Source organism: Prionailurus bengalensis, chromosome A2 (assembly GCF_016509475.1).
Source record: "Prionailurus bengalensis isolate Pbe53 chromosome A2, Fcat_Pben_1.1_paternal_pri, whole genome shotgun sequence".
NCBI lineage: Eukaryota > Metazoa > Chordata > Mammalia > Carnivora > Felidae > Prionailurus > Prionailurus bengalensis.
Window position 1 is genome coordinate 68,090,977 of NC_057348.1, and position 72,089 is coordinate 68,163,065.

The 72,089-nt window shown below is 37.8% G+C and overlaps 1 protein-coding gene across 3 annotated transcripts; it reads left to right on the forward strand.

The window, feature by feature from the left end:
- The first annotated feature begins 27,398 nt into the window (after positions 1–27,398).
- VSTM2A (V-set and transmembrane domain containing 2A) lies at positions 27,399–56,187 on the forward strand. Of its 3 annotated transcripts, XM_043588473.1 has the most exons (6): positions 27,406–27,920; positions 28,147–28,278; positions 30,073–30,239; positions 31,378–31,428; positions 34,261–34,597; positions 53,942–56,187. In XM_043588473.1, the coding sequence occupies exons 2-6, from the start codon at positions 28,200–28,202 to the stop codon at positions 54,028–54,030; spliced, it is 723 nt and encodes a 240-aa protein (XP_043444408.1). In that variant the 5' UTR covers positions 27,406–27,920; positions 28,147–28,199; the 3' UTR covers positions 54,031–56,187. The 3 variants fall into 3 exon arrangements, with proteins under 3 accessions (XP_043444409.1, XP_043444410.1, XP_043444408.1); XM_043588474.1 differs by having other exon boundaries at positions 27,399–28,278; positions 53,817–56,187; XM_043588475.1 differs by lacking the exon at positions 53,942–56,187 and adding an exon at positions 53,679–53,808 and having other exon boundaries at positions 27,399–28,278.
- The last annotated feature ends 15,902 nt before the right edge of the window (positions 56,188–72,089 follow it).

The window sequence follows — 72,089 nt, forward strand, 5'->3', positions numbered from 1 at the left end:
CATTGATATGAAAATGGGGTTCGGGAGCAAACGGTCAAGACAGCGTTCTTGAGGCATCTTTGGTGCAAAAATGATGCTTTTATTAAAGCACAGGATGGGACTCATGGGCAGAAAGAACTGCACTGTAGTTGTGAGGAGTGGCTGCTTATATACCTTCAAGTTGGGAGCGGGTTAGGGATAACATAGGCTCTAAGGAATTTGGAAACAAGGTTTTCAGGACCTTGAGGGGGCTAGCTCTTGTTAGGAAAATGGCATTTATTATTGTCTAGGAAAACCTTAGTCATGAGACCCTTTGGATGTATATCAGGGGGTCACGTGTTTGGAGGATATTGTTAACATATACCTTGCGAGCGAGAGGGCAGGGGCACAGATAAAGGAAGTTTCCAAAGGAATTTTTATGTGTTAAAGGAGAGTTACAGGATCCTGGAGGTCAGGCTAATGTTAAACTAACGTTGCCTTCTTCCCTTAGCAAAGTACTAATATTGAGGCAGTTGAGCTCCTAGAAGATGGTCACTCTACCAGTCTCAAGGACTTGTCAGTGGGTTGTAAGTTGTGGGAACATTTAATTTTTTTTCTTTTGCCTTTGTTCTCCGTATTAGCATGTACTACTAGAAGTTATCAAATGTGTCTGTAAATTTAAATCTAAACAAGGCTGGTGTAACAGAGTTTACAATTGCTTACTTTTTCCTTTTCTGTAGAAATTAAAGTTTCTAAAGATTAAGAAATCTTTTCTTTTAATGTCTACTTATTTATTTTGAGAGAGAGAGAGAGAGAGAGAGAGCTCGTATTTGTGAGAGAGACAGAGAGGGAGAGAGAGAGAATCCTTGCAGGCTCCATGCTGTCAGCACAGAGTCCAATGTAGGGATCAAACCCAAGAACCATGAGATAATGATATGAGCCAAAGTCAAGAGTCAGACACTTAACCAATTGAACCACCTAGGTACCCCAGGATTAAGAATTCTTATTAATATGTATAATTAAAGCTACTAGAAATAATAAAGGAAATATCTCTGTATTCAAAGAAAGTAAAATATACTATGGTGAAAAAGACAAAAGTTATAAAAGGTTTGTGGAAAAAGAATCTTTGAAAAGAAACTTGTGTGTGTGTTCCTACTTTTTAGATAAGATCAACATGAACTTAATTAAGTGAATGGGCTTTAGCATCAAAAATAAGCTGGTACAAAATTAAAATTTGGTTTTATCTACATTAAAAGACAAAGGTTTCTTGGACTATTGGTCGGCTTTTAATAAGACATTTTAAAGGTATTTTCTTTCCTCTTAAAGTCATCTGCCTAGAAGATTTTTTTTTAATTCTGTGTTTTAACAAAATAATACCCTGTGCTTAATGTTGTTTTAATGAGGCCTTTGATTACTTTAGAAAACTAAATCTTCTCAATATTAAAAGAGTTAAGCTTTGCTAACAACTATGTAACCTTCTGCATTTTCCTTTAAAATCTTTTATTGTCACTCTGAGTAAAAAAAAAAAAAAATGAGCATTGGGGCGCCTGGATGGCTCAGTCGGTTAAGCGGCCAACTTCGGCTCAGGTCACGATCTTGCCGTCCATGAGTTCGAGCCCCGCGTCGGGCTCTGTGCTGACTGACAGCTCAGAGCCTGGAGCCTGTTTCGGATTCTGTGTCTCCCTCTCTTTGACCCTCCCCCATTCATACTCTGTCTCTCTCCTGCCTCAAAAATAAATAAACGTTAAAAAAAATTTTTTTTTAATAAAAAAAATGAGTATTGTTTCATAATGATCTTTGATCCAACTTAATAAAATGTTCACATTTTTTGACAAACTTTCCAAAATTAAAACTTTAAATGAGGTGTTTTGATTTAGAACTAACCTTAAGATATGAGATATTCCAGAGGGTCCCTAGAATATCTCAAAAGATTTGTTCTCTTGGGGGGCCTGGGTGGCTTCATGGGTTAAGTGTCTGACTCTTGATTTCAGCTCAGGTCATGATCTCATCATTTGTGAGATCAAGCCCTGTGTTGGGGTCATGCTAACAGTGTGGAGGCTGCTTGGAATTCTCACTCTCTCTTTTTGCCTCTCCCCTGCTCATGTGCTTTCTGTCTCTCTCTCAAAGTAAATAAATAAACTTAAAAAAAAAGACTTATTCTCTTTTATTATAAAAAAGATAATGAACTAATTGGGCTTATTGGTATGTTCAATTACATGGGAAACATTGTCAAATACGTGATGATGAATTTCCTAGGTATACTATATTGGTGAAAATTATTAATATAAATGTTCTAGAAATTGTATAAAATTCCTAAAATTCTGATATGTCCTAGAATAATGTTATCAGTCATAATTCTAGTTATCTTAATATGTTGTTGTATCATTAAAAAAACACATTTCCTTGTCAATTACATTAGAATAAACTGTCCTCAGATCTTTAAACACAAGCATTTTTAAGTCTTTTGTCATCTATAAATAGTTGTGATAGTCTGATGTTTTCAAATGTGTCTCATCTTCAAAGAGATTCATGGGAAAGACTTTTGACAAAACAAGTTTCTGATAACTTTAATATTATAAAACTAAACTGGGTAAGAATTTTCAGAACTCATAAAAGAAAAAGCTGGATTTGAGTAAAACAAGTATTAGTTACATGGGGCTACAAACTGAAAAAGATGATTATAATTCTTTATGGTTTTTTGTTTAAAATAATCACTGGTCCTTTAATCTTTCATTTTCCAGATATAAGAAAATCTTTCCTCTTAAACTAACCATGACGTATAGCAATTTAGTAAATTTTACTTTTGTAAGGAAAATTGAAAATTTATTTTCCCCCTACCTGATTGTTCCAGAATTTGGAAATTCTTAGTGATTATTCTTATTTGCATGACAATATTGCTATTTATATAAGTTCAACAAGAATGTCTTTCTTATAATAGGGCATAATTAAAAACACTGGTTATAATACAAAGGTTGTGACTGAATGTCATATTTGAGAGAGATATAAATAGACTCAGATACAAACAGACATCTTTAAGAAACTAAGGTTGACTTGAGGGAGCTAATAAAGCTTCTTGAAAAATTCAGTCTTGCTTACGGAGTTTTTGTCAGCCTTACTAGATGAGTAAGGAAAGTCACTTCCTGGCAGGCACAGGAACCTCAGGATAATTTGGAGACCTTGAGAAGAGAGGAATTCACTCAAATCCAGAGGTATTGCAGGCAAAGTCTGAGGGCAAGCCTTGGGTGTGGCTTCTTTGCCTTGAAAATCTTTTAAAAGTTCAATCTGAGATTCCCTATGAAAAGTTCCAGCAAAGCAGATTTAAAAGGGCTTATATACGGGTCCCTGGGTGGCTCAGTCAATTGAGCCTCCAAGGCTTGATCTCACCTCAGGTTATGATCTCAAGGTTCCTGAGTTCAAACCCCACATCTGGCTCTGCACTGACAGCAAGGAGCCTGCTTGGGATTCTGTCTCTCCCTCTCTCTGCCCCTTCCCTGCTTGTACTCTCTCTCTCTCAAAATAAATAAATAACATTTTAAAAAAAGAACTTACAGAGTCAATCACTACGCTTGCAGTACCTTTATAAATAATTAGACCAAGTGTATTGAAAACAGGCTTGGTTTGCAGGTGAATTAGTCTTGTGGTTATCTTTGCTAAAGGTGGGTGATTATAGAGAGAAAAATACGCTTCAGTAATATACTTTTGTGGATATCAAATTTTAGTGCTGTTAATTGTCTTTGAGATTTTGTTTTCTACTTGCAAAGTATACTAGATTCTGCATTCTTCTGGTTTCTTCCAATATTTGGCTACAACTCTCTGAACTAAGTCCCTCCCTTCTGACTTGGAACCCTTACAAAACTAAAACAACTCTTTTCCCAAAGCCATGTAAACCAAAGCTAGACAACCTAGTATAAACTTCAGATAAACTACCGCAATGGCTCACATATAAACAATCTTCACATATGTTGTTGTGTGAGGCACTTAGAAAGATTGCCAGAGATATCGAAACTGCAAACCAGAAAAACCTATCGGATTGTCACGGCCTGCACTCACTTCGTCTAAACACCCTCCAAGCCAGACATCTAAAAATCTTCTCAAGTGGCTGCCTTCAAAATTTAGAAACTGAGATTATAATCTGCTCCAATTATTAACCTTAGTTTTCCTTTTATTTCCATAGAAATTTGCACCACAGGCCTAAATTTGGGAGCCCACCTGCTTCACCATCTGAAATGAGACACAGCTGTTTAACAGAAGTAACCTGTTTTCAGAACTGAGGTTCCATGAAATAGGGCAAGATACCAAGCCGAAGGGTTTGGAATGAACCTTCCCAAAATGTGAACGCGGGTTATTTTGAACAGAAAGCAATCAAGACCCAGTTGACTCAAGAACAGTTTCTACCTTTCCTTTAAACTACCTAAAAGAATTTAGATAAGAACTATGGCCCAAAAAGAGAACTATTATTAAGAGATAACTTTTTATCTGAATGACCTTTTCTGTACCACAGGACAAGCATTTAATTGTCAAACATCTGCTGTTCATATCATCTTATAAGTCACCTTCATCCCCTTTGAAGCCCCAGGCCTCAATCTCATTCTTTAGCTCAAGATGGCACATAAGCCTCAATTGTCTCGTTTGTCCTTGGGTCTCATAGTCTTATGGGGCCCAATACTTATGCAATTAAATTTGTTTTTCTCCTGTCAATCTGTCCTCTGTTGATTTGATGATTAAATCAGACAAAGAATCTAGAAAGGTAGAAAGAAAAATTTCTCCTCCCCAATGATTTTTGGATTACCATTGGCAAGATCACAGAAGTTTTTCCAATTAAAACTAAGAAAGGACATGACAAAAATTATGTAGTGTCTTCCAGTTTGTTGCCAATTCTCTATAAAGACCATTGAAATTCTTCTTTTAAGGTGTCTAAATTATTTACGTATCTAAATCATCCTACAACTGTTAATGTTGTCACAATATTGAATTTTGTGGCACTGTCTCCCTACCATAAAAATAAGAGGCAAACATTACCAACTTTGTTTCACACAAAAATAACCAAATTTTATGTGATTTACTTTGAATCCAATGAAAGGAAAATAAATCTAAAAGTTGAGAAAAAGTCAAAGTGAATTATATGCCAATTTATTTTATAAATTCATCAGTGATACAACATTGTCAATATTTCATTTGTATAAATTAAAAGAATAAACATTTTAAGTGTTTCCTACCAAGAGATACCTAAAATAGTGTATTTTTTTATGTGTGCACTGCTTTTACCAAAATCGTGAGTCTATTCTGGGATTTCTCTTGGCGTTACCTGCCCATCCATTCCTCATATCCATTTATTCAACAAATAATATCAAAAGTCTGCTCTAGCCATTGAGTTAGGTGTTGTTAATACAGAGGTGAATAAGGTAGATATAGTCAATATCCTCCTGGGTCTTAAGAGTCCAGTATGAAAGAAAACCATTGGACCAACTAAATAATTATGTATGTAGAATTGTGATGTACTCTAATAATGCATGAGGCATGGAGTGATTATACCAAGAGGTCTGAGCTGTGGTCTCAGATTGATAAGTCACTTACATAAATTGGCCAGAGGTGGGTCTCTGCAAGAAAAACATCACATAATTGTGGGGTAAATATGTCTGGATAGATTTCTCTGATGAAAAATTAAATAAACAGAAAAGTAGCCAAAAAAAAAAAAAAAAGAAAAGAAAAGAGGGACATCTGTAGAGAAACTTGGAAAAAAACTATGGTGATAATACAAAAATTCCAGCTCCTAGAAGAATATATAGTTTAAGAGATACCCAATAGGAAAAAAAAAAAAACTTTAGATAGTTATAGTCTGTACACTCATATTAAATTACAAATTTAAAAAATGTGAAACATACAAAAAACTAGGTTATAAGAATGCCTCAGAGATATTGTGGGTTTGGTTCCAGACCACTGAAATAAAGTGAATATCACAATAAAGCAAGTCAATGACTTTTTGGTTTCCCAGCGCACATAAAAGTTCTGTTTATATAATACACTAGTCTTTTAAAACTACAATAGAATTGTGAATTGTGGTACCTGGCTGGCTCAGGTGATGTAGCATGCCACTCTTGATCTCAGGGTCATGAGTTCAAGCCCCACATTGGAATCAGAGATTACTTTTTTTTTTAATATGAAATTTATTGTCAAATTGGTTTCCATACAACACCCAGTGCTCATCCCAAAAGATGCCCTCCTCAATACCCATCACTCACCCTCCCATCCCTCCCACACCCCATCAACCCTCAGTTTGTTCTCAGTTTTTTTTTTTAATTTTTTTTTCAACTTTTTTATTTATTTTTGGGACAGAGAGAGACAGAGCATGAACGGGGGAGGGGCAGAGAGAGAGGGAGACACAGAATCTGAAACAGGCTCCAGGCTCCGAGCCATCAGCCCAGAGCCTGACGCGGGGCTCGAACTCACGGGCCGCGAGATCGTGACCTGGCTGAAGTCGGACGCTTAACCGACTGCGCCACCCAGGCGCCTCTGTTCTCAGTTTTTAACAGTCTCTTATGTTTTGGCTCACTGCTTCTCTAACCCTTTTTTTTTTTTTTTCTTCCTCCCCCCCCCCCCCCCCCCCCGCCATGGTCTTCTGTTAAGTTTCTCAGGATCCACATCAGAGTGAAAAACCTGTCAGAAGACAGGTATCTGTCTTTCTCTGTATGACTTATTTCACTTAGCATAACACTCTCCAGTTCCATCCACGTTGCTACAAAAGGCCATATTTCATTCTCTCTCATTGCCACGAGATTACTTTTTTAAAGAGTGCAATGGAATTATGTCTAAGAAAAGTACATACCTTAAATTAAAAATGTTTTATTGCCAAAAATGCTAACCATCATCTGAGCTTCCAGTGAGTCAAAATCGTTTTGTTGGTAGAGGATTTTCCCTTCATATTGAAGATTGGGGTGACTATGAAATTCCTTAAAATAATACAAAAAAGTGGGGCACCTGGGTGGCTCAGTCAGTTAAGCGTCCGACTTCAGCTCGGGTCATGATCTTACAGTCCGTGAGTTCGAGCCCCATGTCAGGCTCTGTGCTGACAGCTCAGAGCCTGGAGCCTGCTTCAGATTCTGTGTCTCCCTCTCTCTCTGCCCCTCCCCAGCTCATGCTCTGTCTCTCTCTGTCTCAAAAATAAACAAAAACATTTAAAAATTTTACAAAAATACAAAAAAGTTTGTTGCCTTAACTGACTTTCTTTCACAAACAATTTCTCTGTAGCATGTGATGCATTTGATAGAATTTCACCCACAGTAGAACTTCTTTCAAATTAAAATCAATCCTCTCAAACCTTACTGCTGCTTTATCAACTAAGTTTATGTAATATCTGAATGCTTTGTTTCATTTCAACAAAGTCCTCCACTGTCATGCCACATCATCTTCACCAGGAGTGGATTCCATCTCAAGAAACCACTATCTTTTCTTACCCATAACAAGCAACTCCTCATCCACTAAAGTTTCATCATAAGATTGAAGCAATTTAGTCTCCTCCTCAGGCTCCACTTCTAAATCTAGTTCTCTTGCTATTTCTACTACATCTACAGTAACTTCCCCCATTGAATCTTGAAACTTCAATTTGTAAATAAAAAAGAAGGAGAAGCAGTATCTGCAAAGTGGAATAAAATGAAGGACAATAAAATGAAGTATGCCTACGTAAGATACTACTAGCCTGAGAGGAAAGGGAGAGCAAGCTGTGATAAACAATAACATAGTAATATCAAAGCATAATTGAATTTTCACTAGAAATTAAAAACACCATAGTAGGCATTTTGCAGAACTGAATTAGTAATTGTAAGTGGAACTCTTAAGAAGCTATTAGGAAATTCAGCAAAAAAAAAAAATCAGAATAGAAGATAATGAAAGAAGAGATAATAGTTATGGAAGACAGAGAACAGTAATAAACTATATTAATGGAAGAAATCACATGGATCTGAATTAATAATCAAAAGTAAATTTAAAAAAACTTTTGAGTTGAAGAGAAATGACAATGTAGGATAGAATGGCTCATCAAATTCAAGATTCACTAGTGGTCATATTCACTTTTTGCATTTGTCAATGATTCCTTCAATTACTACAATAAATATGTAATTGTTTAAAGTAACATATTTTTATGTATATTTAAACTTTTTATTTCAGAACAGATTTAGAGTTACAGAAAAATTGAAAGATAGTACAGAGAATTCCTATACATGCCACATTCAGTTTTCCCGGTTATTAATATATTACATTTTTATGGTATAATTCTTACAATTAATAAACAAATGTTGATAAATTATTATTAAAGTTGATATTTTATTCAGATTTACTTAGTTTTTACCTAATATTCTCTTTCTGTTTCTATTGTTTATGTGACAGACAGATGTAGTTTAAGGTATTGTTATTTGGGGGATTTTATCATTCTAAGCAAAATTTAATTCTCACAGATAAACCTATCCTCTCTAAGTCCAAGTCGTGGGGGAATCTCTGAAGTGTGAGATTTTGAGATACAACCCCATCTGAGAGAAAATTCTGGAGGGAGGTGCACCTGGCAGGTGGAGAGCTTGGACAGGGACAGGGTAGAGGCGGGAAGTGGATGGAGGTCTGAGACAAAGGAGATACTTGATCGCAGGTTGGTGAGAGCACAAAGTTCCTGTGCCAGAGATTAGGGAGCTGGGTAAAGCCTTTTTCACCTCTCCCATGTACATGCATGCACCCATGCACACTGATCCACCCCAGTAAGCTAAGCAGCACCACCTAGTGGAGAAGTGGAGAACAAAGCCATTACACCAAGGCCTGCCCAACTACGTCCTCCAATCACATCCCCCAGAAGACAATACAAGTCACTCTACCTGCTTAGTGTATTGCCTATAGAAGCCTTCATAGTTTCATTTCTAGGGGAAACTGGATATACTTCTTTGGGTTTCATTCTGTTTTCTGGTTTGCTTATTTGTTTGTTTTCTTTGCTTCTGTTTTTGCATAAATTGTTTTCTTCCTTTCTTTCTTTCTTTCTTTCTTCCTTTCTTTCTCTTTCTTGGACAAAGAAAGAGAAAAATTTATTATTTTTTACTTTATTTTATATTGCTTTAAATTTTTAATTTTATTTCATTTTCTTTATTTTATTTTATTATATTTTTTTAATTTTTCTATTTTTTCTTACCATTTTTTTTCTCTTTCCTTTTCTTTTTTTCTCCATTCTATCAAACTTCTTTCAACAAGCAGACTGAAACAGAACTATATCCAGCTTCCTTTTTTTTTCAGTTTTTGTTTTTTTTTTATTTTAACTCTCTATTTTATTAATTTTTTTCTTCCTCCAAAATGATAAAATAAAAGAATTAATTCCAAAAGAAAGAACAGGAAGAAATGACAGCGAGAGACATAATCAACACAGAAGTAAGATGTCAGAACGAGAATTTAAAAACACAATAATAAGAATACTTGCTAGGGTTGAAAAAAGTGTAGAAGACACCAGAAAATTCCATTCTGTGGAGATAAAAGAAATAAAATCTAGACATGCTAAAATTTAAAATGCTATAACAGAGATGAAATCTTGAATGAAGACCATGATGGCAAGGATGGACAAAGCAGAGCGGCAAATCAGCGATAGAGAAGATAAAATTATGGAGAATAATGTAACAGAAAAAAAGAGGGAAACTAAGGCAAAAAAAATCATGACACAAGACTTAGATAACTCAGTGACTTTTTAAAAAGAAATAATATCTGAATCATAGAAGTCCCAGAAGATGAAGAGAGAGAAAAAGAGGTAGAAGGTTTATATAAGCAAATTATAATGGAAAACTTTCCTAATCTGGGCAAAGATACAGGCATCAAAATCCAAGAAGCACAGAGAACTCTGATTAGATTCAACAAAAACCAACCATCACCAAGCATATCATAGTCAAATTCACAAAATATAGAGATAGGGAAAGAAATGAAAACAGCAAGGAAAAAAAAAAAGGCTTTAATCTATGAGAGAAGACAGATCAGGTTTGTAGCATACCTATCCACAGAAACTTGGCAGGCCAGAAAAGGGTGGCAGGAAACATTCAACATGCTGAATTGGAAAAATATGCAGCCAAGAATTCTTTATCCAAAAAGGCTGTCATTCAAAATAGAAAAGATAAAGAGTTTCCCAGACAAACAAAAACTAAAGGAGTTCATGACCACTAAACTAGCCCTTCAAGAAATGTTAAGGGGGACTCTTTGAATGAAGAAAAGACAGAAAAAAATAAAAAAGACCAAAAGCAACAAAGACTAGAAAGGACCAGAGAACATCATCAGAAACACCAATTCTACAGGCAATACAATGGCACTAAATTCATATCTTTCAGTACTCACTCTAAATGTAAATGGATTAAATGTTCCAATCAAAAGACACAGGGAATCAGAATGGATAAGAAAATAAGACCCATCTCTATGCTGCTTACAGGAGACTTATTTTGGACCTAAAGCCACCTGCAGATCGAAAGTAAAAGAATGGAGAGCCATCTATCATGTTAATGGTCATCAAAAGAAAGCTATTTTTATAGCCATTTTTATACCACACAAGCTAGATTTTAAAATAAAGACTGTAACAAGAGATGAAGAAGGTCATTATATCATAATTAAGGGGTCTATCCATCAAGATCTAACAATTGCAAATATTTATTCCCCCAATGTAGAACGTCCAAATATATAAATCAATTAATCACAAATATAAAGAAACTCATTGATAATGATAGTACCATGATAGTAGGGGACTTCAACATCCCAGTTACAGCAATGGGCAGATCATCTAAGCAGAAAACCAACAAGGAAACGATGGTTTTCAATGACACACTGGACCGGATGGACTTAACAGATGTATTCAGAACATTTTATCCTAAAGCAGCAGAATACATTCTTCTTAAATGCACATGGAACATTCTCCAGAATAGATCACATACTGGACCACAAATCATCTCTCAACAAGTACGAAAAGATTGAGACATACCTTGCATATTTTCAGACCATAATGCTATGAAATTTGCCACAAGAAAAAATTTGGAAAGGCCATGAATATTGGAGATTAAAGAACATGCTACTAAAGAATGAATGGGTTAGCCAAGAAATTAAAGAGGAAATTAAGAAGTACATGGAAGCCAATGAAAATGAAACACAACAGTCCAAAACCTCTGGAATGCAGGAAAGATAGTCATAAGAGGAAAGTATATAGCAATCCAGGCCTTCCCAAGAAGGAAGAAAGGTCTCAAATATCTTGATACCTATCCTTACACCTAAAAGAGCAGGAAAAAACAAAAAACAGCAAATAAAACCCAAAAACAGCAGAAGAAGGGAAATAATAAAGACTAGAACAGAACTCAATGATATCAAAAACAAAAACAAAAAACGCACAGTAGAACAGATCAATAAAACCAAGAGCTGGTTCATTGAAAGAATTAACAAAATTGATAAATGCTTGGCCAAACTTATCAAAAAGAAAAAAGAAAGGACCCAAATAAATAAAATCATGAATGAAAGAGAGATCACAACCAACACCACAGAAATACAAGCAATAGTAAGAGAATATTATGAGCAATTATGCCAACAAATTGGGAAATCTGGAAGAAATGGACAAATTCCTAAAAACATATAAACTACCAAACCTGAAACAGGAAGAAATAGAACATTTGAACAGACCTATAACCAGTAAAGAAATTGAATCAGGGGCGCCTGGGTGGCGCAGTCGGTTAAGCATCCGACTTCAGCCAGGTCACGATCTCGCGGTCCGTGAGTTCGAGCCCCGCGTCAGGCTCTGGGGTGATGGCTCGGAGCCTGGAGCCTGTTTCCGATTCTGTGTCTCCCTCTCTCACTGCCCCTCCCTGGTTCATGCTCTGTCTCTCTCTGTCCCAAAAATAAATAAATGTTAAAAAAAAAAAAAAAAAAAAAAAGAAATTGAATCAGTAATCAAAAATCTCCCAAAAAACAAGTCCAGGGCTGGATGGCTTTCCAGGGGAATTCTACCAAACACTTAAAGAAGGTAACAGTTATTCTTTTGACACTGTTCCAAAAAATAGAAATGGAAGGAAAACTTTCAAACTCATTCTACGAGGCCAGCATAACCTTGATTCCAAAACCAGACTAACACCCCACTAAAAAGGATACCTATAGACCACTTTCCCTAACATGAATGCAAAACTTCTCAAAAAGATACTAGCAGACCAGATCTAACAGTGCATTAAAGAATTATTCACCACGATTAAGTGAGATTTATTCCTGGGCTGCAGGGTTAGTTCAATACCCACAAGCCAATCAATGTGATACAACACACTAATAAAAGAAAGTACAAGAACCACATGACCCTCTCAAAAATGCAGGTAACATTTGACAAGATACAGAACGCTTTCTTGATAAAATCCCTCAAGAAAATAGGGATAGAGGATCATACCTCAAGATTATAAAGTCCACTTACAAAAGACCCACAACTAATATCCTCAGTGGAGAAAAACTGAGAGCTTTCCCCCTAAGGTCAGGAATACAACAAGGATGTCTGTTCTCTCCACTGTTATTCAACATAGTGTTGGAAATCCTAGCCTCAGCAATCAGGCAACACAAAGAAATAAAAGACATCCAAATCAGCAAGGAGGAAATCAAACTTTCACTCTTCATGAATGGCATGATACTCCATATGGAAAACGCAAAAAGACTCCACCAGATCTGATACGTGAATTTAGCAAAGTTTTATATTTGATATAAAATCAATGTACAGAAATTGGTTGCATTTCTATACACCAATAACGAAGCAACAGAAAGGGAAATAAAGGAATTGATCCCATTTATAATTGCACCAAAAACCATAAAATACCTAGGAATAAACCTAACCAAAGAGATGAAAAACATATACACTGAAAACTATAGAAAACTTATGAAACAAATTGAAGAGGACACCAAAAAAATGGAAAAATATTCCATTCTCACAGATTAGAGGAACAAATATTGTTAAAATGTTGATATTACCCAAAGCAGTCTACATATTCAATGCAATCCCTGTCAAAATAACACCAGCATTCTTCACAGAGCTTGAACAAACAATCCTAATATTTGTATGGAACCAGAAAAGACCCTGAAGAGCCAAAGCAATCTTGAAAAAGAAAACCAAAGCAGGAGGCATCACAATCCCAGACTTCCAAGCTGTACTACAAAGTTGTCATCAAGACAGTATGGTACTGGCACCAATAACGGACACTCAAATCAATGGAACAGAATAGAGAACCTAGAAATGGACCCACAAATGTACGGCCAACTAATCTTTGACAAAGCAGGAAAGAATATCCAATGGAAAAAAAACAGTCTCTTCAGCAAATGTTGCTGGGAAAACTAGACAGTGACATGCAGAAGAATGAATCTGGGTTACTTTCTTACACCATACACAAAAATAAATTCGAAATGGATGAAAGACCTAAACGCGAAACAGGAAGCCATTAAAATCCTAGAGGAGAAAACAGGCAACAACCTCTTCGACCATGGCCACAGCAACTTCTTACTTGACACGTCTCCAGAGGCAAGGGAAACAAAAGCAAAAATGAACCATTGGGACTTCATCAAGACAAAAATCTTCTGCACAGCAAAGCAAACAATAAGCTAACTAAAGACAACCAAATGGGAGAAGATATTTGCAAATGACATATCAGATTAAGGATTGGTATCCAAAATCTATAAAGAATTTATCAAACTCAACACACAGAAAACAAATAACCCGGTTAAGAAATGGGGCAGAAGACATGAAAAGACACTTTTCCAAAGAAGACTTCCAGCTGATGAACAGACACATGAAAAGAACTCAACATCACTCATCATCAGGGAAATACAAATCAAAACCACAATGAGATACCACCTGACACCTGTCAGAATGACCAATGCTAACAACTCAGGCAACAACAGATGTTGGTGAGGATGCGGAGAAAGAGGATCTCTTTTGCATTGTTGGTGGGAATGCAAACTAGTGCAGCCACTCTGGAAAACAGTATGGAGGTTCCTCAAAAAATCATAAATAGAACTACCCTACAAACTAGCAATTGCACTACTAGGTATCCAAAGGATATAGGTGTGCTGTTTCGAAGGGGCATATGCATCCCAATGTTTATAGCAGCACTATTGACAATAGCCAAAGTACGTTAAGAAGCCAAATGTCCATTGACTGATGAATGGATAAAGAAGATGTGGTATGTGTATATATATATATATATATACATACATACATATACATATATGTATACATATACATACATATACATATATATGCATACATACATATACATATATATGTATATATATGTGTATATATATATATATATATATACACACACACACACACTGGAATATTATTTAGTGATCAAAAAGAATTAAATCTTGCCATTTGTAACACTGTGTCTGGAACTAGAGTGTATTATGCTCAGTGAAATAAGTCAGTCAGACAAAGATAAATATCATGTGATTTCACTCATATGTGGAATTTAAGAAACAAAACAGATGAACATAGGGGAATGGAAGCAAAAGTAACATAAAAGCAGAGAGAGAGAGAAACCATAAGAGACTCTTACATACAGAAAAAAAACTGAGGGTTGCTGGAGGGGTGTTGGGTGGGGGGGACCAATGATAGGCATTAAGAAGGGCACTTGTGATGAGCACTGGGTGTTATATGTAAGTGATGAATCACTAAATTCTATTCCTGAAATCATTATTACACATTAACATTATATGTTAGCGAACTCAGATTTAAATTAAAAAAATATATATCCTCTCTAAATTATTAGTTTGAATTCTTCAGGTAAGTCTGTGTGTTTGGTGACAGGAAGTTAGATGAGCTTTTTTTCTGATTGCTTCTTTTTTTTTTTTAATGTTTATTTCTGAGACAGAGGCAGAGCATGAGTGGGGGAGGGGCAGAGAGAGAGGGAGACACAGAGTCAGAAGCAGGCTCCAGGCTCTGAGCTGTCAGCACAGAGCCTGACGCGGGGCTCAAACTCACAAACCGTGAGATCATGACCTGAGCTGAAGTCAGTCGGTCGCTCAACCGACTGGGCCACCCAGGCACCCTGAGTGCTTCTATTTAATGTTTAGAGTGAGAATAGAGAGAATTTGCACGTCATAAAAAGGAAACTCTTGTGGCTGAAGGTTTTAGGAAGCTGGCAAAATTTAAAATAGTAACTGAGGATAATGTGGAGTGAGCCAACTAGGAAAATAATAGATTTGTTATTATTACAATGAAAATAATATAGTTACAGACATCATCAAGGGCCCATTTGAGACTGGGGATAATAAATGTTTAACGGTCAGATGTCAGTTTAGTGGAAATGGTTTTGAATTTCTTGTTACTTAACTTTTTATTAAAGAAAACTGCAGAAAACATAAATTTACAAATCAATAAATTATCACCCAGAGAATACCCATGTAACCAGTCTCCAGGTCAAGAAATAGAATATAACTAGCCCCCAGTTGACTCTTTTAATACAACACCCATTTTCCTTTCCCGATATTGACTTTAGCACTGTAATATAGTTAGTTATACCTGTGGGGGTTTTTTTAATTGTATTGAATTGTATGCTATAGTACATATTCTTCATGTCTGACTTTTTGTGCTCAATATGTTTATAAGATGTATCAATTTTGTTGTTTATGGTTATTTTGTTCATCTTCTTTGATGTTTGTTAGATGAACATACCATAATTTACCTATTCTAGTGTAGGTAAACATCTGATTTTACTTTTGGACTATTAAAGGTAATGCTACGGTGAATATTCCTACACAAATTTCTTGGAGTACATATACATATATTCTTGTTGCATTTGTACATAAGAGTAGAGTTATATTTCACAGTGTAAGTATACCTTAGAATTAACAGATATGTCAAACTATGTTTCAAACCAATAGCACGATTGGGTACTACCCCCACCTAATTGAAGGAGCTTCCCTATTTTGCTTCACATGCAGACCAGTAATTGAAAATACCATTTTTTTTTATTTTAGCTATCCTAATGGGATATCTCATTGCATCTTTCATTGGAATTTACATTACTATTAAAGAGATTAAACATCTTTTCATATTTTTATTGATCTTTATTCTCTTTTGTGAAGTCAGTATAAAGTCTATTGCCCATTTTTAAAAATAGTGTGCTTTTATCTACAATAGGCAAATTATGGAAACAACCCAAATGTTCATCAACTGATGAAGCTATATATATATATATATATATATATATATATATATATGAAGATTACTCAGTCACATAAAAAAATGAAATCTTGCCATTTGCAATGACATGGATGGAGCTAGAGCCTATAATGGTAAGTGAAATAAGTCAGAGAAAGGCAAATATCATATGATTTCAATCCTATGTGGAATTTAAGAAACAAACAAATGAGCATGGGGAAAAAAAGAGAAAGAGAAGCAAACCAAGAAACAGATTCTTAACTATAGAGAACAATCTGGTAGGTACCATAGGGGAGGTGGATGGGGAGATGGGTTAACTAACTGGTGATGGAGGTTAAGAAGGGTGCTTGTGTTACATGTAAGTATTGAATCACTAAATTGTATACCTGAAATTAATATTACACTGCATGTTAATCAAATGAAATTTAAATAAAAACTTAAAAAATATATGGGGCGCCTGGTGGCTCAGTTGGTTGGGCGACTGACTTTGGCTCAGGTCATGATCTCACAGTTTGTGAGTCTGGCCCCCGCGTTGGGCTCTGTGCTGACAGCTCAGAGCCTGGAGCCTATTTCGGATTCTGTGTCTCCCCCTCTCTCTACCCCTCCCCTGCTCACGTTCTGTATCTCTCTGTCTCTCAATAATAAATAAACATTAAAAAAATTTTTAAAGAAACTTAAAAATATAAATAAATAAATAAATAAATAAATAAACAAATAAATATGAAAAATAGTATGCTTTTCTTATTGATCCGTGGAAATCTTTATATATTCTGGATATGTGTGTTTTGTTGCTTATGTATATTCCAACTATTCATCTCTATGTTTTTAATTCTTACTCAGCTAACAATGTCATTTGATGAACAGAACTTCTAAATTTTAATGAACTCCTATGTATCAATCTTAGTAGCTGTTGGTTTTGTAACCTATTTAAGGAATCTTTCTGTAGGCCAAAATCAAGAGGATTTTCTCCTATATCATCTTCCAGAAACTTAAATATTTCAGTGTTCACAATTAGGTCATAATCAACCTGGATTTTTTTTTCTGTGTGCCATAAATCAGGGACTATATTTTCCTTTATGTAGATAGCCAATTTGCCAAGAATCATTAATAGAAAAGATTTTCCTTTGACCATGTAGCTGAAATCTCACCCTTGTTGCATATAAAAGTCCAAATATACACAGGAAGATTTCTATATTTTTTAATGTTTATTTATTTTTGATAGACACACACACAAACACACACACACACACACACACAGAGTGTGAGCAGGGGAAGGGCAGAGAGAGGGAGACACAGAATCCTAAGCAGGCTCCAGGCTCTGAGCTGTCAGCACAGTGCCCAATGTGGGGCTTGAACTCACGAACCATGAGATCATGACCTAAGCCAAAGTCAGACGCTTAACCAACTGAGCCACCCAGGCGCTTCTAGATTTTTTTAATTTCACTTTTCCCATTTGTAATCATGCCAATATGATAATGTATTATAAATTATTTATACTGTCGTGATATATCTACCAAATCATCTTCATTTCTCTTTTTCTTTTCTTAATCTTTGCTACTTTCGATTCAAAAATTACCAGAAGAAATGTCGAATTAACTTGTCAATTACCACAGATAACCTCTTGACATTTTGAGTAAAACTGCATAGATATATATGTTCATTTGTCTTCTAATCAATAAAGATAGGAATATTCTCTTTTTATTTAGATCTTCTTTTATTTCTCCCAACCTCTTTACAGAGATTCTGCAAATTTTCCATTAGATTTATTCATGAATATTTGATAATTTTATTCTCCTGTAAATTCCATATCTGTATTTTTAAGTGTTTATTTATTTTTTTTATTTATTTAGGTAATCTCTACACCCAGTGTGGGGCTCAAACTCATGACCCCAAGATCAAGAGTCTCATGCTCTTCCAACTATGCCAACCACACACCATAGTGTTTATTTATTTTTGAGAGAGAGAGAGAAAGCACAAGCAGGGGAGGGACAGAGACAGAGGATACAGAAAATCCAAAGTGGGCTCTGTTCTGACAGCAGAGAGCCCGACCTGGGGTTCATCATGACCTAAGCTAAAGTCAGATGCTTAACTGACTGAGCCACCCAGGCGTCCCTTTAAATAATTTTAATATTCTAATCTGTGTTACTATGGTATGGAAATACAATTGACCTGATATATTGACCTCACATCCAACAATTTTTTCAAAATTTACTTATAAATTCTAATAATTTATATTTATATTTTGTGTTTTCTACATATAAAATCTTATCAACCACAAGTATTGACAGTTTAATTTCAATATTTTCTTATCCTTACATGTTTTATTTCTTTTTCTTGTCTTCATACATTAGCTAGTACCTCCAATACGATGTTGTATGGTACTGAAGACTGTGGGCATCTTTGTCTACGTCCCAAACTCAGAGGCACACGTTTTGCTATTAAATATGATATTTAATATTAGCATTTAGTAGATGTCTTTTATAAGGTTTAGGAAGTTCTGTTTCCTGCATAATAAGGGACACTAATCATTAATGGATATTAAATTTTATCACATTTTTATTGAATTATCAAAATGGTTCACTAAAAGAGATTCATACTTTAAGAAGCTAGCATCCAAAATTGAAAGTGACTTTAAGAATTTATTTGGCTGGGTGATTAAAACTTGAATTTAAAGATGGCCTACATTAAATGAGGTCAAAATAATGAACTTCCATAATGTGGAGGAAGATATCCAAAGCTTTAGAAATATAGGAATGTTGTATGTATTTATTATGTGAAACACATTAACCTACTCACTATCTATCCCCTGAGGGGACTCAGAAGACACCTCATTCACTAAGATATTGACAAATACCTCAGTCAAGCATCACCAGCTTCCATATAATTAGTTTGGTGGGGTCAGTCTTCTGTAGGGCACCACTATAATGAGCTCTTTATGGGAATGATCATTTTGTGGCTGCAATTAACTACAAAGTTATAATAATAAGCCAAAGGAAGGCCATGGCAATCAGAGGGCCTTGACCTTCAGGGATTGGCCAATTGATCATGATGTACTTAAAACTTAAATAGATGACTATCTTTCAAAGTAGTATTCAATCTATATAATTGGAGGCAGGGGGGTAGAACTTTATGTCTGAATGGAAACAAGTTAATATCAAAAAACAAAACAAAACAAAACAAAAAGATCTTCTCACCAAGTGCTCAGACACAAGTTAGATCACAAATGGGGAGTCATACCAAAGCTTTTTCTCTGAAAACTCCATGCTAGATAGAACATGGCTAAATCAACTATAGAACTCTAGACTGTGATATTGGCCCCCTTCACATGTACATTTCATTAACACAGGCTCAGTATATTTTTTACATAGTCTTTTTGTTTTGAACTAATACTAGTTTTTCTCTTTTTTTTTTTAATTTTTTTTTTTCAACATTTATTTATTTTTGGGACAGAGAGAGACAGAGCATGAACGGGGGAGGGGCAGAGAGAGAGGGAGACACAGAATTGGAAACAGGCTCCAGGCTCTGAGCCATCAGCCCAGAGCCTGACGCGGGGCTCGAACTCCCGGACCGCGAGATCGTGACCTGGCTGAAGTCGGACGCTTAACCGACTGCGCCACCCAGGCGCCCCTAGTTTTTCTCTTAAATATTAGTTGTTTTTTCTTCTGGATCATAAATCACCACAAAAAAAAAAAAAAAAAAAAAAAACCTCTTGAATGCAAGAGTCTCTGGGTCCCCTGAAGAAGTCTCCTGATACATCAATCAATGCCTGGGGACCTAATACGCTACCGTAGTTCACCATATTAAAGGCTAATGGAAATCAGGTCATACACAGAATCTTGAATCTGATGAGTGTGTGGGCCAAACTTGTGGTTTTCTCCCTTGTTTTGAATGGTGTTAGGGAAGATATGCTGAGCAGTTTGCAGAATCCTTATATGACTTGTTGGCCAAAACAAGGGAGGCTAATAGTGGTTAAAGTGATAGCACACTAAACCAGCCTTTGAGAGGAGGAAGTCAAGAAGGAATGAAATGATATATGGGGAAATGTCCAAAGAGAAACTGGTATGAATTTTTTAAATGGTTGACCAACTAATGGTGTGGGAGTTGCAGATCAAGGATGCAAGGTTTTGGTAAGTGACGGGCGATGTAAATTTACTATTTCTAAGTTACAACAGATCTAGGAAATGGCAAAGTCCACAATGAGACAAAGGATGTATGCGACTGAAAGTAGGGTGAGCAATATTTTTATTTGATATAAAATTAAAAACCGAGGGGCGCCTGGGTGGCGCAGTCGGTTAAGCGTCCGACTTCAGCCAGGTCATGATCTCGCGGTCCGTGAGTTCGAGCCCCGCGTCAGGCTCTGGGCTGATGGCTCAGAGCCTGGAGCCTGTTTCCAATTCTGTGTCTCCCTCTCTCTCTGCCCCTCCCCCGTTCATGCTCTGTCTCTCTCTGTCCCAAAAAAATAAATAAACGTTGAAAAAAAATTTTTTTTTTAAATAAAATAAAAGAAAATAAAAAAATTAAAAACCGAGAAATCAGTATTTTAAAAGCATCCTCTAACTAAATATTGAAATAACTAAGGAAAAGAGAAGTATCCTTTAGTAGTTTTTGAAGTAACTGAGAGCAGGGAAGAGCTGATAAATTAAGAAAGTCTATAAACAAAAAGGGAAACATGTTCTAAGTTGAATAACATGAGCTCCAAAGGGACACAGTTAAATTCAAGGAGGAAATATCAGGTTAGGAAGTTCTGCTCTTCAGTTACTTGAAATGTTAGAGTACAAATGGCCTAGGTGAAGGTGAAGGTTTCCTGGGGTGTTGTATCAGTTGAAGAGAACCAGGCTTTTGGTTGGTTGCACGCTGAATGTGTACAAAAGACAAAAATGGGGAAGAGAGTGAAGATATAAGAAAGTTTCCTAATCTCAGAAGACACAGTAGAGAGAACCAGAGAAGAATGTTGGCTAGAGCATGGGCATAAGGTCTCCACGGAATAGAGAAGCCTGGGACACATCCTCTGTGGGGAACAGATGGGTACAGCATGCTGGATACACGTGTGGTCTAGTAAAGTCAACAAAAGTGGCCAAAACATTACAAGAGAATGAGGGCCAGCTACAGTTTTCCCTTTAGCCCTGTATGTATTTACTCCCCTTTCTCCTGTCCCATCCCACCCCTGAATGTCACTGCTGCAGCACACACACACATACACCTCTCTCCTCTGAAAATGGACTGGTGAACACACCTTCCATAATTGTGAATCAAGCCTTCCAAATATAAAACAAATCCCAGGAAATTCTAAAGACCTCCTTTACTTTTTTGTTCCCTCTTTCTTAAATTGCAAAGCATTTTCTCAAAGTATAGTTTCCTGTACTTATGTTTCTTTAAATGTAAAGCTTTTTTGCTTCCTCTTAGCAATTACCAAGACTAATTGATGATTCAGCCCAGCTATCAGGGGCTACTCCCACAGGGCCTCTGGGTCTTCCAAAGAGAATGTGAGCTGACTCCCACTCTCTGTATTTAGAACATTTTGACTTGGGATCAAAATTTTCTTTCATCCAACCTCAAATACCTTCACAACTAAATCCTGGCCATTTACAGGAGTCTTAAATATTCTCTTATACCTCGCAAGTTACACAGTCATGATCGTCAACTTGACACCGGAATAAGGGCTCTATATTCCTCTTAAACTACGGTGGTCATATAATTTATCATCCAGAAAGGGATGCTTTTGAAAGCTGAAGTATGTGATATTAACAATTATAGCGAGACAGTGACATGAACCAAGACCATTCTGATGTGATCACTATATTTTTAATCAACCTAGGACTTGTATGATGCTCCCTTAAAAGGCTCAAGATTCTGAATTGGGGAATGCACCAAGTTCTTATGATGACAGGAGTTGATTATTTAAGTCATTCAGCCCTTCGGACTACAGTCAGACTAACTCCAGTTAAGTTTGTTACCATATAGAATTACTTATACCCATTTGTTAATATACCTGGCTTAGCTTAATGGAGGTGACCGGGACCTCCATACATACTGGAGTCACATCAAAGCCCTTTTCTCAAAATAACTAAGTGCTAGAACACTGCTAAATCAGTCCTAGAACTGTGACTGTTGCCTTGGCCCCCTTCTTACAACATCTCACGAATGAAGTTTCATGGTCCTATTGTATTTTTCAAATTTAGTCTTGTTGTTTTGAATTAACTCCACTTTTCCTCTCAAATATGAGTTCTTTATTCCTCCAATACAAACGATTATAATTTGCCACCATTTGCCTGTGGGGCAGCCCAGAATACCCCCATACATTTCTTCTAAAAGATCACTATAAGGGTAATAAGACTTCCCTTTTTATTCATCCTTAATATCTTAAAATCTTGGGCTTATGAGTGAAAAATAGGAATAAATGAAAATTAAAAAAAATAGTTAGCTTTTATTGAACACTTACTGTATACCTGGCATTTCCTCACAAAGTATAAAACAGGAGCTGTCATTTACAGGGCAACTGGGTGACATTTAGGAAAGATAAGTCACTTGCTTAAAAGCATACAGATAATAAATGCTAAAGGGAAGGTTGAACTCAATCTTTAATATTCAATAATTAGAAAACATGTATACTTAAAAATGTTTTGAATTAGGAAATATGTATACTTAAGCATGTAAAGCTAGTTAAATGTTTGTAAATCGCTTTGTTTCTTGAAAGATGTTCAAAAGCATTATTATAATATAACTTATTATATATAAGTTATTATTTACTTTCATTCATATTATAAATATAAGCAAAGAAACATGGACAAGCATAGAAACTATAGACTCTACCAAAATTGTTGCTTTTCTTGTATTTTGGGTTTATTTCGCCCCAAATAATTATCTGTTGCACAAAAATAGATGTAGAATATAGTTATTCATGTCTAATCAAACCCACAGGATTTTTAATGGAAAAAAAAGCATATATTGAAATTAATAAATATCACAAACCCTGAGTTTCAACTGCAGCATAATTTTGAAGCCAGAAGAAATATTCCAGAGATAGTAGAAGCAGCTACGCCATCCTTAGGGTTTTTTTTTTGTTTGTCTGTTTTTTGTTTGTTTGTTTGTTTTTAACTTCACAGCTTCCAGCTATAGACTCTTTATATTTTTCACTAAGGGTGGGCACCCAATATTCATGTTAGCTTTTTTACTAATGAAGAAATTACCAGATACAATTTATGTTTGATCATGAGCCCATTTTAATCTCTCACGAGACAAAAGGTGAATGGAAGGATCCGTGAGTTTTGTGGAGGACGTCTAAGCAGATCATGATATTAACTGTTACAGAAAATGTGAAGCTTCCTTCTGCTGTTTCCAGCGGTCACATCTAGACCAGATATTACAGTTTAAAAATGACATAACATGACCTCATGAATAATTAGAGGTCTGACTTTGTGAACTTCAGCTACAAAGTTACATTGAGATTCACAGAATATAAGCTAGATCTAAGTAATTTCTATTTTGGTCATGCATTAAAGGAAAAAATAAAGGGGAAAATTACGTGTGGAAGATTAAAATGAACAGTAGCCATACAAGGGGTAATTAGGCAATATAGACCACCTGGCTATTTAAAATACTGATCACTTCCAATGACCACCCATTATTCTCCCTCTCTGAATTGTTTACTTTATCAGATGCAAGATATGAGACAATCAGAATGTATGTGGAAGAGGTTCAAAGACTGGAATTTCAAGTGACTCATTTACCAGCATCTAGGAGAGAGTTTGGGTGCAACCGATTTCTTTCCAGCAGTCATTTTTCCAGTAAAACCTATAGAACCAAGAGCATGAACATGTTTTGTTTGCTTGCCTTAAAATATGCAATCCTTAATCCTTTGTTTTAGGCATTTTAGATCTTAGGATCTTGATGAAAGAAAGTCTTGATTTAGTTTTATGACCCAAAGGAGTGACCATCACTTTCAGCCCCTGGCCTGTCATCTGTAGAGTGAGCAGGTTGGTTGATAGCTAACTAGGCTCCATTCCATTTCTCAAATTCATTGATTTTAAGGAGACATGCTATATACATATACAGCAAAGGATGTGATTTATATTGTTTCTGTTGTGATTATCTTGTCCTTGACTTTCTCATATCTTTGAGAATGTGACATGTGGAGGAGACCAATAAACCCAGCACTACCAAAACAAATTTTAAAAGGTCATCTTTGCTTAATACGAGTTAGTGACTTTCTCCTAGACTCCTAATTTATTCCATTGAAAGAGTTTCTCTGTGGGTTTTTTATATATTGCTTCCATATCTAAAGACTGTAATATTTCCTTTTATTTCCCCAAGTGAGAAAAAATAAGCCAGGCATGAGGTTACAGGTGAAAATATGCCTCAATATCTTGAAATGTTCTCTCCTATACAGTTTTGAGCTTCTCCAAAGACCATGTTTGAGAACACAGTAGAATGTACCTCTAGGTGCATGGATGAAAAATCTGAGCTGCTCAACTAACCTTCTTGCCAGAGAGGTAAAGAAATGAAGCTTATGTTTCTAGACCCATGAGGATGATCTTCCAATTTCTTAGTTTTATTTTAAAGGTTATTTATAAATAAAATACATAATCTTGGATCTTCCAATTGTTGAGAAAATTTTAAAAGTTTACATTGGGCACTAAGTCTCAATTTAGGACAGGTTATGCAAATGGAATAGGGAAAGTAATTTCATCTTGAGCCTTTGGAAGTGAAAAATGGTGATCCCCGTCAAGTTCAAGGTGCACAGATGCCCCAAAGCCCTCTTAGGAGAAAGGGCCAATCTAGTTTATAATCACAGATCTTGAAGAGCCCTTCTCTGCTTAGTTAATTCTTAGTGGATCAAAGGCTCTGAAAGTGTATGTGAGACTGTGGACATCATAAGGCAGCAGTTTTTGAAAGATAAAGTTAAACAAGTTTTTATACACAAAAAAAGAGTATGATGCAATCTAAATAAGATATCAAAGGAAGGCAATGGAATGAACTCAACCAGATTGAATTATACCCAAGGAAGGAACATATTCAAATAAGCATTCCTATTATACAGTTCAGAGGAAAAATAGCTCTGGTGATACAAATATTTAAATTTTAAAACAGCAAAAAAAATTAACAAAAGTTAGTTTAGAAGGCAAGAAAACAATTTTAAAAATGAGATTGTAAGATTTTATTTTTGGAGCGTTAGTTCATAGATAGGTTTTTGTTTGCTTGTTTGTTTTAAGAAGAGATTTGCAGTCATTTTTATAGGGTGAGACACCAGCAATCATTCTGGGAAAGGAGAAATGGGAAGAAAATGTCTCTCCCATTTCTGGATGCAAACAAGTTATCTGTGCTGGTAAGTTACCACCAATTTTATAGGAGAATGTGGTATTTTACAGGAACTTAATAAAAAATAGTGGGACTTTGCCTCAGAACTGTGACATTTGATATATTGGGTATATTTACTTTTTTAATTAAACTTTCTTATCATTTCAAACTGCTAATATAGAGATATTTTGTCTTTAATAAAGCAAATGTTCTAAAGGAAATAATGCAAGTTTGTTTGCCAGCACTATATACTGTCCTTGAAATGATACAGCAGATATTTAAGATGAAATTATTGGTCTATCTTGGCAAAAGTGAGAATAATATACCTATCGGGCATTTTTCATAAGAAGAAGAACATAAATCTTTTTCCAATTTTGTCTTTCTTGTTTCTTTATTTCTTTTTCTTTTCTTTTTTTTCTTTCTTTTGTTGCTTAAATGCTTATAAAGTAGTTTGATAGCTTATCTGTCCTATAAAAGCTTTTCTCATACTTTAACACTTTTCAACTTATTTTTATTGTACTTCTATAGTTACAATGATCAAGTTCCCCTTAAAAGAAATTGAAGCGCTTTGCTAAATTAATTCGGAACTTCCCTTGCTTAAAATGGATGCCCTTTTCTTTATACTGGAAACTGTTCGAACAGCAGATAACCTTGAAGTCAGGTCATTTTCATGACATATCAATCTCATGGTTATGTTATATGTTCAACTAAAGCTAAAACCAGGAGATAAACATTGAACATATCTTGTTAAGGATAACTTGAAAGTTAACCTCTGAGGATCTAATACCTGCAAAGTTCTGTTTATTTTCCAAATAATGTTAAGTACGGGGCAAGTATATTAACTTGGATTGTTTCCGTACTCTAAATACATTCTCCATGAGGAAGTATTTGGGCATAAAGAGACTTATTTTCTTGAAATGGCATACTTCAGAATCCTTTGCTCAATACAAGGATATGGAGTCTTGTTGGCCTAAACACAAACCAATGTAAAGCATTCCCCATGACTTTCTTCGAATCTTATAAATCTTATATTCAGAGTGAAAACTAAATATATCTTCAGAAAATAAATAATATTCTTATGAAGTTATTGTGTATTGGTTTTCTGATCATTTAAGTTGTTGCTGCATTCAGCAGTAGAAGCATAAGTGGTTTAAAAACTCAACAGATATGTTATGGTTATTTTTTTTTTGTCTGGTTAGTGAAGGAATTATCCAACTACAGATTTTTTACCAGCAAAATGAAAATACATATACTGCATTGGTTTCCTGACAGCATTGTTAAGGCTGAGTCATATTTCCAAATAATATTGAAAATTTGTGGTATAGTTGCATAGAAATACTAATGGGAATAAAATATCTGGTATTCTGCTTAAATAGGAAATGATTTTAATTTTGTTAAAAAGATTTAAATTCACTGGCTAATGGTTGGACTTCATAAGGACAAATGGAGTCTTTAATACACTGTTTTTAGGTTCTTAATAAGAAATAGAACATCTCTATCTCAAACCTTCTCCAGGGCAAATAAGTAGATTTGTTTCAAATTCCAAAACTTATTGTGCTTTTTTTCCCTAGGAGAATATTCCTTATTCATATAATCCTAGGGAGCATTAGATAATTATTGTTGTGCAAAAGAAAAGCAAAGAAACAAAAAGAAAACCCGTGCAATGGAGACCTTAATGGTATTTAAAACCCCTCCCCCATTCCAAAATACGTGTGAGACAGACGCAGGGAAGGCAGAGGGGCATATGAATTTTTAAAAAAATAATACAATAAAAGTAATCGTCGTGTGGTGGGCTTTTCTTTCTGGAAAATTCTCTCAATACGTGACTTTTCGTACTTTTTGTCTTCTCCGTTTGCCAGCTAGAGTGGTATGGTGCCTGCATGAGCTTTCTCCTCCGCTGGAGGCTGTTCGGCACTAAATTCGTGAGGAATAATAGCATGCGATCATTCTAGTTAAAGCAGTTAATAACTGGTTAAGCGACATTTCCCTCAAACGACTGTTTTCCTCGCCCTAAAGCAGTCTCCTTCACCCCATCCCAGTCCTCCCTTCCTCTTCAACAATGCCCCAACTTCCTCCCCAAATCTCCAGCTCCCAGCCCCCTGCAATCCTACACCGCAATCCTACAACTGTATTGTCCTCCTAAGCACCGAGCGATCCGGTCTGCCGAGGCAAGAAGGAGTCAATCCATGGAGGGAAAAAGCAAACTGGAAAAAAATAAATGCTCCTGCTCCCCAGAAGGAAAACGTAGACGGAGCCGCCAAGCCCCGAGCCTGCCGAGGGCTGCCCGGCCCGAGTTCCCGGCAGGTGGGGAGCTGTCCGGCGCGCAGAGAGTTAAAGGCATCATCGCAGCCATTAGAGGGAAAAGTTGCGGCGCGGCGAGCCCGGTGAAGTCCTCCAGCCCGCCCCCCTTGCCCACTCCCCACTTCCCGAGCTGGCTCGGCGTTTAGGGAGGGCAGTGATCACGCAAGCCGGAGCAGCGGGCTGACGTTGGACGAGCTGCCAGGTAGCTGAGAGCAGGCAGCGAAGCAGCTGAGGCACTTCCCCGCGTTGCAAGCCCGAGTGTGGACTCGAAGCCTCTCCGAATCCGAGCCAGCTGGTTTTAACCTTCGCGAATTGCGCTCCCCTCTCCCCAAAGCCAGTGCTCGCTGAACCAGCAGCAGGATGTTTGCAGTGTCGCGCCCAGGGCTCTGAGACTGAGCCCCTGATACATTTGCATTCCTTTCTTTTAGGGCTTTTTGGCTGTCGGCTACACTGATGTGACCCCCCCCCTCCCCTTTTTGGAATGATGGGGATCTTTTTGGCGTATGTTGGATTTGTTTTCTTTTCCGTTTTATATGTACAACAAGGGCTCTCTTCTCAAGGTAAGTGTGTGCTCATTGGCAAATATACATTTGCTTGTGGAATGTGTGTGTGTGTGTGTGTGTGTGTTCTCTACATTCAAAGAACGGCCAAGGAGATGTGAGATTCTTAGCAAGTAACGGTGGAATAGTGTTCTGTTTGGCATTTTTCTTTAAAGTTTATTAAATAGTAGGCAAGCTAGATTTGAGAGCAAGCCTAGTTGGTGGCTGACAGTGAAGTGGGTTCCTGTGCAAGCGCAGACACAGGGGTGTGTGTGTGTGTGTGTGTGTGTGTGCGCGTGTGTGTGTATGTGCGCCTTGTATCTGTGTGCATGCACTGGGTAACCACTCATGCATACATAATCATCGCAAACAAACAGAGCTGGGGATGGGGGGCTCTCCATTGCCAGTCCTCAGTGTAGGCAGAATTGGTTTAGAGTTTCCTTTCTCTGGGTCCTTGCGACTTCGTTTGCATGTGTGTTTATCAAAGGACAGACTCCTCTGAGGACCCATAAAAAGGCACGACTTGCATCACAAACAGCAGCAGCCTGCTGAATCCAGTTGTTCAGGACTTCGCAGGCTGCAGTGATCATTTCAGCACCACGAACAGATCACATCTCTGCTGCCAGAAGACTGCATCACTTCTGCAAGCAGAAATGCTATCTTCCTCCTGGGAGCTGAAACAGAAAAGTCCTTTTCAGAGCCGAATGTCTTCTTTAACATCCGCTACTTCCTTTAAGTATAAATACGGTTCCACTTCGGTAGAGATCGTCTTGGTATTTCACAAAATTTTGAAAAGAGACACTGATGGTGCCTCTCTTTAAAAAGTGGGGGGAAGGTGCACCCACCCAAAATCAGTGCTACAGCCCCCCAGTCCTGTCCATGAGTGTGCGTTGTAGTTGTGCACCTCCATCACCCACAAATCTCCCTAAGACTACTTTCAGGGAAACATCGGTTCTTTGCAAAGTGTCCCTTAGACAAGATAAGAACAAACACCCAAAGCATTTCATGTTGAAGAAATGCCTTTGGGGAAAAGGGAACATTTCATTTTCGTGAGTTTCATCTTAACTCTGAATTGTGCAGAGTAGCAGTGTCAAGATCGATAGTGAAAAGACTGAAAAAAAATATATCTCTGGTGGCTTCAAAATAGTCTTTAATCTGAACTCAAATGAAGGGTGTGATTCTTACATGCCATGATGTACAGCAATTGGCAGCGTGATGGCTTGATGAGAACAAATACAAAGGTGAATCTGGAAAGAAAGAAATATTCGCAGCTTAGAACGTGTGCAACTTGTTTCACTGCTGTGGTCTTAACATCGCAATCGCTAACCATTGTTTTGATATATCAGGAAGGTGCATTTTGACAGGTAATCACGATCCATTCTCTGTTATATGAACATCCAGTTAGTCACAGATTGTTTAGAAACTTAGCGCAAGAGGCTCTCCTCATAGATCAGCTTGGCAGATTTGTCAAAAATGTAGCTCACTGAATCCCTTTGTAAGTTTTGGGTAATGCTGCAGTCTGACAAAAGGTATGTGGGCATCTTGGCTAACAGAGGGGAGTTATTTGGCAAGCTTGTTAGCCTTTCCATTATCTGGACTTCATCAACAACAAAGTTATTTAGGCATGATCCCAAAAATGAGACAGGAACGAGGCAAAGGAAGGGGGGTTGGGGAGCCAGGCAAAGTCCGAGATGTCACGGAGGGGTTTTGTTGCCCTGATTTTTAAGTCCAAGAAAAATGTAGCGAGCTCTCAAGGAAAGAGAAGCTGACGAGAGTGGTGTGTACATTCCAACAAGATGCATTTCTGTTTTGCAGCAAAATTCACCGAGTTTCCGCGGAACGTGACAGCGACCGAGGGGCAGAATGTGGAGATGTCCTGCGCTTTCCAGAGTGGCTCTGCCTCGGTGTACCTGGAGATCCAGTGGTGGTTTCTGCGGGGGCCCGAGGACCTGGAGCCCGGGGCCGAGGTGGCTGGTGCGCAGGTAACGGGAGTCCCGTCTTCCGCAACGCCCCCCTGAGTGTGTCCCACTCACCCCCTTAGTCCTCTAGGTGTCCAGTTTAGGGGGCGCCTCCGGGGGCCCGCGTGGTTCTGTTAGCGCCACTGATGCCAGCAATACCAGACAGTGAGCAGGAATGTGTCCTGCTGATATCACATTAAAACCAAGGAGGACGTCCTGTTGTGGAGTCTTCCCCAGTTAAAACTGGGAATGACTTCCTCCTTTTAGTACTGGCGATGGTGGAGCTGTCCTTCCGGGACTGCTGTGTTGACACATCCCAGGACACTCTCCTCCCCTTTCCGGGACGGTGGGGTGGGGAGGGATTGTTCTGTGTCTCCATCACACACACACACGCGCACACACACACACACACACACAGCGTCAGTTCTCACGACTGAGGTTGTCAGAAAAGAGATTGGGGGAGGGGGAGAGAGAAGGGAAAAGAGGAGGGGTAAGTGGAGGCGGGCAAGGGAGCGACGGAGAGGGGTAAGAAAGGCGGGGGCGGTGGAAAGAGGCGGGGAGAGAAGGAAAGACGGAAGGGAGAAGGGATGCGGAGTGAACGATGGAGGGGCCCGGAGGTGACTCCTCAACACCCCGGAGAGGAGGGCGGAGGGGTGGGGTGAGAAGAGAAAGGGAGGTGTGGAGAAACGGAGCAGGGCTGGGAAAAGGAGGAGAAGAGGAAAAGGGAAGAAGCGGTGAGAGAGGAAAAGAGGGTCCGAGCAGAGATTGAACAGTTCAGCAAAAGAGGCGGCGGCCTTATCGGAGCGGAAATAAAAAAGAAAATCTGGCAGAGACCCCAGAGAGGGGTCGCAGGCTGGGCTAAGACGAAGAACCCCGTCCCCGCAAACTTCCACCCGCGCCCGCGCCCCTTCGCGGGCCCGGCGCGTCCGGGACCCACCTCCCCGCGCGCGCGACTCGGCAGCGCCCCCGCGCGGTCCCCTCCCCGCGCCGCGGTGGCCTGGGCCGCGCTCGCCCTCGTCGGTCTCTTTTCTGAATCACCCCACCGGAGACGGTCCTACCGCCCCCGCTCGGGGCTCGTCAGGTAGGCTCGACGCGGCCGCCCCCGGGACCGGATGGGGACCGTGGGGGTCCCGATTCTGAGCGTCGTCTCCTTCTCCCGCAGGTGGAGCTGGTGCCCGACCGAGACCCCGACAACGACGGGACCAAGATCAGCGTGAGTATCACAGCGACAGGCGACAGGGGGCGCGTGCCTTTGTCAGCTGCCAGGCAGGCCCCAGGTGAAAATGAGTGAATTTTAGGTTTTTTAAAAAGCCTTTTAACTAGTTGTCCCCGAGAAGGGCAATGTCACGAACGCAGGACGAGAACCAGTCTTCCCTTTCTTATTTCACTGGGTCCCAAAAAAATTGAAGCCGATTTAAAGATGACACAATAAAATTATTTACTTTAATATCGTAAGTATTTAAACAATTACTAAAGACTCATTTTGCCGGCCAAAGAGTGTGACGCTTTTTTTCTCACTCTTTTTTAACAGTTAAATAAATAGTTGTAAGCCTGTAGCACTGCAATGCTAATCTTCATTCAAAATCATAGAAAGAATTATCCTTTAATAGGAAGTAAAACACTAACTTATGAAAATCTTCCTAGGCAGGAAAAAATTAAAGCATCCAACGGGATGTTGAAATTGTCTTGAAAACACTCAATCTTCAATGTGATTCATAATGCATGCCATGTATTTCTAATGCCAGTGCTCAAAATCATATAAAGCCAAACCCAATATATTTATAAAACATAGTGGAGGAGGTTGACCTATTGAAAATATCAAGATGTATTTCGACTGTCCTGATTATTACTTTTAATAACTCTATGTGAAATTAGAAATAAAAAGAAAATTGTATCTTTTTACTACACCACAATTGAAACCTCCTACAATCACTTTATATTGATAGAACTGCCTAGCTCATTCATAAATAATAAAGAAGATTCCATTACTAGAAATGAAATAGTTGTATAATCAGGAAGTACAAGGTCTCCTTAGCGTATATATGTGTTTAGGAATTCTTTTATAAAACACTGATATATGTAAATTATAAAATACATGTATTTTATAAAAATACATAATATTTTATATATTCTATAATTTTATAATATGAAACTAATATTTTATAAAATACATGTAAATGTATAATCTAAACATGGAAGCAAACATCAAACAAAAATAAGACATAAACCAAAAACTACAATTTACCTTCATAAACTTATCGACTTTAGAATATTTTAATTCAATTATTATGCTATCACACAATTATTGTTTTCACACGATGCTAGAAAGGCTCACGGGTAAAATGAATTATTGACAATACTTTTCTTAAGTATTTCATTTTATATACATATATATGTGACTGGATTGTTTACTGACTAGTCAGGTTTCACCCTTCACCCACGCCTGTATCTTCCAAAAAGCGGTAAGAAAAATAGCTTCCCACATCCTGAACTAAGGAAGCATGCGGTTAAGAAACACGGTCATGCACACAGCTACTACATACTGCGACTAACAGTATTATCTATGCCAAAGGTTAATAAAATCTAGTGAATCAGCAAAAAATTCTCGTTATAAACTGAGGTAGAAAGTAGTTGGTTCCCAGTTTACCTACAAGGTGACCTTGGTCATGTCATGTGTCTTAAACCAGCGGTTGTTAACAGAATTCTCAGGTATTCTTTTATGAAACATTGTGATAGCTTCACCTCTTGGAGATGCAGACTTAATGTTTCCACATTAATCCAAATGAGACCATTTTCTAACAGCTCCCTAGAGGATTCTAATGTGCAATCAGTGCTGAGAATCACGGATCCAAACCCCCAAATCTCAGTTTACTGTAAAAAAATAATTATATAAGTACTCCAACTATTTCAAACTTTATTAGGAGACTCAACTGACTATATTTGAAACGATTAGTCCCCATTATTTTTATAGTATTAGTATATTTATAAGTTTGCATACAAATAAATACATACTATGGTTATGGTTCAACTGTTGGAAACTGTATACAACTCTGTAGGTAAAAACAGATGAGCGCTCCCCAAGTTTTCTTAATTACTTGGGGCATTTGAAAGTGTATGCCTTCTTCACTTCTTTCCCTGCCTTTCAAAATCATCCAAGGCCTTAAATCCTGGGTGTCTTATGAAATCCATCATCCGGTCAATCATGGATAATAGATGATGTATATAAAATCTAGCTGTTCTGATAAAGACGCTTATGGATATCTATGTGTATATGTAGATTTGACATAATATAAAATTATATATAATCTTACATATTACAATTATATATAATTTTGCTGTTAATCTGGCATCAAAATTATTAGAAGAAATAAGAAAGCCGGTTTCACTCTTGAAAATCAAACCAGCGTCTGATTGATGGCCTCTCAGTTCCAGTAGCATAAAGACCCTATCATGGCCAGAAGAATGTACTCTGCCCATAAGACCAGGTGATATTAATCTGCACCCCAAGTCATGCCACCCCATGACTGTTGGTAAGCCTGCACCAAACATTTCAGAAGAATACTTAATATTCAAGCCTTGTGTCACTACCTTTAGTAAGGCATCCCCAATGTGGGGATAAAAACACATTCTCACTTAAACCCTGGTGTCCCCAACAACATAGTTTTGTGATCTCTCAGAGTTGTAGCCTGAAGTGATGACAAGAGGCGGTGCAAACTATATCCTTTACCTTATTATGTCCGTGTTTCGTTCAACGGAGCCAACCAGGCGGAACCTGGAACCTAGGATCTGGGGACCACACGGCTGAGAGACTCTGGCGTTGGCCGGATTGAACTAATTACCCCATGATTTTGTGAAGCCAGTTGTTAGTGCAATGGGATAAATACGACCTTCGTATTTGACTGTTGAGAAAATAAATAGCTCTCTGACTGTGGCTACGAGGCTATTAAGACCCTTTCATTTTCCAACATTAGCAAGCTTAGGAGCACGTATGGGAACAAAATCATTTGATGTAGCACTTTTTTTTTTTCTACCTGCAATTTTTCAGACAGTGAAAGTCCAAGGCAATGACATCTCTCACAAGCTTCAGATTTCCAAAGTGAGGAAAAAGGATGAAGGCTTGTATGAATGCAGGGTGACAGACGCTAATTACGGAGAGCTGCAGGAACACAAAGCCCAGGCCTACTTGAAAGTCAATGCCAACAGCCATGCTAGGAGGATGCAGGCCTTCGAAGCCTCGCCCATGTGGCTGCAGGATATGAAGCCTCGCAAGAATGTCTCAGTGGCCATTCCCAGCAGCATCCACAGCTCTGGCAACCAGCGAATGCACTCCACCTCCAGTCCTCAAGCGGTAGCCAAAATCCCCAAACAAAGTCCACAATCAGGTATGGAAACCCATTTTGAGCCTTTCATTTTACCACTCACAAACCTTCCCACAGGAAGATCGGTCAAGTAGAGTAGACAGGTTTATGTATGATGGTTTTAAAATTGGAGACCTAGTGCAGTTGGAATGATGACCAGATGAAGCACGCGGGGCCTTCCCAGAGGACGTGAGTCACCCCGTTAGTCTCTGGCCGTGTCCACGTCCAGGGGACCTAAGAGCTGGACTTTTTTTTTTTTCCTTCTGTATTTACACCTTAGAAGAACAGTAAATCATGTCATGTTGGTCGCATTATAAATGCATGTTCATTTTCTCTACAGATTTGTGTATCGATAATGGCCCAAATTAAGAGACTTTCACTTAATCAAAATGTAAATGAAAGAGACAACACATTTTCAGCGGCCCCTAGCTTGAAGGCAGGATTGTTCTCCAAGGGCTTTTGATTTTGAAGGAGAAACTTCAGCTGCCTGTGATGAAAGTGATAATGATAATGGGAGGAAGTGAGGGGGGATGAAAGGCAGTAAGTAGTGCAGAGTTTCGGCAACTCCCGCAAATGTGCCTTCGATGCCAATTTAGGAGCTTAGTCACACATTTCCCAAGTCAGCTGTGCAAGTTAAAGCTGTTCTGAATAGCATTAATTTATGCAATCACTCAGCCAATGGAAACTCATTGAAGTTTTAACCTTGATGGGGGATAAAGGGTTCTTGGAATGAGCAGTCCCCTGCACGACCCCGTGACTGTTCTGTATTTTGTTCAAACACTTGACGTAATATTACAGGATGCAGGCAGCATAAAAATAATTTATCGTTCTTTAAGTTTTTCCCTTCACCGTTTATCATTGAAGAAGTATTGATACTACTATTGGTAGTAGCAAATGACACTGCTAACATTCAAGGTCACTTTAGCCGTCAAATACAAAAACCTGGGCATTTCATTAGGATAATTTCAGATACATGTGTACATATATATTAAATATTTGCTGGTGAACAGCACTTTTAGGATAATGTGTGCCAACCTAGGCTTCCTTCTTATTCATCACGTGCTAATGGATATGATGTGTGGAGAGCTTGACTCAGGGTCCCTGGGGGTTTGCATCGCCTTTAAATGTGGGTGAGTTTGCCTTGGTCCTGGCAGTTTCTGCCAGTCTGATGAATAAATAGCTTAGCCCCTTAGCCTCTCTAAGGCTCAGTTTGTGTGGCTTTGTCTCATTTTCCTCCTTATCATCTCTTTTGTTTCCCAAGTTAAAAAACAAGACCACAGCTAGAATATATATGTACATATATATGTACATGTATACATATGTATATACACATATGCATATGTAACACACGGAAAACACACACACACACACACCCCTAGTGGTTAGAATTTTTGTATCCATTATTTAATAGAGATTCAATGTCTTTGGAGACATTGTCCCCCTCCCCTTCATGCAAAGATAAAAACAGAAGCTAGACACTATATGCAAAATTAGAGTAGCCTCAGCAGACAGTTTACAACCTTATTAGGGAGAACTCCAAATCATGGAAGTGAAATTATTAGCCTACATAGACTACTCCAAACTAGAGATCATAAATCTGTTCCACTGAATAAAATCAAATGGGTTACCTATTCCAATGGAGGATTTTAAGCATGGAATGAAATGTTCTATTTCTAAATTATTTACTTTTGGATTAAGTAACGTACTCTCAAAATAGCTAACTTGCCTTAATATATTTTTCTCAGTATTGTGATTGGAGCTAAATGGTAGAACTCTAGATATCTTCTAACAGTTTTCAAGTAGGAATCACCGCTTATTTTCCACCACACCACCAGCTTGACTTGTTTTCTCTAAAGCAAAGTGGGAGAAGGGATGCTGACTTCATGGATATGCATCCATGGATATGCATCCAGATATGCATGGATATATGCATATGGAAGAAAGGATGTAGACTTCATGCATAAGCATCCAGATATGCATCCAAAGCCATCTGCTTATAGCAAAGATTAATATGAAATATATCCAAATCTTTCATGTCTATGTTTTTCTACCAGTAGAAATACTAGAAAATATTTTTGATACCTTTAGTAACATTTTTTAACTACTTCAGAAGCTGGGGTTGCCCAGCCACCCATTCTATATGTGTGTAAGTTTTTGAGCTTGCACAATTATTGTATACAATACAGTATCTGGGATGGATATTTATATAGTAGATTCACTGTAACACCTACATCCTGATTTATAATTTTGCTTTATAATTTTCCAGGTTATGTCCAAATAAAGCTGATTTCAATACCCATGCTTCATTTATTCACTCTCCATCCTTCCAAGAGCTTCTACGCCAGGCACAATGACACAAAAATGGGAGACATACTTCCTCTCTTTGTGAGCAAACACAGTATTTGTAAATTCCATTCATCATGCATCCTTTTTTTCCCCCTTGTTCTATTAAAGGCAAGACATAATGAAGACACAAAAATTAAAATCTTGCTTTTACAGCCAAGATAGTAACCTTTTGTCTATTTTCGCTACCAGGAGGCATGCTTCATCCATGGTACATAAGACACTGTAACATTAACCTGGGTTACAAAAGGCTGGTTTATCTGGCCTTTTCTCTTCACGATAGTCTTTGACTTGGTTGAGTAAATTATTTAGGCTGAATTACTCAACTCTTAATTCATAGTATTTTTCTGTCAAAGGATTTTTGTCTCTCTGTAGGACAAGCACTAACTGAAAGTAACTCTGTATATATACCTAGATATAATGTTCAAATTGTCATACAATTATAACCAGTTATCCTAAAAACAGAAATATACATGGAAAAAAAAAAGATGGAAAAAGAGCCTATTACCATCTACGTATCACAAGATAAAGATACATTTAACTATCATTTAATATAGCTAGTCCCATTTTTCCAAAAGTTAGTGAGCATGTGACTGGACCCTCCGGCTTTAAACTGTTTATCTTTATGACATCGTCTTTCCAATTCACTTGATTAATGCACAATTAAAACCAAAATAATGAGGGAAAATGATAAAGCAAATGGATAGACAAAACCTGGCTTTTGCAACCCCTTGTTTTCTCATTGCCAGTTCTTTTGAACTTCAGTTTTGTGCACCCATAACTGACATTGAAAAAATGTCCTCTAGATGTTCTGAGGAGGAAGAAATTCCTGATTCTACTTCCATCTTCACAGGGAACACCCAGACGTACTGGAGCGCTCGCACCTCCCCAAACACCTCCCTCTACACACCCTTGTCTACTTGCTTCTTCCTGTCTCATCCCCCTTCCAGGAGCCAAAGGTGCCCCCCACAGGCCACCGTCCAGTCCTCCCTTTGTCCCTCTCTTCTTTCCTGGCTGCTGGACCCCTCCCCATGCCTGGAAAACTGGCAAATTGGACTGAAGGCACTAGCCGCCAACCACCATCCGGCAGGGGGCACCGGCGCCCACTCCGCCTTCCTAGCACCTCCTTCCCTGCCAGCCCTGCAGTCAGTCCCCAGCCCAGTCCCCTCACCTCCCCTGTCTTGTCCTGCGCAGTTGCTAGGAACATCAGTCTTCCCGTGTCCTCTTGATTGGCTGGTAGAGTTTCACGTTTGTTGGCTTCTCCCCAAAACGCCTCTCTTGAATGTAGACCTCTCCCATTCTCAACTCCCTGAACTTCTCATCCACTGTTAGGATTTCCACTGCTAACTTTCCCTCAGAAAACTCCTCCACCCCTGTTTCCAGTTCTGATTTCTTTCTGGAGAGCCAGACTGCGGTTCACTCTGGTCCCCCAGTGCATCTCCACATGTGCCTTCTACAAGCACTGTGGCAGGGTAGAGAGGGCTGCACCTTTGTTGACTGCACCCATTGACACCTGGGGCCTTTCCTCCCTGCCCCCCCCCCCCCCCCCGCCGCCGCCCCAGCCCGGCTGGCATGAGACACTTAGACAGGAAGGTGTAAGATAATGTTATGCAAGCACTGCCACACCCAGTCGAGAGACCTAGCCTTTCTGTTGTTGGCTTTCTAGCTTCTGCTGTTGGCCTCTTAGAAGCCAGGCGTCATAAAAGGACAGCTACCTTGAGACCGCCTTACTGAGTTGACAGAAGCCCAAGCGGGCCAACCTTTACCTTCAGCCCTCACTGCTATTTCAACCAGCACCTTGCAGCTGAGCCCAGCTGACATTAACTCCTGAGAAATAATAAAGAGTTGTAGAATGGTTTGTTTCACAGTGATATCTAGGTTAGGCCCCCAAACGCAAACAACTCAAAACTGAGTTTATTATCTTAGCTTCCTCACCAAAAAGAAATGTTCTTCCTCCGGGGTTCCCCAATCCTTTTAACAACATGATCACCATCCACAGGTCTTGTGGAAATCTTGAAAATGTTTTTATTTCCTCTTCTTCCGGTTGCCACAATGAATCAGTTATTCAGTCCTCCAAATGGTCGCTTTAAGATAACCTTGAACAACTGCGGTTTTTTTTCCTGTTCCACCAATAGAGACTTTGTTCTCAAGATGGAGCCTGTTCACTTTAGGCATCTCTTGCAACAGCTCCTAATACTTTGCCTGTTTAAATTCTAATGCATCGAACAGATCACAACAGAGCAAGTATGATATAATTACTATTTCCAAAGCACCATGGCAAACTTGCGTGGTGTAATTTCCAGCCTTGTTGCTCCCGCTTTCCCAATCCTGACGCCCATAATCTTCTTAATTGGTATTTCTGCAACATTTTCAGATACTGTTTTACCTCTGTGACTTTGCAACTGTGTTTTCCCTGCGTGGGCCCTTCCCTCTTTGCTGAGTTCCTACTCAAATGCAAATTCTTTTATAAAGCTTCCTCCTTCGTCTTAGAATTGGTTGTTTCCTCTTTCAGGGCTCAAAGCAACTTGTTTACACTTAACTTTGAAGCCATTGTTGTGCCTTGTAGTGTAGTGTAGGAATTTTTCCTGGGGCTTTCCTCCGTTCCTGGCTGGATTCTGCCCTACTGGGAAGCCTCAGGCTCAGGGGATAGTCGGTCACCCAACTATAACTCGTAGGCTCCAAATATTACAATTTGCATTTGCAATCCACCAGGTGCCTGGAACAAGTGGAGTTCATGTTTGCTGGAGGAAAGGGAAACAGAGAGGGACAGTAAATCTTTGTTTTTGTTGTTTTTTTCCTTATAATTATATTTGCATAAGTACATAATACTGCCACTATTCCAAAACTGAACGAGACTCTAAAACAGTGTTTCTCAAAGTGTAGTGCAGACGACCTAAGCCAGACTCACCAAGGGAGCTGGTTAAAAATTCATATTCAAAGACCCCACCCAGGACCTACTGAATGAAAGTCTGAATCGAGAACCAGAAAGAAGTATTTTTATGTGCAGCAAATTACGAAAATCATTAGCTGTACAAAGTTCTTATAGGCGAGGAAAGAATTTTGTATCGTTTCCTAGGAGATAGGCATGCATGTGTTCGATGCTACAAAATCCTTTTTTTGAAACTGGCCTTTGGCCATCGTTTATTTTCCAGTGTAGAGATAGACTTGTGCAAAGCTGTTCTCTTCACTCCCGTGATCTGCAGCTGGCACTTACAGGAAATCTGGCCATTGGTTAAGGGGTAGTTCTGTTTCCGCATGTGGAGTCTCTAGTCACTCAGCAGGGACGCTGATTCTCTGAACTCCGAAATATGATTGTGTTTTCACCAGGAGGTGAACCTGAACACTGAGAGGCAGCTGCCTTGCTACAGCTGCTAGATGCCAAGAGCTCCTGGAGCTCCCCTGCTGCCGATAAACATGGCTGCTTTCCAAAAGTGGCCAGATCTAGTAAGAATGATCCTGAAACAGGATTCAAAGCTGCCGGTGGGGGTGGGGGTGGGGGTCGGGGTGGGGGGATGGGAGGGGGCAGCTGAAGGGCTGAGGGGCTTGCAGGAGATTGTTTTCCTCACTTAAAATATGAGGAAATGGTGCGTTGCATCCAGGTAGAAAGCCCAGGATATGATTTAGACCTCAATGTTGATTTTGGTTTAAATGATCCAACTTGGCTGCTTACACAGGTTAAATTAATTTGATCATCGTAATTCTATCAGTTAAATGGCTGCTATGTAAATCAAGTGTCTATGAATAAGATGAAAAATAGATTTGAGGCAGTGCTTTAGATAATACTGGCCAAGGAATCTGCTCGAGCCATGTTTGAACCGGAATTATGTAGATTAAAAGTCTATACTGGCTAAATTCTCTCGCAAACCATACTTCACTCATTGAAATTCAGTACCTATCTGGCTCTATAAAACCAAGGGCCAGCTATATGTTGGAAGGGCTTTTCAATGCACGACTGCACACATTAAGGTTTACCTGTGATTTCCAGGAGCTCTGTAATTACGGAGCCATAAAGCAGAATTGTCAGGGTTCTAAGCTCTTGTCTCTAATGATTGCATGATCCTTGAGATTTCAGAAAGCTGCCAGAGAAGCAGCTATCTGGATAGATGACCAAAGGTTTGAGAAGTTGCTGGAAAGACTTAGTTCGGTTGGCCAAGGTAACACACATCTTAAAAGAGAAAATGCAGGGTTCCTTCTCCCAAGGATCGCTGCTGCCACCTATAGCTACCACAGGTGCATTCGTATCAGCTGCAAGGGGTAGAAATAAACAGTAAGATGTTCCTTAGACCTTCTGCCTCTTGCCTTGGCATTCACCAGCAGGGGCAGTAGGCACAGCACTTAAGGAGGACGTCCGTCCCCATCTCATGTCCATCACTCAAAGCTGGTCATGTCTCCATATCCTCATTTATTAAATGGAAACTATGGTATAATCCTCACCGAGTTTTGAGGATTCAATGAAATTAGATACAGAGAGAGCTCGGCATTGATCAAGCCCTCAATAAATGATAACTAGTTGTTGTATTAATAAGACTGTTGTGGCATGTGCGTTGTTATTATGATGATGATTATTAGGAACCGTGAAGTCCTGAGAGTACATGGTCTACACCACCTGGCTCCACTGTGGCGGAGTGTGTGTATTGAGTGTGTGTAGGTGATGAATTAAAGAAGGAAGACTGAGTCTTCATTCCTGGCTCATGTTTTGTTGTGCATAATTTCAGAACTTCCTTTTTTACTCTGTCACAATGCCATTAGTTGATGATAAATTTCCCCCTAGATAACCATACTAAATATATTGGCCACCAGCTGTCTTGCCCAAGGTTGTAACTAGACCCTTATTGTAAAGTATAATAAAACTCCAAAGGATTGTTAGGAATTTGAACTGTGTGGCCGGAATAAGCAACATGTATTTGGAAACCACAATTATACACCTCGGCTGCTCTCTCATTAATTTCAAGCTTTCCAAAAATGACCCTCAGAATTTTTAAAATTGTAAAATAATTAAACATACATCTGAAAACATAAACAAGTGAGACTAGTTAAAAGCTTTAAAAAGAGAAAAAAAATAAAATGGATTTAGGTAAACCAATAACCCTCAGCTTGTTTGTTGAGTGAGCTGTGTACAAAATATCTCTGAACCTCAGGAGTCATTATTTATGACACTGAAATATTAACACATATGCCCTAAGGGTCATTTCCAGCAGTAAGTGACATGATGTATTTTAACTATCAGGGTAAACCTGGCAGTGATTGGTTCCTTTTTCTGTACCTACCAGATATTGAAGCATATTATTAAGTAACTATGATTAAAAAGGTAGCAAAGGAACTCAAATATGAATAGGGAAGAAAGAAAATAAGAAGCTTGGGAAGCCCTAAAATTACATAAAATAATATCATACTGATGAACTAAAAAATACAAGAATTAAGAAAGGATTGATTTAATTAATAAGTGACAAAAGGAAACATTGTCATAATTTAGGATATATATCCAGATGAACTCAAATTAATTAAAGAGCAGAGCAGAAAATAATATCAATTTTACATATACTATGATTATGTACTCCATTCTAAATGACTTAGAGATAGCAAAATACACTTAAACCTATTTGGGTGTGGACAGCAATACCCAAATAGAAAATATTTGGGGCATAATAATAATTCTCAACAGTACCAACAAAAACGAAAGATATACAGTATCTAGTTTTCTTTTTAAAGACAATAACAAGCATTCTAAATATGAAGACCGTTGGAACACTTGGTTCAGAGAGTTTAGGTTTCAATAAATGAATAAATATGCTCTGTCTTTGGATGGACGATCTCAATTTAAAAAATGTCAAGTTTTTCAAAAGTAGTTATAGACTTGATGCAGTCTCAGTCAAAACCCTAGTCTTTTTTTCAAACTTGACACATATAATCTTGGCAAAGATTTTTAGAATCAACATGTATCATCAAGGTTACAGGGACTCAAGCATTTTGGTATATGATTACTTACATGGTGACTTGGTACTTTCCTTCTGGAGAAAAATTTATCTGGAAAGATCAGTCACAGGGCTTTAGATTGTGTGGCCCACTTGTGCTTGAAGTAATATTCCTGGGAGGAGATTCCAGAAAGATCAGTGGGAAGTAGGCCCAGACCCATGCTTATTACAGAGGTCATCCCTAAATTGGAAATACTCAAATGACCAACAACAAGGAAGTTACTTAATGAATGTGTTAAAATGTTAAAACCATACAGTGACTGTTACACAGCTTCTAAAATCAAGTTTTAATGAAACTAGGTAAGATTCAACACATAATATAATGTGAAAGATACAGGACAAAACATTAAAGTCAAAAATATAGGATATAAAACTTTAAATCAATCTGAGATACTTGCATAGAAAAATGACAAGAAATATATGAAAATGTATGTCCGAAGTCAAGATGTAATGATTATTTTTAATGTTTATTTATTTTTGAGAGAGAGAGAGAGAGAGAGCAGGAGAGAGGCAGAGAAGAAGAGGGAGACACAGAATCTGAAGCAGGCTCTAGGCTCTGAGCTTTCAGCACGGAGCCCGACGCAGGGCTCAAACCCACAAACTGCAAAATCATGACCTGAGCCAAAGTAGGACACTTAACCGACTGAGCCACCCAGGCACCCCAAGATGTTATGATTTTTAATTGCTTAATTATTTTGTGTGTATAATTAACATTTATATGGTGATAATTTATTACTTTTGTTATATTGGGGGGAAAAACACATCATTTAAAATTTCCCAGATTTAAAGATAGTCCAGTGACAGGCAACTCATGACAGAGAAAACAAACTAACAAACGAATAAAATATATTAAACAAATAAAAACAAAAAGGCAAGGTAAAATAATGGTGTATGATTGTGGAGGTCATGACAAATTAAAAACATATACACACATGCATGTATGTGTACGTGCACATATTTATACACACGTCCACACGTGTGTGCACACATACGTTAGAAGTCCTAGCATGGAAGTAGGAATTCTCAGAAATTCTAGTAGCATCAAAGTTAAGAACACTGCATCTTATTTCCTGTGAGCTGGATGGATAATCTGACCGTCAAATTATTATTTTTTTATTTTTCTGAACATAACGAGTGCGATCTTGATAAATTTATTTTGATGAAACTAATCAAACTCATATAAAGTCCATAAATTACATATCATGCAATCATTTCCCTCTCAATAGCATGACTCATTCGGCCCCCAATTCAGAGGGATTTCAGAGTGATGAATAATGGTGCAGTCATTGGGGCTATCAAGGAAAATTAGTGCCCCGGAGGATTTATAAATGATAATTATGTTTTATTTAATATGTCTTTTAAAAAGCCTGAGAGAGCATTTTTGCATGAATTTAGAACCCTATATGTATAAAACAAACCCAAGACAGGTTAAACTCTTGGTGTTTGAACTAAAGCCAATGGTAAAACTAGGCGTTAGGATTCCCTATTCCGTGAAGCTGGTGACTGTGGAGCTGTTGAAAAAGTAAACTGCAAGAAATTACATGAAGCAATTTTATTAGCTTCACAGGCAAAAATACTTTAATAAAGATTAAGTAATGCAATCACTCTATATTTTAAAGTAGACAGGTCTTAGGCATTGCGCAAGGAGGGGGTCTATTATGGGACTGCTTTTTTTCTTGTTTTATTTATGTTTTGTGTTACAGACACAATCTCAGCAACATCTTCTTCAGCCCTGGAACACATTTGAGCTTTAATTTTTCTGATTAAATAAGTTTATTAATTTTTCTCACTTCTCTTAGCAATGTAAATGGTTAATTTGAAAAACCCTACATGTAGGGAGCAAACAATAGGATCACAAGTACTAAATAGAAAGAAAAACCCTTTAGAATGTAAAAACTCAGTTTCAAACAATCTGAAAATATAAGTATTTTATAGATATGAACTATGTCTAGATATTTTTGGTGTTAATGCAGTGTCTAAATATTGTATTTAGCATGTAATTAGAGAGAGAGGGAGAGAGAGAGAGAGAGAGAGAGGCAGGGTGTGAGCAGGGGAGGGGCAGAGAGAGAGGGAGACACAGAATCCGAAGCAGGATCCAGACTCTGAGCTGTCAGCACAAAGCCCGATGTGGGGCTCGAAGTCACAGACTGAGAGATCATGACCTGAGCCAAAGTCTGACATTTAACCCACTGAGCCACCCAGGCGCCCCAAGTTACATGACTTTTTTATGTAATTCAGTCAATCTATAAGAAAAGAACCCCAGGTTCCTTATGTATTAATGGAGAGAGAGGATTAGAAATTACAATTGGACCATGCTTCATTACATACCATGACAACAATATTCATGTATTTAAAATTGTATTTAATAACAAATTATGTTTAGGACATTTGGTAAGCGGTCCTGGCAACTACATATTTTTCTTGTATGCACATGCCTTGATAAAGGGGATTTTAAATGCTTCAACTATCTCTGTTAATTACATAATTCTGATGGCTAAGGTCATTTCTGTTCTGAGGATAATTTGTAAAACATTATAATTTAGATAATTTTGAAATGGCTGGATTAAGGAAAAGGATAAAACCATGGGCTCAAATTTAGAAAATATATGGGTAAAGTCTCAAAACATGTTTCTTATGTTAAAATAGGTGTGTTTTCTGAAGGTATATAATTGATGTTTTTCTAAAAAAGATCTTAACGTTTATTCATTTTTGAGAGACAGAGTGTGAGCAGGGGAGGGGCAGAGACAGAGGGGGACACAGAATCTGAAGCAGGCTCCAGGCTCCGAACTGTCAGCACAGAGCCCGGCATGGGACTCAAACTCATAAACCCTGAGATCATGACCTGAGCCGAAGCTGGATGCTTAACCGACTGAGCCACTCAGGTGCCCCAAGGTTTTTCTACATCCTATTGGCAGTAGGTACTCAACTAATTTTTTCCTCAAAAGCAAACATTGCTGTACAACTAAAATGGATTTTTTTAAGATTTTTTTTTCCAAATGTTTATTTATTTACTTTTGAGAGAAAGAGAGAGAGGTAGAGAACAAGGAGGGGAGGGACAGAGAGAGAAGGAGACAGAATCCCAAGCAGGTTCTGTGCCAATGGCACAGAGCCAGATGTGGGGCTCGAACTCACAAACCATGAGATCATGACCTGAGCCTAAACCAAGAATTGGACGCTTAACCAACTGAGCCACCCAAGCACCCCAAAGGTGATGTTTAAATGTAGGCAAATTACTGTGTAAATTTTGTTGAAATCTTTACTTTTCAATTTATGTAAGAGGATAAGTGAAAAGTGAAATCACATTTCCGCAGCTATTTTTCTTTCCTTGTCTTTCCTTGACTTCTGTTTCTTCACTCTGAGTGCCGCAGTTGCCATTTCTGTAAAAATATGAGATGTGTTTCTTTGACGAGAAATTCTTCTCTGGTGATGTTAGGGGAAGGGTGATCTATAACAACAGATTTTTTATTTCACCAATTAGTGAATGATGGCTCAAATCTGAAAATACAGCTTTCTTACCCCTTCACTTAGTAGTCAATAATTCTAGCTGTGGTGCACTCTTATTTTTTAATGTTTATTTATTTATTTATTTATTTAGAGAGAGAGAGAGCATGAGAGCTGGGGAGGGACAGAGAGAGAGGGAGAGAGAGTAAGGCAGGGCAGAGAGAGGCGGAGTGGGGGGGGCGAGGGAGAGGGAGAGAGATGGGGAAAGGGGCAGAGAGACAGGGAGGGAGAAGATCCCCAGCAGGCTCTGCTGTGTCAGCATGCAGCCCAGCGTGGGGCTGGATCTTAGGAACCATGAGATCCTGACCTGAGCCAAAATCAAGAGTTAGATGCTTAACTGACCGAGCCTCCCAGGAGCCCCTGTGGTGCTCTTTGTATCAGCTTCCTCACTCAGGGCAGACAGTCATAGCCTACCCTGACGCAAGGTCATTCCACATTGATCCCAGTTGTCTTCATAATTTCCTCTCACATTCCCCAAGTTGAATGTGCTTATTTAAGCTCTTTGGGAAAGGTGGCGTTGTTCAACAACACTGTCAAACTGCAACAAAACCACGAGTGTGTGCAGTCCCTAACAGGGGGTTTGTGATCATACCAACAAGATGTGGATTAATATCTACCTTTGTGTTATGAATAAAGAATATGCTAGTTAATAATGAAAACATACATGCAGGAAGGATAGTTAAACTCCGTGGGTAAAGAGTTGCCAACCTCTCTGCAGCATTTATTTATATACTGGTGGATGTGACGCTAATAATAAATCATTCTTATTCATGCATCAAAGGAGTTATTAACTGCTTGTAGTATTAAAAACCTCACTCTGAGAACATTTTGTTTTCCACTAATTTATATTGTTCTCCATTCCATTTTGTCAAAACAGCTCATATTTCCAAATATTTCTAATAGGCAGAATTGAGAGAGTCTAGAGTTTTCAGGCATGAAGAATCACGGGAGGAAATTATGATGCAAATTACCTTTTGGAGTGAAACAGAACTGGTTTTGAATGTCTGCGGCACCACCCACTGGCTGGGTAAACTCGAGCACAGAGAGTCAGGTCCTTAAGTAGCAAAATGATTATCGTAACTTCATGGGATCCCAAGCAGAGGTCAAGAAATAACAAACGTTCAAGAAATATTAGCTTCTGCCATTGTAATCATCATCCGGTCTGCACCCAAAGCAGTCTTACCTGGATGAATGAGTTACCATGAAAGTGGGTTGTGAGATGCACTATGGCCTTAGCAGGTGGGAGGCACCATCGCTTTATATGTTCCTTCTCAAGTCAGCGTACAAGGTAGGTAGAAATCCTGAAATCCTGCCAAGGCTAGATTCTCGAAAATTCTGTGGTGAATGGCGTATCATCTCGTCAGTCACTTGGCAAGTTACTTGGGCAACTTCACTTCCCACCCCCCCCCCCCCCCAGCTCCAATAAGAGGCCTCATAACTAGAATAGAGGTGTAAATTTGCTGACGAAAGGAACGCAGGAAAGGAAATTTAAACAGCTAACCTGCCAACATGCTGGGGCACAGTAAAATAGGCAATTTATGTATTAGGTCAAAATGAAGCACACTTCTTTTAAAAAATGGATTTCTGGAAGAAATTGGCACTGGATCTGTAAGAATTCTAATAAAAAGATATTCTTTTCAAAAAATTATAGGATAAAATCATTCTATTATTTGACCTTTCCCTTAAATAGTGATTTAGTATGTGCAAACCTGAATAAAAATTGCATTAAAAGCTAGCCCAAATTTTCTCACACAGCTATTTTCATTTCTTAAAACTGGAATCTGTAATAAAAGAGAAGTATGTCAAAGGGTATGTCTGTTCCCAGAGCTGTAATGGACACTCATGCTTTATAAACTTGGCCTCCTTACAGACAAAAAAAAAAAAAAAGTCTTTGACAGTTGCTTCCTTTTTTTATTGGAGCATTTTCATTTTTAGGTTTGTTCAGATGATAAACCTTGCTAATATTCACTTTCACAAAATAAAGACTGGAGTAAGACCGTGGAGCCACACAACTGGAGACAAATTGTTTTCTTTCTCTTTTCTTGTTCCTTTTAATTCCTGTAGATACTCAAACAAGAGAATGGAGAGAATTATGCCCAAATTTGTAGACAGATGCCCTGAATTGGGATTGTTCTTCGTATCTAAACCAATGAAAAGTTGTACTCACATAGGAAATTAATCCATCAGAAAATATTCACGGCCAAGGAAAAGTGGATATTTGAAGAGCTGGTAAAATTGTGATGGGATAAAGTGTCTAGACAGTTGTCTAAACGCTCCACCTGGTTCTTTGAATTCAATACCCATAGCCTCTTCTAATGCTTTTTCCTGGTAGACAAGTTAACTTTTTTAGCCCTAGGCTATCAATCTGAATTAAACAACTTGGAAAAAAGAAGTTCGTTAAATTTTTTTAAATGCTTATTTTTGAGAGAGAGAGACAGAGTGCGAGCGGTGGGGAGGGGAAGAGAGAGAGGGAGACAGAATCTGAAACAGGCTCCAGGTTCTGAGCTGTGAGCACAGAGCCTGATGCGGGGTTTGAACTCACGGGCCGCGAGATCATGACCTGAGCCGAAGTGGAACACTTAACTAACTGAGCCACAGAGACACTCATGGAAAAAAGAAGTTCTTAGAAAGAGGAAGGCATGGAAGAATGATGGTGGAGTCACCTTTTACTCAAACGTTTAAGTTAATCTGGATGAACCTTTAAGCTGTAAAAGTCTATAAAACGAAAAGGTTAAAATATTATGTCATGGGACAGTTGGTACACTATACAGAGTGAAACAAACTTTACTTGTTATTAATATTTGGGAAAACTAAAAGCCTGATGATGTTTTAATATCCAATATTTATCAATTTAGAGTTGGGAAAGAAACTTGAGATTAAACTTTTTTTTTTTTTTTTTTTTTTTTTTTTTTTTTGCTCCGAAGTATGTTACGGCCAGTGCATTTTCTCTGAAAAGATTAGTGTATATACAAATAATAGCTTCACATCTTGATGTAACAGATGTGGAGACCATGGAGCAAGGCTGTTTGCCTTAGGGAGTTTCAGAAAAAAAGGATGTCCTTTTAAAAAAATTTTTTAATGTTTTATTTTATCTTTGAGAGAGAGAGAGAGCGCGCGCACGCGCGCGCGAGCATGAGTGGGGGAGGGGCAGGGAGCAAGGGAGACACAGAATCCGAGGCAGGCTCCAGGCTCTGAGCTGTCAGCACAGAGCCCGATGCAGGGCTCGAACCCATAAACCGTGAGATCATGACCTGAGCTGAAGTTGATTGAGCCACCCAGGTGCCCAATCCTTTTGTTTGTTGGTTGGTTGGTTTTAACATTTATGTATTTAGAGAGAGAGACAGAAAGAGAGAGAACGCGTGCATGCGTATGCACAGCGGAGGGACAGAGAAAGAATCCCATGCAGGCTCCGCGCTGTCACCACAGAGACTCACTTGGGGCTTGATCCCACAGACCACCTGACCCAAAATCCAGAGTCAGACCTGCTTCTGGGCAGGATGCTTAACCCACTGACTTGTGTCCTTCTAAGCTGATCTGACTTGCCTCCCTGTTCCTTCATTTCTGTACTTTACCACCTATCGTCCATGTAACTTAGGGTGAGTTATTCCAGGTCGCTGAGTTGCATGTTCTTGACCTGTTTGTCTACTATACAGAACTATACAGAACTTGACCTGTTTGTCTAGAGGGCGAACTAAGACAAGGTATGCAAATTCCCTGACACATCGTCGAGGCCCGATGCACGGTAGTCATTTTGGGAATTGATGTGAACGAGAAGAGTGATGCCGCATTGTTAAATATGCCCAGTGCCTTCCAGCCTCCTGACCGTGGGTGCCGGAAGGAGATGGCAGTACAGATGGACTAGTTTAAAAAGGAAGGTGCTAACAGGGAGCTAAGTTCTTCCATCTGGCAGACACCTCAGAGGGGCAGGGCACACTTTGCCATCTGGAAAGTTGTAGTGAGTTAAATGAGGCAGGAAGATGCAGGACTGAGCTGAACCCAACAGTGGTTTCCACCATGCGGGAGAACTGGGCACCATCTGCAGGGGACTGCGGACAATGCCAAGGTCTCACTGCCGTGCCCTGATTGGTAGTTTTTCAGGTCGTTTTGTTTTTTTAAAAGCAATGGAGGGAATTTTTTGTTCTTCTCTGAAATAATAATTACGGTTAAGACAAAATATTTGAAGCCTTTTCTTTTTTTTTCTTTTTTCCTATTTCTCCTCAGCCAGACTCGTTTGTCACAGTCAGCCTCTTGAGAAATGCCTGCTTGTCCACATCTCAGTGAAGGTGATGCGACAATGGGTATTGCATGAGGTCTAAAAAGAGCTGAGAATTGGAAGCTAGGTTCCTGCACTCCTTAGACGTCTAAGAAGATTTCTTAGACTTTTCCATTTGCAAAAATGGAGAAAATGTCTTGCCTGTCTTACAAAGGCGTGGGGAATTACACCTGAGGGAGCACCATGGAAATCTTAAGCATAAAACCAAACGGAAGTCGTCATTATTAAATAGAACTGAAAGGACATTACGAAATGGCATTCAGAGTCATAGAGAAATCTTTAAGTTCTATTAGCCTGCTCTTCATCCGGGCATGTTCTCTTGTGCATTTTCTTCACACAATTGAGATAATGGTATCTCTCTTCTTTACAGCGTATTTTGTGTTGGACACAAAAGTTTTAAAATTCTCCAGGCATTGTTTTAGACATTGAGAGTCGTAAAAAAAATTGCTAAAGTTTTGCCCCTTGCCTTTAATGAGCTTGCAATGTAATCCGTGAGATAAGATATGAATATAATGAATTCTTCTTTCAGGGGTCAATGTAAGCCATGTTAAGGCCATTGGAGAGGCAAAGCCAATACACTGTGAAGTTCAGAGGGCGGGAGATAACAGCTAGCTGGTGTGGACACACAAAGTGGATGCAGGGTTTTTGAGGGGAAGAGTGGCTTAAATTCATGGTCCTATGAGGAAATAGCACGTTAACCTGCTTCTGGGCATAAGGCAGAAGAAACCAAAGAAAGCAAAATAGGCAGTCCAGCACAATGTCATACTAATATAAATAATAATAATACACAAATGGTCGCTAGGCTCAATTTTGAAAGCGTAGAACAAATACATATCTTGTTTGGGATCTTAGAAACGAGAGGGAGCAGAGGAAATTAGAACTCAGGGCTCCTGATGCCAGTCCAGGCTCTCATTACTTCACAAAAGTGAGATGTTTCTATCGGTGAAGATAAGAATAAAGTGTGATGAGCGGCCGAAGTTTGCTTTTTGCAAAATAATAATAATAATAATAATAATAAAATTAACACTCTAGAAAAGAGCATAACATGTTTGGTAATAATGTAGTACTCAGAATAGTGTACATCTGAATAGAAAGGACTATGACGATTATTTGTTAAAACTACACAGGACAAATGACAGCATTTAAGAGTCTTGTATTTTACTAAATCTTTGGGATTACAAAGATAAAGGAGCACATATCTCTTCATTCAAGACGTAAAACAGAAAGAAGAGAGAAACGATCAGTGATTTGATAAAATTGCTGTCGAATCTAACGTACAGGGGAAGGAGGGAAGTTTTACAATTGGCCTGACAGCAATACATTTCATTTAATAGAAATATGCTAGGAAATGCATGTACCTAGAGCAGATGAATGATTACAAGCTGAAAAACAAACAAATGCAAAAACAGTACCATGTTACGATGGCACATTGCCTGTGTGAGGGCAGTTCAGAAATTTAGTAGCCTTAAAATACTCTATGGTCTGCAGTTGAGTTTCTTTCTAATTATACTACTTGTGTCAATCTTGTTTTAACTTGCACATGCTGGACAGAGTATGGTTGGAAGTGTTGGGTCAAAATGCAGTAGCTGTTCCCTTCATATCTTTTGGGGAATGGTGGGCTTAGACATCTCCTCTGAAGGGTTGACTATTTGAGAAAGGGGCAACATGGTACACACACAGGTTGAGCAAGTGTGAACCAACTTGCAGTGACCATGCTGAAAACAAAACTATTACTTCACACAGTACCTTCTCTGAAGAGTGAGTTGTTTTACTGCTCTTAGCATTTTTTAAACCTTTATTCAATACCCGACATACTTTGTGTCACGTCAAAAGCAGTTAGCTATTACTAAAGGAGTCATGTAATCATTTCTTTTCTTTCTTTTTTCTTTCCTTTTTTTTTTTTTGATTAAATGAGTCCATGTCAAAGAATTTCTCTTCAAAAGCTAACAAGAATATATATTTAATTTTGGAAAGCTCTGATGCTAACGGTTCTACATAGATTGACTATATTTCCCTTGCATGATCTTTGTGGTTAGAGCTGCACATGACCTACGCTATCACTTTTGCATTTATGAACCTTCTTACCCAGCCTGAGTGAAGGCACTCTCCGGAGACTCACCATTAACCTCGGGGTCTTCAGGCACTAGGTTTCTGTGTGGAGATACTGTGTTAAATATATGGCTCACTTACCAAACAAGACGATCAATGGCAGTGACCTAACCAAAAAATGGTGATTTTGGCCTACTAAATGTGAGCATGTCTTTTTGCCTCAATGTTTATCATTGCCAATGTGGACCTGAACACGCGTTAGCAGAAATGTTCCAAAGAGTGAATTTCCCTACCCTTATCCTTTCAAATGGTTTCAACTTTTCTCCAATTAAAAAAAAGAAAGAAAGAAAGAAAGAAAAAAGAAAAAAAAGACAGAAAAAAACAAAAAACAAAAAAAAAAACAAAAAAAAAAACGAAAGAAAATAATTTGAGCCTCATCACATTTTTGTCTTCTTACAAATAAAGGTATTTCATATATAATTAGCTAGAAGCTTACTGTATAAAATGCATGAAGAATAAAATACAAAAATGCAATGTAGTTCTCCCTCTTACATTCTCCCCAAGCTCTTTCAAAAATTTCCAACTCTTGATAGCACTAACTTTTCCTCAGATCTCCAAGATAAACAATTAAGAAAGATCTTTCTCTAGAACAAAATGCCCCTAACGCACCCATCCCAGAACACAATTCTCCCCACCCACGAGACGCCTGTTGCTCTCAGTGTTGGGTATACTCCTGTGGTTTTGTGCTTATGCGGTAGTAAAACAGGTTACGTGTGTTTTTGGTACCAATAGAGGAATAACGGAATGACTATAGGGAATGATCCGTAAAGAATTCCTTGAGGGAAGAGTATTTGGATTTGTTCCTCTCAGTGTTCCCAACCATGGGATGGCATTGTTTGAAAACAGACAAAACAAACAAGACCAACTTCCTGGGACTGAAATACTTTGTATGTGTTGTTATTTGCAGTGCATGCCAAGACATTCATGAGCACCAGAGCCAAGCTGGCGAGCTAATTAAATATATATATGTATGTGTTTAAAACAGCCTAATAAGGAGCATTGGAAATCTTCAAGATGAGCGAATATCTTATAACTTCTTCCGCAGGTGCAAGGATGATAGCTACAAGCCATGGACTTTCTGTCCTGCTTCTTGTTTGTGGCTTTGTGAAGGGTGCTTTGCTTTAATCTAAAGTGCTGACTTTTTTCCAATATCACTTTCTCTTCTTAAAGCAAAGAGCAAATCGCCTGTAAAATCTACGGAGCGGACAGCAAAGTTGACCCTAAACTCCAAGCACCATTCTGCACCCACTGTTCTCTAATTACCTACCCAAGGAGCGCCTGCTTCCGGAAGCATAAACGAAGAGGCTATCACACGCTTTGTTCATAACATTTTCTTGGGCAAATCACTGATCTTTTATTTCAAGAAAATTAGTGTGACGTGATAGGACATTTTCTAATAGCAAGATCTATTTTTTGTTTTCGTTTTTTCTCTTCTTTCGGCTGCTTAAAGCATCATCTCGCTGACTGCTCAGGGGTTGGCCCGAACGTCATCGATATAGTAAATATTTCCTACGGATACCACTGATTTCCTACTAAAAGACACATTATCTGCAGGAAGGAAACAGAAATCAAAAAGCTACAGAACATAAGCTATCATCAAACGAAATCCCCATCTTGGGGCAACAACAAAATCATCAACACTGCGTGTCAACAAGGAGAACGTTATTTTAAATAAGACATGACAAAAGAAGGATTTTTTTTTAATTTTCTTCTTTTTTCCCTTGGATTTTTTTTTTCTCCTTCTTCTTGATTATAGTTTTTGTTCAATGGTGGCAAGTGCTGATTACGGCCAATCCCTGTCAATCCTGGGAGGTTTATATAAATACATTTTGAGTGTTCTATATTTCAATGTATTTTAATTCATTTTGCAATTCCTGTATATGCAAACTTGACAAATTCTGTAAATTGCTTCTAGTATGTGTGATATAACTTCAAAGTAGGTAGACTATGACCCTCATGCAAGCTGATTTTTATCATTATATATATAAATATATACATATAGAGATCTATATGTTGGGTCACCAACCAACTTTTTTTAGATAACACATTTGTTTTTCACTTATAATTCATATATTGGTGTGAATTTTGTAATGCATTGTTTCACTTCCACAGGTCTGACAGCTGCAGGTGGTCTCTGTTGCCCTCTGCTTCCTTCTGGAAAATGCATATTCAAAATTGTATTGGTCTCTGATAAATGAATTACTTTTGTTGTGTGTATGCTGTGTTGAAATTTGCTATGTTCCTTTATATATGGTGTTTATTGAGGTTTGAGGGTCTCTTGACTCTGAAGAATGTACACTTTCTGGTTTTGACAGCTATCCCCACATGATTATCATCATTATTGTTTTCAAAAAGCAATGTTGCTTCTAGAAAATTTTCCTTGGAGGTGAATGTGGAGAAGGTGAAGTGGTCACCATGATTCCCTAAATTCATGGAAGAACACTTCTTGCTGTGGCTAAAAATGCTGCTTCCTTTGACCTTTATGAATTTTTGTAGATTTGTCATTCTGTTATTTGCTGCTAATTATATTTTAATGCCTCCTAATTAAAAATTAAAATTTGGTTGTTGGCTAAATATAATATGCAAAAGATGACTGCGAGTCTCCAACTAAAGAAGATAATGTGTTCAAGTTTTCACTGGTTAAGTGAATTACAATTTTAAATATTTCTTTCTTATTTTTTGGCTTTATGATAATTCAGATTATTTCATTTGGAAACTGTTTTCTACTCTGGCAAAGAATGATAGGCAAAACTACTAATGTGCTCCATATACACTATGGAATACGTACAGGTTGAGATACAAATGACCTAAGTTTTCCTTCCAGAGAGATTCTTCCATTCCCTTTCATAACAAAACCAGAAGATCATCTCTGTAGGACCAGTAGCTGGCAGGCTGAGGTCCTAAACTGAAGCTTGAAGGCAATGAATACCTCTGCTTTTCAAAGGTAAATGCATTGATTTTCCTGCACTTCAATTACAAGCAATGCGCATATTTTCATATTATCTTAACATTATCTTTGAGAAATAATGTTTCAGGCTAAAACTTTTATTGACATTTTTCTTGTCCATTTGGTTTATTATTTCAGTCTAATGAGAAAAATAAATAAAGGATTTGATTGCGCTATTTTATTAACCTAGAAATTTATTTTCTTTCAAAATTTAATACTTCAAATGCATAAATTAATGATAAGGTAAATATTAATTGAGTCTATCTGGCCTCTAAAGATCACATACATTCAAGCGTAATTTAGCATACTGATTCTAATTCAGTCAGGCTGGGAAAATCCACCATGTAATTTTTTTACCCAAAGTTCAGGTCATGAGATTGGTCAACTCTAAAGCAAGACAGATGTGTATCTGTTATCAATGATGTTTACCATGCTCGCTCGTAATAAAGGATATATGCTGGCTTGGGAAGAATTCTCACTAGATTCATTGTGTCAGTGTCCAAAATAATCAAGTCTTCTCTGTCAGTGCATTACCAAGAGTCTGGCTCACTGGTGTCTGTGAGAAAGAACATGATACACTAATCTCCAAACTCGAAAAGTTAATGTGTAACCTTAAATATTGGAACAGAAGCCTTTAAAAATTAAAGAGTATCTCTAGTGGTTTTCACCTTGTATTGCTCTGGGACTATTCCTCATAGGTAACCATGATTCTAGAAATAAAGATTGAAAAATAAGTTATATGACTTTCTCAACCTTGACTTCTAAGGTTATGCAACGTTCTTCAGAAGAGAAAGTCATAAAAATTTGAAATTGCTTACTTGAATTCAAATCAGATTCTTTCGTTCTTTCTTAAAGACTTACACATTGCTTACAAATGAAACAATACAAATGCCAACACTTGAGGATAAAATAAGGTAACAAAAATCATCTGAAGCAGGAGATCTTATTCTGAGTTAGTGAACAAGCTAACTGGGTAGAGTCTATGGATCCACTAAAATTTTATGCATATTTTTGCATATGTGTATTTGGTTTTCTTTGAAGCTTTCTTTAAAATTCCAGTTAGTTAACATACAGTGAAATATTAGTTTCAGGTATAGAATTTAGTGATTCAACACTTCCATAAGTCACCTGGTGCTCATCACAAGTGCACTCGTTAATCCCCATCACCTATTTCCCCCATCCCTCCACACCTCCCCTCTGGTACCCATCAGCGTGTTCTCCATAGTTAAGAGTTGATTCTTAGTTTGCCTCTCTCCCTCCCTCCCTCTCTCTCTCTCTTTCTCCCTTTGCTCATTGGTTTTGTTTCTTCAATTCCATATATGAGTGAAATCACATGGTATTTGTCTTTCTCTGAAAGACTTATTTACGTAGCATGATATACTCTAACTCCATCCATGTCGTTGCAAATGGCAAGATTCCATTCTTTTTGATGGCTGAGTAAGTTCCATTGTGTGTGTGTGTGTGTGTATGTGTGTGTATATGTGTGTGTGTGTGTGTATATATATATATATATACCATTTCTTCTTTATCCATTCATCAGCCAATGGACGTTTGGGATCTTTCCATAGTTTGGCTATTATAGATAATGTTGCTATAAAATCAGGGTGCGTGTATCCCTTTGAATTAGCGTTTTTGTATTCTTTGAGTAAATACCTGGTAATTCAGTTGCTGAGTCTGTGGATAGTTCTATTTTTACTGTATCGAGGAACCCCCATACCGTTTTCCACAATGGCTGCACCAGTTTGCATTCCCACCAACAATGTAAGAGGGTTCCCCTTTTTCTGAATCCTCACCAACACCTGTTGTTTCTTGTGTTGTAGATTTTAGCCATTCTGACAGGCGTGAAGTGATATATGTGTATTTGTTTTATGGCTAAGGTCCCTTGCATTCACTGTTTCTGAAAGTGATTTGATTATGGTTTGCCGGTCCCACAGAAGAATGCTTAGACATTTCTGAGCACCTAAAAGGACCTGATTATTATTTTAAACTCATTTGCCTTCAAGTCCTTGGAAGCAAGACATGTTTAGGGAAATAGTAGGGGTGTGTGTGTGTGTGTGTGTGTGTGTGTGTGTGTGTATTTGTATACAGATATTCATATGTATATAAGAAAACATTTATTTTTAAATCCAGAAAAAAATTTTCCTTTAAATTTATCATATACTGCATGGAATAACAGATATAAGATGATGTGTGTTTTTTTTTTGTTTTTGTTTTAGAGCCAAAGCTAACAACTTAAAATACAATTTTACAAGATATACACAAATACTATTCAAATAAACAGTCTTGGTTTTGATCTTATATAAAAAACAAAATATTAAATATAACTTAGTAGTAGTTCCTGTAAGAAAAAGTAATTGCTAGAGGTGAATGTAATCTGAGGTCATTCATAAACTGATAATTTCATTTTGCAGTTAAGACTACACAGCTACAAAATAGACTTGCACATAATTTCAAATATGAAGCCCAAATCATTTTAATTTTAGAACTGCCCATTAATTAGGGTATAGTCTATCATTTAGGAAGTGTTACAGACCTTATGGTTTCACCTATGGAACGGGTAAAGGCCTTTCCTGTATCTAGGGAGAGACAGACAGGAAACAACCAGAAGCAAGGGAATATAAACTAGTGATAAATTCTAAGAAGAAAACCCAGTAGGATGATATAAAGGAGTGTGAATGGAAGTGACCAGGGCAGGCTGCTCAGAGGAGGCAATATTTAAGCTTGAAAGACAAGAAGTCCCTCAGGCAAGGATCTGGGGGAAGCTTTCAGGGAAAGGAAACTTCCCTCAGGGGAAATCGATCTAGGCTGGCTCTTGCACTAGAAACACACAAGGGTGTAGTTAGTGAGGGGAGGTAGGCAGGAGATAAGATCAGGCAAGGGAGAGCCAGAGGAACTAAGCAAGGACAGAAGAATAGAACAGTTTGTGAAAATTCCAAGGTGAGCTATTATTCTGAGATCCAGACACAGGCTACATCTGGACTTATTGTATATACTTTAACTTGTAAGCAAGACTCCTTTGGGAACAAAATTGAATCTCTCAAATAGTCAAGTTATACTTTTGTCTGGGGGCTCCGGGATACAGTAGGCATAAAGGAAGGTAACTACATTTTAATGCTAATTTACAATTTGATAACTTTGAGGAGGGAAAGAAAAAATTGGGGAGATAATCAGGACGGCTTCTGGTGTAGTACTGAACTGGTTATAATAATTACAAATGTGATCTGAAGTAAAAACATGAATTATATGAACTCAAAGTACAGACAGGTTGAAATAAAAGAGACTCCTAGACACTTGGTGTAACATAGTAATTAAGAAGGTAGAGGGAGGGGAAAATTCTGCAAGTGCACAGAAAAAAAAAATGATCAAAAAATAAAAAAATAAGATCATAGAGTCCTCCACAATACAAATCCCAGAAGAAAATGGATTACAGAGGAAAGTGGGAGAAATACTGTGACAAAATAATTTTATACTTAGTTGTTATATTTCTGTTATTAAAGAAATAAACAAAAATCATTCTGAGGTAGGCATGACTCAGAAAAATCACATGTATCTACTCTTCTTAAAGCTAGGCTTACTAACCTCCTATATGCTCCAAGAAAAGAATCAAATATGATGTTAAAAATAAATAGGCATAAGATAAACTGTCTACCATATGAACTTTGAAATTGTTTTCAATCTAAAAAGTCATTGAATATTTTGTTGTATTTTACTGTATATGAAAAGAAACAAAAGTTTCACAAAATAATATTTACCCTTATTGTGTGCCTGAAGTGAAACGCACTCTAACATTTTATATTTTGTTCTGTTTCTTTCTTTTTTGTTAACACTTGTCACACAACATTAGATTGATTTTACAACCCCAAATCTGAAAGAAATCACATTTTAATCCAAAATGTAATACAAAGGACAAGCATATCTAAATGGCAGTATATAATACAAAGAGCAGTAATCTAATTGAGTTCTAAACTCCTATGTCTTTAAAAACCAGGAAGTCAGCAATGACCCAAGGGAAAAAATGCATTGTCTCTCCTGTACTAAAGTGACATGACTCATATGAGGGGGTAAGGGATTAATAGGGTTATTGTGCATGTCTCTGGTCTTTTTGTTCTCTTTTGGGTTTGTGTCTTTCTCTTTTTCTGGCTTATTATCATCTGAACCCCTTCCTGTATTTGAGACATCCCTAACCCCTAGTTATAATTGCTAAGGTCCTCCAGAGGACATTTCCCTCTTCAAAGCTTTGAGAGGTACGTTGGAGAGATAGCATGCCAGCATGTTTGAAGTCTATTTCCATGGCTGTCCTCAGATACCTGAGAAATGGTGGAAGACATTAGAATATGGCATTTAACCACAAGAAGAAAGTCAGGTAACAAGCAGCAAACCCAGAGAGGTAATCAGAATGTTTTGAAAGAAGGAAATAGAAAAGCGGCCGTCTTAAAGACGCACTTGATTTGTGTGATCACCTTTTCTTGGAAACAGAGTTTTGAGCCACCATACCAAAGTCTCACTCATTCAAACTCATTGCCAGAGTCAGATTCGTGAAATGGATCACGGGTCTCAACAATAATACTTCATGTGAATTCTGAGAACATTATTTTCAGCATCCCCTAAAGGACCTGAGACGTTTGGAGAGTAAGTGTGCATTGAAGAAAGAGAAATATTCAGACGTGGGGTGTTACTGGACAATGACTCAGGACTAATACTGTATCCTGGGATCCCTGACACGTCTAGTGGAAAATGAGGGAGGCAGGCAGTTCACAGAATATTTATCCTTATCTCTTATTGGCTACAGAGACCACTCTACCCACCTGCAGTCACTTCCCCAGCTCCAAAAAACACAGTTGAAATATCTAATCAGAGCAATAGAAGAAAAACTCCACATCACTCCCCTGCCCAGTTAGCTAATAGACATGTTTTTGAAGGACCCTGGAATTTCTCCTCTTCACCAAAATAGTCAATAAGAAACAATAACAGAAAAAAAAGTGACACTATTAAGGTCATGGATAAACCATTTTCCTCTTTCTTTGGTAGCACAAAAGACAGCTGAGTCTTGAGTCGAGGCTATCACAAGCATATTTAGGTGATGAGTGCATTGTAGCTGCTGGTTCAAACATGGGTACTTACTGGAGCAAAGCAGCAGAACTCTTAGCACCTGTTCTGCAGTTAATAATTTGGTAATTTTCTGCTTTAGTGCAACTAAAATAAATAAAAGGATACTTTCATCACCTAGCAGAGATGAAAGTACCCCTTTGCCATCTTGCCTCAAAATTACATGGACTCTCCAGGTCTGAGCCACAATTAAGTTTTCCTCCTCACCAGCCCCTCAGAAATCCTATTGCTCTATCATGTTGATGGCATCATGTTGATAAGATCTGGAGATCAGGAAAAAATAATGCCATGGAGACCTTAATAATATATGTACACTCTACAGGATGAAAGATAAACTCTAAGAAACATAGGGTTTGTGGTAGCTTCAAGTATGCCTTTAAACATCCAAGGAAGTATAATTCCAGTTTTTCACAAAAACCTCAAGTGAGTAGAAAAGTGTAGCTTGTTCTCTGGTTCCCCTTATGAGACTAGCATTACCTTGCTAAAAAACCTCACAGTAACGGTGGAAAAAAGGAAAATTACAGGTAATCTAACTCATGAATATAGGCACAAAAATCAACCACAGAATAACAAAACAAATCCATATATATATATATATATACATATATATATATACATATATATATATATAGTTTGTTTGTTTTAATATTTATTTATTTTTGAGAGAGACAGAGTGCAGGGGAGGGACAGAGAGAGAGAGGGAGGCACAGAATCTGAAGCAGGCTCCAGGCTCTGAGCTGTCAGCACAGAGCCCGATGCGGGGCTTACACTCAAGAACAGTGAGATGGTGACCTGAGCCAAAGTCAGTCGTTTAACTGAGCTACCAAGGCGCCCTATCATCAATATATAATGTATCACATAGAATAAACATGGTTTATTTCAGGAATGCCCAGTTGGATACACCAACAATGAGATGCTCAATGGTCTTAGATTATAGTCCCCAGAAGCAAAAACTGAGAGAGGATCTGAGTCTAATTGATTTATTGGGAGATTCAAGAACCATGAGTCAAAGAGAAAGAAAGAAGACAGAAGACAGATTGTGTTGTCAAGCCAGCTACCATTATAGGCAACTGACTAAGCACCTGGAATAAAACACACCTCAGAGTTATCACCATCCAAAGGAGAAGCTGGAGTATTTAAATGTCAACTCCTGCCACTCATTGGCTGAGGGTGGCTGGCCCTGTGGGGACGAAGGTGACAGGGTTCATTTCCAGCCGCTACAAGCCTGCCTTGGGCATGAGCAGAATAGCCTTTTGCAGTTTCCAAGACAGTCTTTAAGAAAAGAACTGTAGATATTGGCAGGTAAGGAATTTGCTTGAACATATGGAAGCGCTGAGCCCCATTCCATAGGGACCTCAACAGTTCCTGTGACAACATTGACAAAATAAAAAAGTATGCACATATCTCAGGAGATGAAAGAAAGGCATCTGATGAAACTCAACATCCGTTCATGATTAAAAACTTGAAAAGTCCTTCCTTACCCTGGTAATGGGCATTTTCAAAATTGTTGCAGCAAATACCATACTGCATTATGGCACATTGGATATTTTTCCTTTATACTCAAAATTGAGGAGCAAGACAATAAAACCCACTATCCCACATATATTTATTATATAAGTATGTTTTCAGAAGCATTTTAATGATCCATAGTTGGAAAGAACACCAATAATCATTAATAGTAACATATATGTATATATACTACGTTCACAAAATAATATACTGGATAACAAAGAAAATACTTTAATTAGGGCTATTTATAACATTACGGATGAATTTTAAATCTGTAATGGATACCTGATTGATTAAAGACATAAGATATACTTATGGTAAGATTTCTGTTTATACAAAATGCAGAAATAAGTAAAATTGAACCGGTGTCTGAAGCATGTCAGAAAATTTCTTCTACAATGAAGAAATATGTCACACCTTATCCTTCCTAATACTAAAAAGAGTCCCATGTTTCATGGGCCTGTTTGGATTTTGGATACACACACACTATGTGTGTCTGCTGTGCTGTTCCGACTTATTGAGTGACCTGAAAGTTTGCCAGGTTTGAGTGCAAACCAGAGGAAAAGAAGGCTTCTTATATGGTCCAGGCCATGAGGCAAATAGATCTGCCCATTGATACTTACAGCTCTATACGTCCAATTGTGTTCAAAGTATCTTGTTAATATATATGGGGTCTACTAAAAATCTTGCCAGAAGAATCACTTGATTTTTGTCAGAAAGCCATGCCTTCTATGGTAGTTTATTCCTTTGCTTTTAATAAAACATTTACCACTGCCCCCTGGGAGAGATTAAAGATGAGAGACCAGGAAATTATGCAACCTTCTGGAACTTAGTGTTATCTCTGAAGTCCAGCACACCACAACAGTCCACCATCATGTAGAAGAAAGTGTCTGAGAACATCCTAAAAGTATGAGTCATTGCGTAAAAATGCCACACTGTCAGTTTCCATATTCCCACCATAAACGTCAATCCTCAGTCAACCCACGTTATAGTGTCATGAAGAATTAGTTCTCCATAAAGGAAAATGTTTACATTCAACTTACAGATGAGTTTGCAACCCTTTTTAAAAGATATCTAGAGGCTATACAAAATTTGAAATATTCAACAGCATCCTTGACAATCAAAATTGTATATACACCTATTTGTACACATTTAATGTGTATATTAGATAGCATATGATAAAGACAGCATTCTAAATCACTGGGAAAAAATGATTCTGTCAGCAATTGTAAGATAATTGATTAACTATTTGGGAAAAAAAATCAAGCAAAATAAAGTTAGGAAAGAGTCAATTAAATGGCAATATAAAACTTAAACTTCATTTAGGCAAAAATTCAAACTCAAAAGAAGAACTAAGGGAAAAAGTGCTTCAATATTATGATATGCCTAAAATATCCTTCCTTATTTTTAAAACTTACGTAAATCAGAAAGCAAAAGAAAAGCATCTCAGCTTTAAAAAGCAGGGGGTAAATAATCAATGTTTTTTCAAGAAAAGAAATATAAATAGCCAATATATATGAAAATATTCAATCTCACTAAAAATAAAAGAAAGCAGGAACAACATGATCAATGTTTTAAAAACATACATCTGAATTTGAGGAAAATGAATGTTCTTAAATGTTTTATTACGAAACAAGAAAAAAACTGGATAAATTACATTCTCAACCCAAGAAGGTAAAAATTGTCCTTTAAATGAACCAGAGGATAAGAAGAAATAATAAGGATAAATATAAAAATAACAAATGATATACTAGAAAAACCTTAAAGAGAAGCTATAAGGAAAAGTTGTTTGAATAAACAATAAAATAGGCAAAATTCTGGGTGGTAGGGAAAAAAGTGGAAGAAAATAAAATGTGAAGACCAAACAAAAGACAAGACACTGAAAATTACAAAAGACTATAAAATACACGTCTGATTATCTATAGTAGGTTCAGTGGGATAAAAAGCTCAGAATGGCGAGTAGCAACCTCAACTGCCAATTCAATGAAGCCCTAGGTATGCTGGTGGAGGCCTACGTCCTTTGAGATCCAAAATCTCCAAAAGAGCAAAATAAGGAGCCACTCTCGCTTCCAGCCTTGTTTTCTGGACCCTTACATGCTGGCCTTGGGAAAATCAGCACCACATATCAGATGCTGATTCAAATCATATATGATCTTTCCGGATGTTGATACCAACTGGGGCATAACAGAGTCTCAGTGGGCCATGTCTCTGTTTTCTCGGGCCGGCTGCTACTGGGTGGTGGGGTATGGGGTAACACCAGTGGATTCTGTGCACATGCATCCTTTGGTGTATTTCTGCTGTAGAATAATTCCTTGATCAGAGGTAATGTTGGGATGATAGCACTGGCAAAAGCATTACCTAGGAGACAGAAATTCATGTACAGAATTCTTATATGTTCCTGATATAACAAATGATCATTCCCTCCACAATGGAAAGAATCCAATGTAATCAACCTCCTACCTACCAGGTCTTCCTGGCAATGGTGCCAGGGGCTTGGCACTGGTTTTTACTATAAGCAAGATGGATGCTCAGCAGTGTGGCAGCACTAAGCAGCCTTTATGTGGGAAAGTCCCAGTCAGTGAGCCCAGAGAAATGTATTAATATAAGATGACATAGCATACCATAAGATTTTAATACAGCTAAGAAATGATCACCCCTATAGATGAAAATTGATTGTTCATAAAGTTCAAAATTCTTTTCAAAACCTCTTTGCAAACTTGGATTTGAGAGATACTTTCTCAGTAAAATGAACAAAATCTATCTTAAGCTAACAACAGAACATACTATTAGAATTTAAATACTATAAACATGTTCATTAAGCTAAGAAACATAACCAGGATCCCTGTTACCATTGTTTGCTATTTGTGATTTGGTAATAGTGATTTGATCATCTAGCCAGTGTAAGATGCAAAAATAAGAAACAAATACTGAAAAGAATATACTCATCATAATTTGGAGACGAATAATTATCTACCTAAAAGCACAAGAGGGCAAACTGGCATATTTTAAGCCAAGTAATTGACTATAAAATGACAAAAGACAGATATTAAAATACAAAACAGCATTCTCTACATGCCACCCAGGAAACCATAATGAAAAAATAAATGCATTCACATTGGCAACAAACACACAAATTAAATAAGAATAGCAATGTGAAGAAAGATGTCAGACCTAAATGAAGAAAAAAACAAAAATATTGGGGGTACAAAATTAATCATGGAAAACCATACCATATTACAGAAAAAGTCTTTATAAAGATGACAATCCTTCCCGAAGCCACACATTTCTAAACATATCCTAGCTAGATGTTGTTTTGTTTTGGAATTTTGCCAAATTATTTTAAGTTTGATCTTGAAAATGAAATGATGGAAGATAGCCGGGGGGGGGGTGGAAATTAAGAGTAATGAATAAAGAGTTAACCTCCCAGCTAATGAAAGTGCAATAATTAAAATAATGTAGTTTGGGCCAAAAAATGGACAGGAAGATAAATAGAACACGATGAATGTTCTAGAAATACTCAAGTGTATATAAAAAAATGCATGATAAAGATGATATGAACAAGCAACTGGGAAAGTGGAATTATTTAGTCAATAATTACTATTTGATGAATAAGTGGTTGCATAGTCAGTGTTCACCATGGATTCATGAATATTCTAGGTGGATTAGACAATTAAATGAAAAAAAAGACAGATGAAAAAATTCATGAAAAACTTCTAAGCAGAAAGCATTAGAAATAAGCAATTATAAAGGAAATTAGCAGATAAAATATGGAGAAATATAAAATTTCTATAAGAAAGACAATTTTGAAAGGTAACATCTTGAACAGGCAAAAAAAGAAACAGATAAGTAGCTTATATCCTTAATAGTTAAGAACATCATAAATATGAAGACATTACCCTCCAGTTGGAAAGCTGGCTACAGACACAGCTATTAGACAGAAGAGTATATACTATATATATAATATATAATAATATATTATATAATAATATATAATAAGTGATATAGAAGAAATTGAAATAAGAGAAATTTTTTATAAAGCTGTGCAAATATATTTGAAAATATAAACATGGAAAGAATATAGACATTAGATACTCTTTCCATTAACTCAATACCCTATACACATATATATTTCCCAGGTTATCGCTGGAATTTAGTGTTATGGAGAAAATGTCTGAAGCCAGAGTGAATTTTATTTTGGGGTTGGTCAGCTGATTTTTCCCCAGGAGCTTTTAGGACTTTTTTTTAACCTTACTATTAAATTTGTTGTGAAGATATTTCTTGTCTCACTTGAATTATCTGCTCAACCATAGTTCAAATATCACTACCCTCTGTCATTTTTGTTGCTGGAACAAATAATAGAAATTTGAAATCTTTTGTTCAGAAAAACTGCTCTTAGCTTAAAGTCTGAACTCATGACAGTTCCCAAAGTGTGCAAGAACCTATACATATCCAAACTGCCAAACTATTAAGCCCCTGTCTGACAATGAACACTTCATAGACAGTCCCCTTCAACCTGTTCTTAGAGTTCCAAAGTAATTTGCCCAGGTCCTGACACATAGTAGGTGAAAAATAAGTATTTCCTTCTATTGTTACTTTTGATAACAAGGTCACTATAGAATAGCCCAGATCTCCATTTCTGTGTCATTACTGTGAGGCTCATTTTTATACAGTAGTTAATCAACACATAGGGAAGCACAACACAGTGATGAGAAGGATGCTTCAAGTCAACACAATACCGAAGAAGAACAGAGTTGTAGGATGGACCCTGCCTAACGTCAAGACTTATTATAAAGCTACAATAATCAAGACAGTGTGGTATTGGCAAAACAGACAAATAGATCAATGGAGCAGAATTGAGAGCCCAGGAATAGACCCACACAAATATGGTCAATGATTTTTCACAAGGCTATTCAATGAAGAAAGGATAGTCTATTAAATAAATGGTACTGGAACAACTGGGTACCCACTTGGAAAAAAAAATAGGGGTGCCCAGGTGGCTCAGTTAGTTGAGCGGCTGACTTCAGCTCACATCATGATCCTGTGGTCTGTGAGTTCGAGCTCCGCGTCGGGGCTCTGTGCTGACAGCTCGGAGCCTGGAGCCTGCTTCGGATTCTGTGTCTCCTTCTCTCTCTGCCCCTTCCCTGCTTGTGTGCTCTCTCTCTCTCAAAAATAAATAAACGTTAAAAAATTTAAAATAATACCAAAAAACTAAAAATAAAATAAAAGCGTAATTGGGAGGGGCACCTAGGTGGCTCAGTCAGTTAAAGCGTCTGACTTTGGCTCAGGTCATGATCTCACCGTTCATGGGCTGGAGCACCACGTCCGGCTCTGTGCTGACAGCTCAGAGCCTGAAGCCTGCTTTGGATTCTGTGTCTCTCTCTGCTCCTCCCCCATTTGTGCTCTGTCTCCCTCTGTCTCAAAAATAAATAAACATTAAAAATTTTTTTAAATAAATAAATAATAAATAATTAAATAATTAAATAAATGTTAAAAAAATTTAAAAAGAAGAAAAAAGAACATAGGTGCTAATCTTATACCTTTCCCCAAAATTAACTCAAAATGTATCTACAGGGGTGTCTGGGTGGCTCAGTCATTTAAGTGTCTGACTTCGGCTCTGGTCATGATCTCACTGTCTGTGAGTTTGAACCCCATGTCAGGCTCTGTGCTGATGGCTCAGAGCCTGGAGCCTGCTTCAGATTCTGTGTCTCCCTCTCTCTCTGCCCTCCCCCACTCACACTCTGTCTCTGTCTCTCAAAAATAAACATTGAAAAAAAATTTTTAATGCATCTACATATAAGACCTAAATGTAAAACACAAGACTATGAAACTCCCAGAAGAAAAAAAAAATAGAAAACCACCTAGATAACCATATATTTGGTGAAGAATTTTAGATACAACACCAGAAACATACTCCATGAAAGAAAAAATTGAAAACTTAAAGTTTACGAAAATTAAAAACTGTTCTGTGAAAGATAGTTACAAAAGAATATAAATACAAGCCAGAGAACAGAACAGAAAACATTTGTAAAATGCATATCTGACAAAGAAGTTATGTCCAAAACATACAAAGAACTCTTGAATTTTCATAAGAATGAAAACATATCATTTTAAACATGGGCAAGTGATCTGAGCAGGCACATCACCAGTGACAAAAATACTAATGGTTACTAAGTATATGAAAAGATGAATTCCAAGCTGAAACAATAAAATACCGCTACCCACCTATTAGAATAGCTAAAATTCAAAACATTGACACCACTGATGCCAGTGAGAATGTGGAGTAACAGATACCCTCATTCGTTGCTGGTGGGAATTCAAACTTGTACAGCCCTTTTGGAAGACAGTTTGACCGTTTCTTCCATAGCTAAACATAGTGTTACCGTATGATTCAGCAATTACACCCCCAAGTATTTACCCAAGTGAGTTGAAAAATCTTCCACGCGAAAATAAGCACATAAATGTGCACATTTATCCATAATCACCAAAAACTGGACGTGACCAAGGTATCCTTCAAAAAGTGAATGGATAAATAACTGTGGTCCATCTGTGCAATGGAATATAACTCAGCGATGGAAAGAAATTAGTAATCAAGCCATGGAAGGTGTAAAGGAACTTTACATGTATATTGCTAAGTGAAAGAAAAAGCTACATACCATGTGATTCCAAATAAATGATGTCCTGGAAAGACAAAACAATGGAGAAAGTAAAAGGTCAGTGGTTACCACGAGAGATGGATGGGGGGAGTGCCTGGGAATCTTAGTGCAGGGAAACTATTGTGTATGATATGAAACATATTGGGTAATGGTGGTTAAATGACATTGTGCATTTGTCAAAACACATAAAACTGTAGAACACAAAGAGTAGTTGGTAATGTACACTATAGGCATTAGTTAATAATGTATTGATAGGAGTTCACCAATTGTTACAAATATTACACTACTGAGACATGTGAATAATAGGGAAAACTAAATGGGGGCATGAGAAAGTATATCTTAGCTCTCTGTACCGTCTGCTCAGTTACCTGAAAACCCAAAACTTTTCTAAAAAATAAAATCTGTTCATTTAAAAAAGGTGACTGAGGGGCGCCTGGGTGGCACAGTCGGTTAAGCGTCCGACTTCAGCCAGGTCACGATCTCGCCGTCCGTGAGTTCAAGCCCCGCGTCGGGCTCTGGGCTGATGGCTCGGAGCCTGGAGCCTGTTTCCGATTCTGTGTCTCCCTCTCTCTCTGCCCCTCCCCCGTTCATGCTCTGTCTCTCTCTGTCCCAAAAATAAATAAACGTTGAAAAAAAAAATAAATTAAAAAAAAAAAGGTGACTGAGATGTTTTAAAATATGTCAACACAGTTTACTGTCTTTCAAAAAACAAAAATCAAGATACTCCAACTACAAACTGACTCAGCTTGACCGAGGTCAAAGATTTTGGAAGGACTGTAACAATCACTCTAAGATTATTTGTAAGTCTTTGAAACCACATGCCATTGTTACTAACTACGTCAAACGGTCAGTATCTTCAATTAAAAATTAAGCCAAACAACAATTAAATCTTCACATACTAAGATGCATAATATATTAAAACCTTAAACTACTAAAATTTTTATGATGACAATTATGCAAAGAAAACTATTCTATAAGCAATGAGCCCCTAAAGCACAACATCGTATGTATTTCTACATCATGCATAGTTAGGAATTCTTTTGCTGTGAGATTTCATTTCACCTGCATCTCAAATTCAAAGGCTTGAAAATGTGAATCATAGGTCTTTGGGTAGATGCTAGTGGTACATGGATTGTATCTTTGCATTCCTAACAGTAGTGTAGACTCTTACCTGGAATAAAAATGCAATGCTTGCATGTAAATAAAGAGAGAAGAAAGGAGGAAGAAAAGAAAGCCAAGAAAGAAAAGGATGAAGAAGCATTGATTGGGTTCTTTATGCAAATGCCTGAGTTCTTTGTCTAAGCCTGAAGGAGCTCTTTGGGGAATCATAAAGATAGTCAAACTCTTCTGTATTTGACTTGGGTTTCAAATTTCTGAAAGTATACAGAAAATGTTAGATGCGCTGAGCTCATTTCCACCTCTACCTTATGCAGATTTTTCTTAAACCATCTATTTTGTGTAAGTATTGTTTTAATGACAGTTATGGATGAGGCTGATGTGTCTAAAATAGTTTGTACACTAATACAGGAGTGCCTTATTCTTTTTCATGAGAGCCTTGTTTCATTTTTAAATTGGCAGCGACAGCATATTTTCTCATATTCCTCAGCACGGGCACATACCTATTCCCAACATGGTCGGAATGGTCAGGATTGGCACATCATTTAAATGTTTGTTGTGACGCATCCTTGCATTTTATTATCTGTGATTTGAGGGTAAAGAATGAAAGCAATTTTCACAAGCTTCTAAAATGACAACTAACTGTAAAGACATCAAATGTGCTTTTATGTGAGAGTGACACATCTTTCTGTTATATATTAATTTGATCATCCTTCTTTTCCTTACTCTTTCAGGGAGTAAGAGGATGAGAAAAAGGGACTCATAAATTTGAAAAGAATGGGTGTTTGGGCATTGGGAAATAAGTTTGCAAAGATAAGAATACACTCTTGGCATTGGACAGCGATAAAGATTGGCCCTGGGGGACCCATCTTAAAGCATTATAGAAAGAAATTCAATAAAAAAAACTTTATAAGCTACATACTAATTATATCGACAGTATGAGAACTTGAAGAGATAACATTACTGATGCCAGAACTAAATTATCAGCAAAATTAGACTCTGAAATAGGTACTGATACGCTACTATTCATTCCAGGTCCAGTGCTATTCTCCATAACATGCAGTAGAAAATGTAGAGACTGAATAGCTTCATGAACTATTGCTACAAGGCATTAGCCTATCTATACATGGTGTAATGTCTACATGTTTATTGAAAAAGCCTCTAATAAATTAAGGAATATGTGCATAATTATAATTATATGCAAACCATATAGTATAAATAATTTGGAATTACAAAAAGTCACTTAATTTGTTAAATCCAGTTGGAAACCAGTGAATGCATCCAATGAATGGACAGCATGACTTTCCTTAAAACTTTTCAATGTCTCTCATTTGTCGGTAGAGTCTAAATTACATAAGCAGGCAGTCAGGGGTCTCTGAGATCTGGATTCACCCTTCCACCTCACTCTTGTCCCTCAGTGATTCTTCCCAGATACCCTCTAGTCCAGCCAAAGCCTTATTCATCACACCCTTATACACAACAATCCACGGACACATGACTTAAGCCTAGGGGCCACACATCTCAGGCTGTTTCTAAAGTGTGTCTCCCCAAATGGCACCTGTCCATGCTATTGTTTTCAAGAAGCGGCAGGTGGTATGGGAATTCTATTGTAATAGTGTCCAAGGACAATGATGTCTGCACATTCCTCACCAGTAAGAATGCTGTAGCTCTGTGATGATTTCTCCATCCAAAGAAGAGTTCTAACAAAGAAAATAAATACAAATAATAACACTGAAAGTCACCTTTCCACGCCCTCTTTAGCATCTTTCTCCCATCTTGTCGCTTTTCCCTGCCTGTTGGCCTGCTCCAACCCCTGCCTATGTTCCCTACTCTCTGTTCATCATAGTCATTATTTTAAACTTCAAATTATTGCTCTGGGTTTGTATGTAGGGTGTTATTGTTATTGAGTGTGTTCCATTTTAGGTGTCTCATTTCAAGACACAGACCTCAGGGAATTTAAATGACACAATCAAGACAGTGCAGAAGA

Bases quoted from the DNA above. Each gene is read 5' to 3' on its own strand.
- VSTM2A (XM_043588473.1), top strand. From the start codon at position 28,200: ATGATGGGGATCTTTTTGGCGTATGTTGGATTTGTTTTCTTTTCCGTT. The intron at 30,240-31,377 runs GTAACGGGAGTC...CTTCTCCCGCAG, and splicing joins CCGAGGTGGCTGGTGCGCAG to GTGGAGCTGGTGCCCGACCG. The intron at 31,429-34,260 runs GTGAGTATCACA...GCAATTTTTCAG, and splicing joins ACGACGGGACCAAGATCAGC to ACAGTGAAAGTCCAAGGCAA.